The following is a 72,089-nucleotide window of genomic DNA, read 5'->3' as shown; positions in this document are numbered from 1 at the left end:
TGGCCGTGATGGGGCTGTGTGAAAGGCGCAGAAGCCGCCTTGCTCTGCTGGAGTGTGGAAGGGGACAGGATCTGAGATGGTAGATTTTTAAAGCTGGAAGCCTCAGATTCAAGTCATAGCTCTGCTTCTCACCGCACTGTGACCTCAGACCCATTCTTTCCAACCTCTGCCTGTTTTCAGAGGTGAAGAAACGTTCTCACCCTCAAATGGTGCGATAACAGCGGCTCATATCAGAGGATTATTACAAGTATTCATTGAAAGCATTAACACACACAAAGCATTTTGAACAGTGTGCAGCTATATCAATGTCTGCTGTCCCCAGTCGAATTTATCCAGATTTCTGGCCATTGATGAAGAATCGTGTCCATCATCCATCCAGCTTCTCAGAATGGTGACTCTGCTCTATGTTCGGGCATCAAACATTATCTAGGACTCATTGCAGGCTAGATAAGATGCACACCAGTCCTTCACTTTACAATGGGGAACACACACTAGAGGGTGATTGGCTTCTTACCACTCAAGATCACACTATTAAAAAGGAGCAGGACTAGACGAATTCAGGCTGACTCCCTCGACTGTGGCTTCACAATTAACAAGCTAGCCTACTTCTGAAGTGGTCACGTATTTTGTCTTTTGTCCTTCTGTAATGTTCTTAGTGTCCTGATTTATAATCTTAGAACATGCTAATCTGTGTGGGTTGTGTATACATATACATGTGTGTGTTAGTCACTTGTGGAAGCCAGAGGTTGGAACTGTGGTGCCTCAATCATGATCCACCATATATATATATGTATGTGTGTGTGTGTGTGTGTGTGTGTGTGTGTGTGTGTGTTCTTTCACTAAACCCAGAACTCACTGGAATTGATGGCCAGCAAACTCAGGGAATCTATCTGTCTCTACCCCACTCCTCAAGAAGTACTGGGGTTATAGACAAGTCTGGCTTTTATGTGGGTCCCAGAGATCCAAACTTAGATCCTCATGCTTGGGTGACAGGCACTTTATCCAATGAGACATCCCCTCAACCCTCCTGATTAATACTTTTGAAACAGTGATATAGGCAAGGCTGATAATGAGATTCATGTATGCACAGTGATGATACAGGGTTGTCCAGAACCACATGTAGACAAGCTCCATTTGGGATATATCCCAACATGAGCCAGGACCTGATACTGGACCTCATGGCCCCATGGATGTGCAAAACTTTTGTCTTTCCACCAGAAAAGCGGGGGGGATAACAAAACCTTCTCTGGGGAGCCTTTTCTCTGTTAAAGTGACAGCTGTAAAGGACCAGGCAAGTGTTGGCCACTAAGCATCTTCTTTTACCATCAGAAGTGGCCAGCTCCTCAGAGCGGTCAATGGATTGTTCTGAGGAAGCAGACATTGATCATCGAACCAGTTTCATCAGTAACAATCGTGGCTTCATGCAAGTAAAAGCATGATTCCACCCAGCCACTATTGAAATTGCTCAATCTATGCCAAAACAAAACAGCAACAGCGCCGACAACAACGTCCACCAAATCAGGGATCCACCATTTCTAGTTTCTCCTCCTGGTAGGAGTTTTTGTTTTATGTGGCTAGCTCTTGTAGCCTCCTCTGGGCTGTGCGTGGAGGTGCATGACTTAAAAAGAGCAAGTGTGTGAAGAAATTCTCCAGGCTCCTGCTCTCATCACCTGTTAGCTCAAGGCCCGCCCGAGTCAGCCCCATCCAGCACATAACCCTCAGACGGTGAGAACAGGGGAAGGCTGTCAGTTACCTAATAATGATGAAGGTCTGGATAATTTGGGCAGGATAAAAGAGCTTGCTCTTTTCTGGCTGATCTGGTTCATTATCTGGTTAAATTAGGTTATAAAACCTTTTTTGCCAGGGTCTCTAATGATCTGGAAAAGCAGGTAACTGTGCCTTTTTCAGAGCTTTTCGCCTTGAATTATTCATTGGCCCCGCTCTGGTACCCTGGGAAGATTCCCAATTTTTCACCTGCCTTTTTGTGCAGCGCCTTGGAGCCCGACTCTCAGGATGGTCTAGTCACAGCTTCCGACGGATACAAAATATTCAAATCATCTCCGTATTTTTGTTTTTCCTTCTACGAATGAGAGAACCAAGTTGGAGCCGTGGGGGACGGCAGTGCCTGACTGGAAGATGGGGAGCACATTTCCCTGGGAGACGCAAACAAACAGGCACATAACTAGAATAGCAAGCAAGGGGCCTTTTTAGAGGCAACACATTAAAATGCAAGGCAGGAGATAATGAGATAAGCGGCAACTTACAGGTTTCTTAATTCTAGTGTGAAAGGAGGGGGGTGTGCAGAACAGAAAGCCTCCTGGAGGACTTGAGCAGGAGATCAACAGAGCCCCTCTCAAGTTTGCTAGGGGAGGATGCTGGGGTGGGGGAGAGTTCTCTCCAGTGACCTCAGAGACATAAATAGAAGTGGAAAAACTCATCTAGGAGGTGACAGGGGGATAGGAAAACCACACACAAAATTCTTTTCCTCAGCGCCTTGTTTATGTGTCTCACTTCAACCGGCATCTGCGTGAGGTAAATACAGAGCATCTCCTAGTCACAAATCAACTTCAACTTTCTTTTTTCTCTTCTTCTTCTTCTTCTTCTTCTTCTTCTTCTTCTTCTTCTTCTTCTTCTTCTTCTTCTTCTTCTTCTTCTTTCTCTTCTTCCTCTTCCTCTTCCTCTCCCTCTCCTTCTTCTCTCTCTCTCTGTTTTTGTTTAATGTGTATAAGTGTTTTTGCCTGTATGTATGTGCACCATATGCATGCAATGCCTGAGGAAGCCAGAAGAGGGCATCAGATCCTCTAGCTACAGACAGCTATTGGTTGTCACATGGATTCTGGGAGCTACACTCTGGTCCTCTGCAAGTGCCTGTTCTTAAGTGCTGAACCATCTCTTCAGCCCTGTGGTTACTGTTTCTTCAGAACAGACTTGAACCAAATAAGACATTGGAGATTTTTGATTTCACACTTCTTGGCACCCTCTGGTGGCAGATGAATAGGATGAAGCTGCAGGGTGGGTCTGTTCCTGTCCTCTGTACCCTTCCTGTCGGGTAACCTTCTGTGTCTTTCATTGAAAGACTTGCAGTTTAAAAGTGAATCATAAGCTAGCCCACCCTCAGGCCTTTTTGCAGGCCAGTGTGGAACGTGTGGGGGAATTTCACATCTGAACCACAGTGGGCACAAACCCTTTCTGGGGTTTGGGCTACCAGTTTGGTTTAGCAGACAAGTGTTGTCTCAGGACTTGAGCATTCCCGAAACTCCACTTTCAAGAAGCTGATGTTTTGTACTCTTAATTCCTCTGCAGTTTTAGGACATAACTAGCTGTAAACAGAGACTGTTTTTTGGTTTCCCAGCCACTTAGACCTGAATAATCACGTAAAAGCTATATTAATTACAACACTGTTTGGCCAATGGTTCAGGCATATTCCTAGCTAACTCTTACATCTTAAATTAACCCATTTCTATGATTTCATATTTTACCATGACGCTCATGGTTTACCTAAGGTTCTGGTGTCTTTCTCCTTCAGCAACAACATAGTGTCTGCCTGACTTTCCCTTCCTTCTCCCTGCATTCAGTTTAGTTTTTCCACCTACCTATATTTTGTCCTGCCATAGGTCAAAGCAACTTCTTTATTCACCAATGGTAATAAAACATATTCACAGTGTACAGAGTAGAATCCCATATCATCTAGTTTCAAGCAGCATCGTTTAAAACGGTGAGTTCTATTGAGTCACCCCAGTGCTAGAGACATCCCCGAGGTCTCATTCCCATGGTCTCCAATTGGTTTGGAGCACAAAGTTCCTGCTAAAGGGCTGGGCAGACAGCTCAGTATGTAAGACCTGAGTTTGAGTTCCCAACACCCATGTTAAAAGCTGTGCATGAATGTGCATGTCTGGAGCCCCAGCACTGGGGGGGGGGGGTGGAGACAGACAGACAGACAGACAGACAGACAGACATTAGAAGCTTGACTGCCAGGTTGCCCAGATGATATAGTTAAGCTTTCAGTTCAGTGAGAGCCCCTGACTCGGAGTAATAAGGTGGGAAGCAGTAGAGGACAAGAAACCTTTGTTTTCTGGTTCCTGAATCTGAGTGCATGCTCACAAATGTACATGTATTTTACACACACACACACGCACACACACACACACACACACATGAGCACAATGTGCACATGTGCACATGCACATACACATACATACACTGTACACATATACACACTGCGCATACTGCACACACAAACATGTGCACACACACATGCACACTTTTTTTTTAAAATAGGTGCTGGGATTCTCTCAAGATCTTTCCATGTTCTCAGCATACAGCCTTGGCGGCCATGGTTTCTAGGGTTCCCAGAAGATGTTAACGTCATCTACCCAGGGATCTCTTCTGAAGCCTCATGGAGAAAATCAACATAAGAACAAAGAAAAAGGAAGCTGAGACTTAAGAGAGTATGCAGAATGAAGGCACATTATTACCTAGACCAGCAAAGTGGGGAGGGGAAATAGTTTCATTCCTGCAAAGGCCATGTGTGAGTGCCTGCAGGGAAATCGTATCCACAGCCTTGTGACTGAACCAATAACTCATATCTGATTCAGAAGCCGACTTTGTTGGATTACTGTGTTACAGCTGTCCTCAGTCTACGGCCAGCCTCTCCCAATGGGACTGATTGGAGCAACACGTCTCATTTACAGATCTCATGTGCAGGGGCCTGGAAACCCAAATTAAAACCTTGTGGATGTTACTTTGGCGAATTCAGCTCCAAAGCCTTTTGGCTTTGTTCTAGTCATTCTCGATGTGCAGGGTTCTGAACACAATGGAAAGGCTGCTGCTTTTGTACTCAGCCTTTCTATCTGGGGGATGGGCTTCGACATCAAATTAATAATGGAGTATATTCTAACAACATGTTGGGCTGTGGTCAGGGTTTGCAGTGGTTTCATAGAGAAAGGAGAGGAGGGGAAAATGAGCAGATGGGTAGGACTCAGGGACTCAAGTGTTGTTCCTCAGAGAACAGCTAGCAGGGGACCAGGACAATGGGACTTATTCTTCACATATGTTTTCTAGGCACTGAGACTCAGAGATGGGAAACACCTTGACCAAAGCTATCCCAGAGTGCAACAGAGGTGGGACCAACCACTCCATCCGGATCCATCGCTCAACTGCCTTATCTAAAACTGACTTGAAGTTGCTCTGGCAACTTTAGGAAAACCTAAGGGGAGACAAGCACTCTATACTGGCTTCCAACAGAGTTCAAAGGTCATAGGTTCAGGATCACAAGTTCAATGGAATTCTTCTGGTTTGTCCCACGTCAGACATGTTCTAGTCAGACATGGCTTAATGATGGCATGAAGATGGGAGTAGATATAAGTTATGTTTTGGAGAAAGAAAGAGCAGGATGGACAAGATTATGTAGAAGAGGAAAAGGGCAGAGTGAGAACACTAGATTCATTCTAGAAATATCTTCTTCACCAATGTCCAACCTTTCTTTCAACTACTTCCTTTTCCCTAATTTCCCATTCCTTCTGTTGCACTAGGCTTCCTACAAGGAAGCAGAAACAGCTGCCTCAGAACTTAAGGGAGGGAAGTCTGAAGTTTGAACGACTTCGACTGACTGCAAACGTGTACACCCTTTATGTGTCTACTCTCCGCCTCTTCTGGGAATAGGCAAGGGACACAGGATGTATGCAAGTCACTGTGGTCCTCTGTGAGGAAACTGAGGAAGGATCCAGAGCATCAAACTAGAGCAATGGTTGAAGAGGATTATAGGAGAAGAGATTCTAGTTTTTTAAAATTATTTTTATGTGTCTGGGTACCACTTGCATGCCTGATGCCCACAGAGGCCAGAAGAGGGTGTTGGATTCTCTGGCATTGTAATTACAGATGTTGGGAGCTGCCATGTGGGTGCTGAGAGTTGAACCTCTGGAAGAACGACCAGTGCTCTTAACTACTGAGCTATCTCTTCAGCCCCAACTAAGAAAGGACATTTAAGATGACTTAAGCTGGTCTTTAGAAGAATGAACAGGAGGGAACAAATCATGGAGAGAAGAGGGCAAAGACAAGACCTCGTGAAAAAATAGTGTATAGACAATGCCTAGAGATTGGGCTATGAGGGGCCACCAGGAGAAAATAAACTGGAGATGTGGTCTGTGGACAAGCTAGAAAGCCATGCCAGGCACAGACTTAACCCTTGAGGGAATGGCATGAAAGTGGGGCGATGCCATGACATAATGAACCAAGGGCTGATACGCTCAGGTGAGCACCGTATGAAGCCACTGCCAGCCTGGACAAGTTTCATTAGAGAAGGGGACAGGCCTGAGACATGGAGACAAGGCAAGGTATTTGTTACAGTGTCACTGGAGAATGATCTAGAAGTGGGAGAGGACTCAGAGGGAAAAGCAACAAGAGCTGTGACTGACTTGGTTTTGGAGAAGAGGAGCAGGTCTGAGTTGGGAGAGGATTAATTTCTTTTGTCAAAACCCCTGTGCCGCTTGTGTGCTCTGGGATGATTGCTTAGGCAAACTCTTCATTTCCATGACCAGCTTCCCTCCCTGGGAGAGACAAAGGCGTACATCCTGCCGTGTACTATTAGGAATTCAAGAATTAACCTGTTTATTCTTTTTCTTCCTCAGTTACTTCTACCATTTCCACCCGAGTAGGCTAGAAGGTTTTTGATCCTATTTCCTCATGCGTTCTCTTGGCTCAGGTCAGGGCTTGGGTCAGCTTCTGGGATATCCTTGGCTAGGCCAGGACTTGGGTCAGCTTCAGGGGTATCCTATGCTACTTTCACCTCGCGCATCCCCTGCTGCGGTCTGAATGTGACTCTCGAAGCTTCACACATTGGGAAGTCAATCAGCAAAGTCATGGCGGTGGTCTTCGGGAACGAGCTATTGAGATTAGATGAGTTCATGAGGTGCCCCTGATGGAACCATTGGTTCTACAAGAGAGACCCAAGGCATTTGCTCTCACTCACCTGTGATGCCCTTTGTCAGGTTATGACACAGGTAGAAGGCCATCACCAGTCACCGTGATCTTAGTCTTTCCAGCCTCCAGAACCATGAGCCAGATCAACTGTGTCTTTCTTCATTACCCCATCTTTGTGGTTCCATCAGCAACAGAAAACGGTCCAAGCCAGCTTTCCAAGTCAGATCCAATGTGTCTTCTGTGCACATCACTCCAGCCCACTGAGGTTGCTACCTGCTTTAAAGCCATAAATCTCAAAAGTCCCTACCCTTTGCTTGCAGGGTGATTACACATTATCTTGTCAAATCGCTGGTAGGGTTATCTTCCCCATAATTTAACTCCTGTACTGCTACTTAGATTTGATACGTTTATGCTTTGAGTTCCTTATACAAGAGGACCAGAGCCAATGCTTCCCCGAATAACAATGATACTTGGCCCTTCTTTAGCATTTACTGCTTAAATCCTCTCCACATGCGGTACCTTCTTGGAGCTTCAGGATAATTCTCAGTCTGGCAAAGCCAGTGTTACAGTATCCAGATATCATAGATGGGGAAATCCCAGAGTAAGAAATAGGAAGGGATTGGCAGAAGGTACATTGCTGTGTTTCCTACAGCTCTGGAAACACTAGAGGTAGTCAATAAGCAACACTGATTTATCTGTTCACTAAATCTCAGCTCGATCCCACAGCTGGTCTGATGATTTGAGCAAAAAGATTTGTGGTTTAGGGAAGACGAACGGCTGTAAAGACATGCAGAACTGTCTGCTTAACATGCAGCCTTCTGCCTTTTCTCATCAGAACTGCACTCTGCGAGTCAGGGAAGTACATACAACGAATCATGAGGCATGAGGCTCGTAGCGACCTCTCCTTCCTCCCAGGGAGATTTCAGGGCTCTCCTTGCCATTTCACCTCTCCCTTTGCTGGTGCCTATAGAGACACAGGTCGGGGTAGCGAAACTGTGGGCTTTCAATTCTTCCTTCCAGATGTCATCCATTTGGTCCTCGTGGGATTACTTGGCAGCCATATTTGATTCTGGACATGGAGGACTTACTTGAAACCATATGAGCTGGGTTTTTTTCCCCCCGTTGCGGAAAAAGGACTTTTGGTTGTCAAAGTGATGCAACAAAAGTACAATTCGTGAAGAGAGACTTTTCTATGCTCCATGGTTCCAGGAACCTGACAACCGGGCAAGGACAATCACACTGTCCTCAGCGGGCAGGGAGCTCGTTTCTGTGCAAGTCCGTAGCACCAAGTGAATCTGAAGGTTGAGTCAATTAGCTGTGCCCACCCCCTCTGCTCCTATCCTGCCTTCAGTGCATTTAGACTAAAGTAAAGTTTCCAATTTGTCTGAATTACCTGAGAAGTTGTAAGGACAAATGAAGTGTGAAAGCCCTTTGAAAGCAGACAATCTCTTTGATGAGCTCAAACCCAATCTAAACAGAACCCTCTGCACTCCACCATCCGAGGAGACAGAAAGATGGCAGTGATTTAAGTCACACTGAGAAAGAGGACAGAGGGATTTGAGCAGACCCTGGGTCAAGGACAGCTCTGGACTTTGGAGGTCTTAAACACAACTGTCCCTTGCTAGTGAGGTGACCAGGGAGCATTCATTAGATTAAGAAAAAAGTTTCCATATCTGTTGAAATGGTGGAGATGCTGCCCGTCTCCTAGGGGGGCTGTGGAGATAAGCCACAGAGAAAACCTTTGTAAATTGAAAGACACAATCCAAGGGCGAGGGATTAAGGTTGTTTAGAACAGATGTACAAGTCCTTGAGAAGGGTTTGTGGAGTGTGCTGTGGTTTCCAGTGTTTCAACACATGAGCCAAGCACCGAAAGTGTCTGGAGCAATGAGTAAAGCCATAGTTACGACTGCTGTTCACTGACTGAGGAGAGTGAGTTCATGTCCTTGGGAACACAGACCACTGCTTCCCCGACCACCCTTCCTTCTCCGGGTCTAGGAAATGCCAGGGCTTCTCCCTCCCAAATGGCCAATGGTTTCTTTCTACCTTGTTCTGTGTGACTGGAATGTGAGTTGGAACTAAGTCTGCTTTTGTACATCTTCCTTTTCTCTTGTTTCCCCGGGAGCCTTTCTCTAGCTCCCAAGAAAAAAGCCCATCTCCTCCTGACAGCATGCCTCACGACCGGTTTTCTTAGTTCAACATTTGCGCTCCTGTTTCAGAAGTGATTGCCTCAAGTCTCAACTCCCGTTAGGACTGTGACTTTAATACAGCATCCTCACTACCTGACAGGAAGTGGCCACTGTTTGTCATCCCTGGGTAGTACTTTGCTCTGGTCTGGGTGACAAGAGTCTCCAAGTCTGAGTGAAGTTATGTGGCAGGTTCATAGAAGCAACTGTTGATTGATTGCTTTTCAGCCATAAAACTGAGCAAGGAGTTCTGGTTAATCTTGTCCATCATAGCCTGAAGTCTACTGGACCAGTTTCCCCTCAGAGCATTCTGGTCACTGTTGGTCTCACAATACTTAGAATCTTTCATCAGAGAGTACAATAGGAATCTCTGTGGATATTCATTTTCTGATTTGGAAGCTATGGATAACTTAAAAAGAAACCATAGGATGATATTAAGATTCTTTGTCCTGTTTTTACTGCTATGTAATTTGAGATTAAATTTCAATGCACAGTTTAATGGTATCTTCATTTAGTAGAACATCAGAAGCATTCTTGATTGTATTAAAATTCTTAGTAAAATGTATTTTTAGTGACTATATACTGTTCCATCTTGTAGATAGACTGTAATTTACCAAGCCATTTATATCGGATTCAATTTTCTTTTATTATAAATGATTTATACTCAAATATTTTTATTTATATATTTTAAAAGCTCTTGCATTTCGGGTATTTTCTTTAAGATAAGAGAAAAGGAATATTAAATGTATACATATTTTAAATCTTCTGAGCATTCTTTTTCAAATTTACATCAATTATACATTTTCCCATCAAATTCATTTTCACTGACCTCAACTCTACATTTTATAATAACTTAAAACTGTGTTATTTACTTCATTGACTTTTTTTTAAAGAAAGTATTCTTGGCTCAATTTTATTTTAATCCATGATACTCATTTAATATTGACAATTTGACTTTATGGCATTTTAATGGCATTGTAGAAGTTACCTTCTAAAGCAATGGCCTTATGTCAATATAAATACTTCTGTAAAACACATTGGTGGATTTCATGCTGTGACAGACAAGATTGCTCAGGGCACCCTTGCTCGATGTTGTTGCTTATGAGAACCTACCCCATCACCGCAACTACATTCAGAGGCCTGGAGACACCTGTTGTATATGACATCAACTTTAAATAATACGACTTGTAAGGGGGTAGACACGCGTGAGCTATTGCTGTTGTATTATTTCCCAAGGAACAATAGGTTGAGACAACTGGCAAGTGTGAGGTAAGTCTAACAGAACAAATTAGTGAAGAGCTAGGAGGTCACGGTAACGTAAGGCAGTGGCCTGTAGCCGAAGGACAGGCCATTGGAACAGGAAGAATGGAAGACAATAGTAACTGACAACTGTGGCCCAACCTCTGTATCAAAACACTTCCTTCGTAAAGTGAAACAAACAGAACCAACCACGCCTTGAGCCTGGCCCTTCTGTCTGCCCACCTCTGGTTTTTCTGGGTGAGAAAATAGCTCTAAACCTCTTTGTGGAGGCTTCATGTTTGTCGATTGCCCATCCACTCAGAGGAAGGGACAGACATGCTACTATTTTCCTTTTGTACATCTTACCCAACTTAGTTCCTGATTAAATTTGATGAGCCACCCTTGTCCCCACTTCCACCGTTAAGCTGAGCATTCAGAAGTCTGTCTCCCCATGCTGCCAGCACATCCCAATGCTAGAAGAATACCTCCAGCCCTGCATTCCCGTCTACTGTGCTTCTTAGGAATACCAGGTAATCAATCAAGTGGGGCAGGACAGTTAGAGAAAAGCAATATTGAAAATGAGTTATGACGTGAAAGAGAAACCTTGCTATTATGTTTTATCCAAGGCAGCCGCTAACAAGCGTAATGTAATTCCCAGGGCTTAAACAGGGTGGCTTTAATTGCAGTAGTCATTAAGTGCACGGGGTCGTTAAATACATTAGAAAGAGGGAGCCACCGCATTATCATGAATAAAATAGGCCCCTACTCACCTTCTTCACATATTTAACTGGAATTGAACTCAATCTGGGTCTCTGATAGAGGCACAGCCCTGTGCCGTCCTTCTTACACTAAGCCAGTGTCGAAGAGTTTATAGGCAGCGTCTAAGAGGAAATAATGGCAGGCAGAAGTATCAGCCAACCACAGAGTAGATTTGATAACTGATTAAATGTTGACTGGTGGGCAGAGGTGGAGTCATGTTTTATAGCATGAAGTTTAGAGTATATCCACTTCATTTCACACTTGACGTGTTTATTATGTCCAGAAAATCCATATTAAAAAAGAGAAATATTAGCATCCAAATAATTCACTTACCCCAATACAACTTAGCAAACTGGCAAGAATAAAAGAAAAACAATTTTATCTGCTGATGGAAAATATGTGAAAGAATAAATCCTTTTTTGTATGCCAAACTTTTAAAATGCCTCTTATACACGTCAAATTTTACAAATTCTGTCACTAAGAAGTTATTGAAAACTATTAAGATTGGGAAGTGAGAAATGGGTCAGTGGGTAAAAACACTTAGCAGACAAGCATGAGGATCCGAGTTCAAATCCCCAGGACCAATGGTAAGCGAGACATTGGTAGCATGCATCTGTAACCCCCACTTTCTTATGGCAGGATGGGAGATGGAGACAGGAGAACCCCTGGAAACTCAAGGTCAGAAAGTCTAGGGTACACAGCAGCAAACAGGGAGAGACACTGCCTCAAACAAGGATGAATGAAACCCTAGGTTGTTCTCTGACTTCCACATGGGCATGGGACTATGGGCTTGCCTCACTTAAGTGTGTAAATACTCATACACACACACACACACACACACACACAAGACTTAAACAAATAAACAAAAACCCAAGGAAATCCAGAATACCCTAATATTCCACAGTAAGGGACTGGTGAATTTAATATGGATTTTAAGCAGTGTGTTTATTAAGTGGAAAATGTTAGCAACCTAGAGTGACAATAAAGCTCCGTGAATGGCGTGGACTCTCCTGAGCAATTGTTCTAAATGAGCATTCACCTACCCGTAGAAGGTTGGTGGTTTATGTGCCAGCCTATTCTTTTCTCTTCCACTCAACCGTGTAGCGTTCACACCCGTTCACTCGACTTTTCACAGAGACTGAAAGGATTTCAGGTTTGGACTGCATTTCCTCCCACCTTCTCCTTTTCCTGGACCATTTAGTTCATTTTATCTATCCATTTTCAGACAGTCTTCTTCCCTGTCCCATTATAGCCTCAAGCACCACCCAGGTTTATATAGAATAATCCACATTCTAGAAATCCTTCATTGACTGTTCTTTACATTGACTGGGTTGGGCTCTCCTCAATATGCTTCTGTCTCGTGGTGCTCCCGCCCCTTCCGTTACTTTCATCTGTATCGCTTGTTCTTTCTGTCAAAACAGAGACCAAGTATAGGGCCTAGAGCCCTGGGTGTGGTGACTTTTCTCCTACATGCTCACCACCTCACCACTGGGCCTTTAATTTGTCTTAATCTGCTTGAAAAGGTGGGATCCCGCAGTTCCTTTCCCTTGGGTCTGGATGGGTCTTAATGGAACACTTTGACCTAGGGGATGTGGCAGGAGTGATGATGCCCAAGGTCTTCCAAGGTTTCTACCTAGGTTTCTGGGAACCTTTACCATGAGGAAGGAAGTCATCCTGCAAGAAAGAGGACCATGAGATACCGTGTGTGTGTGTGTGTGTGTGTGTGTGTGTGTGTGTTTGTGCACGTGTGCGCGTGCGTGTGCGTGCTAGTAAGGGGGGGCGCAGGTAGGTTCTAGACAGGAGACCAAAGATGCATTTCACGGGCATATCTTTTAGCCTATCAGAAGTCAAATGGACCCAGCTGGACCATTTCCAAATCCTTGACCCACAGAGCCACAAACACACACAAGAGTTGTTTGAGCCACTGTACAGCCAGGCGGTTTGTCACCTAGTAATAGGTAACTAAAATGTCAGTGTGGCACATATTGTACCCTCAGGAAGTTTCGTTTGCTTTTGCCTGCTACTTTCGATGTTTCTAGAATGTTTGCCAACATTAATTCACACATACGCAAAAAAGATCTTACACAAATGAGATAAGTCACCAGAAATTCGAACCAAACAAGGACATGCAAGATCCAGGTCTTCTCCCTGAGGAGCATCTCTGACGTAACTGACTATGAAGCAGGGTTCTGAGAGCATGGCTCTCCGTGGCGGCTTCTGCCTGGAGCAGAGAAATCAGTAGTTATCGTAAGATCCAGTCGTCGGACAGAGAAATACAAGTACAGCATTGAATTTTGAACACCATGGTTTCTAAAGCTTCAAATTATCACAGATGAGCTTATCCCCCTCTGTAAAGTGGACACCCCCATAACAGGAAGAGAAAACACAGATACAAAAAAAACCCCAAAATTAAAAACAAAGCAAAACAAAACAAAAACCCAACCTGGTGTCCTCTTTCCCTTTTTAGAACTGCCTTGTGTTCTAAATGCTAAGAGTACCCAAAGCCTTCATTTTTCTTTTAATGGAATTTCCACCAGTTGGTGGTGGTGGAGATGCACATTGGCTGACAGTGATGTGGTGGGGGCATTGAGCAAGTGTGTTTCTTATGAGAATTTATATCTAGACTGGGCCGTGCCTAAGTTTCTCTTATGAAGTGTAGGGAAGATGATTGCTGTCAGGGATGTGTCTAGGATGAATTTGGTGTCATGGACAAATGGAGTGCAATGATCTCTAGTGACAAGTAGGGAATTAACTAGGCCATAGCTCTTAGTTCAATAGTTCTCTGCTATCATGGGATTCCACTGGGGATGCTGAATGCACAGAGCCCAGCTCCAAGCTTAGCAGTTTTGACCTCATCAAATACGGGTATGTTTATACAGTCTAGGTTTTCTTTTGAGTTGAAAGTAGGATAAATGGTGGCCAAGTAGATGCACAACAGATGAGTTAGATTCATAGATTTAGGCTTCTTTTTCATTTCCACCATGGCAGGCTGCATACAATAAGCTACACAGACAGTGGTAGTTAATACACTTGCAGGGTTCTGCATCCTCACCTCCATTTCTTAACCCTTCATCAACTCTAGCTTAAATTATAAAACACACACCTGCTCGAAAGCCATCTTTTTTTTTTCAAATTCATAGGTTTTAAGTGATGGATGTTGCCAAATGACTGACCTTGAGGTAAGGATCTGTGGCCAGAGTCCTGCACGGATGGGACTTTTCACTGGAAGAGTGACCTTGGTGGTTTCTCTGTGTGGCAATTGCACCAGTGTTTAGAATATCGTGGAGGGCTTATGGGATAGCTCAGGGGATAAAAGTACCACTGCCAAGGCTTGTCTGGCTTCACTACCTGGGACCTATTTAGTGGAAGGAGAAATCTGATCCCTGCAAATTGTCCTCTGACCTCCACACATGGATCAAGATGCACAAACATGCACATGATCACACACGCATACATGCACACATGTGTGTGAACATGTGCATGCTTCCCCCACCGAATAAGCAAATAAAATGCAATGAAAGTGTTTAAAAAGAGAGGATGCCATGAGATTGCCTGAGGGTATTTCCCTCTGCCAGTCCGGATGGACAGGAACCAGGAGGTGCTGTTGGTATTACAGACTTCTTAACAAGAATAAGGAAGCATGTCTGCTGTTCTCACTGCTGCCTTTAGTTACAAAGAAAGTAGCCTTCACGGAACTATCAGCACCAGGACAGAAAATCCCGAAGTCTCCACAGCTCTTCTCATGAGTGCCCCTGACAGAGTGCAAGAAATGGACCTTACCCCACTTTCGCTTTCCAAACCTTGTGAGGCTGTAGAAATAGAGGCCATGTTTAACTGGAGAAAAGAAACAGCAGTAAAAGAAACAGAAATAAACCGAGTTTGTGTATCTAAACCTGATCCAGGCAGTGAGTGCTTGGCATCCTGTCCTAGTGTGAAAAGACCCCAGAGACCAATAAGGGGAAGTCTCATGTGGCTCGCAGTTCCAGTGGCTTTTTGTCTATGGTAGACGCTACTGCTATAGCTCTGAAGCAAGGTTGACTACTGTGGGGTAGGGGTAGGGACTAATGCCAAGATGTATGCTTTAAGGGCATATCACCTTTGACATCCACCCTCCTCTTGTCCTTCTCATGATCCATTCAACTATGAATACATTAAGTCAGAGCCCTTATTAGCCCACCATGTCTCAAGCTTCCATTTCTGAGTACAGATGCACTGAGGACCAATCTTTGAATACATGAGTCTTTGGAGGGACGTTTCATAAACCGTCACTTTAAGATAAAGGAGGAAGATGATGTATTGGGGAAGGGTGGAGCGCGGCAGAAGAGACCAAAGGCTACTTTAAACAACACACAATGGGGTTGAACACACTCAAGAAGGTTCTTCTGGGTTTTGTTCAGTATTAGAAAGGCCCCCTGGGGTTGGGTGGAAGGCATATGGGCAGGAGAAGGAAGCTTCTAGTCAGGTGTGGGAGGCCTGCGCAGCTACGGGATGACTTCTTCACCTCTGGAAGGACCAGACAACTGTTTGCAGCGCCAGATGCAAAGATGGAAAACCTTGGAGTTTGGAATGCTGGAGACTTGATTGCGAATTCATTATGAAGTCATTGACTTTTGGAGACACGTTTAAAAAGTCTCTCAGCGGGAGAGGGCGGGAAATAGAGGAATGGGGGTGGAGATGACTGAAGCGTGTTATGCACGTGGATGAAACTGTCAAAAAATTTTTTAAAAAAATAAGGAAAAGGGGGTGGTGAGGGCGGAGTCAGTAGTATAGCACACAGTCTGCGTGCCTGAGACCCTGGGCTCAGTCTGCAACATCAAAAATGAATAAATAAATGATCCAGCTGTAGGTTTCTCCCACTGAGCGGACCCAACAGCCCCCCTGACTCAGTCCATCACTCACCCAGGCCTGCACGGTGCCCGCTGACCTGTGCCTTTGAAGCTTTCTCTGCAAGGTTCTCTATCTTTTGACTTCCTCCCTGGATCATCACGCTTGAACCCCACCACCAACTGTAAGCTCCTCTCACGTTCTAATGGGTTTCCTCCTCGGGGCTTTTGCATACAGCTTCTGTCTCTCTGGAATGAGCTTTTCTGCCCCCCAAAGCTGCCTCGGAATCTCACCTTCTGCAACCACTCTCCCTCGGTGGATGGTCTGCTGTTCTCCGTGCGTTCTTCGTGGTACTCTGAATGAAAGTCTACAAATATATATCAACTTCTAAAAAGGTACCTGGCCTATGTTATTTCATATGTAAAGAACTCCAAAAGAAAATGAAAAAAATTGCCAAAAGGTTAAAAAGAAAATAAATATAGCATATTCTCTTAATTTCTTAGGAATTTGGGAATGTTTTTCTAAGTGTGGCATGGAACCTCAAAACTATAAACACAAAGACTGGAAAATTCGACTATGTTAGGCATTTTCATAATTAAAAGAAGATGAACTAAGGAAAAAAGCTTTATAAGCTACAAAAAAGACATTTCCCCAAATCAGTAAAAATAGATGAGCAAACCGATTAAAAGATAGGAAAAAGACAAGAATTTGCAGAGTGAAAACAAGTGAACACTAAACATAATTTAAAGTAGATGCTGAACCTCTTCACTGAGGATGCTGGGCTTTCCAGGGTGCAGTGGTGTATACCTGGACCATAAACCCTTAGGAGGCTGAGGCGGGACAATGGGCCCCAGGCCAGCCAAGGATGCAACAGCATAAGACCCTGTTTCAAAACAAACAGATAAGCAAAACCCAAACAGACAGATAGCTATCTCATCAGGTTGTGCCCTGGTTGATCAGCAAACACTCTGGGACTCTGAGGGCAGAAGTAGTCAGATGCTCACACGTCATCATACACTAACAGTTAACTTTCTTGAATGTGTTGCAGATTGGTATAGCATTTTTTGGGGGGGGGCGGGATGGAGGTGGGGGAGCTCAGCGATTTAGCCAAGTCTATTGAAATTTAAAATGTGCCTTCCCTTTGACCCAACACTGTTTTGAATTGTTAATTTTAGGAATTCATCCTAAAATAATACTTTCCCAGAGTGCAGTATATCCAAGTCTGTAAGTCTGGCATTGTTTTAGTAAGCAAAAACTGGAAACATCCGATGGTTCAATCACGTCCATTCAAGAAATGCAAACATATCATGCAGCTATTTAAAAGAACCTGTGTCCAGATCTATGTGTTCCTTTTGGGAGAGATGTTTTTGGCACGAGACTAAAGTGAATGGCATGTCTAATAAGTTCTATTAAATATGAAGATTCGTGTGTTCATAACTCACATGGACCTGTCCAGATGGGAAAATAAAACAATGGCTGAAATGCTGAACTCTGGATGTGCTTGGGAAATTGGATTTGGGGAAAAGGATTGTTTTTATGGCATTGTGCATCTTTTTTTGTATTTTTTTAAACCACGGTGGGAGAGAGAGAGAGAGAGTGAGAGAGCGAGAGAGAGAGCAAGAGAGAGAGAGAGAGAGAGAAACGGAGGGAGAGAGAATATGAAATATTTCTGTGGAAGAAAAATGATGATAGTTTCCTGAGTGTTACTATGAACAATATAAGAGCTATCCCATCAGGCCTTGAGGCAGGGCAGACACTCAGTCAAGGATTCAGAGACTCTCTCCTTTTCTCTCTCCCAAGCCCTAGAAGAAAAGACACCGAAGCATCACAGGGTTTTGCAAGTGTCAAATAAAATCAGAGTTGGGAGATGCCTTTATAAACTCTGAAACCGTTCAAACACAGAACATTGCCATCCTCATCGAAGTCCACTTCGCATGTCAGACAGAATTGTTAGGTACAGAGAGTTCTCTTGTGTGCAGTTCTTGCCAAAACCCAGCAGTCCACTTTATCCCAAACAGCATTGGCCTGGAGTCCCCCTCCTTCTGACTCTCAGGGAGGGAGTCCACAGGCCACCCGCTCCATTGCTCCATCCCGGCCCTGGCTCCGCCACTTCCCAGCAGAGCTTGGCTGTTCCTTGAACTTTCAACGCTGGTTTGATTTCCTCCTGGGGTACCACATGCTGCTGTGCAAACAGAGCACGTGGTCCTGCTAAACAAAGGAACAAGTGTGCTGCAAACCATCCCCCCCTCCTCCCCATCGTGCCGGCTGCACCAGGAGAGGGTCAGGCCTTGCTTTGCGCTGCCATTTGTCACTGAAGCCCTCACACCCGCCAGGCCTTGGGGCGCCTCAGGGATGGAGGGTGGTGGGGGCGAGCCTCTGCTGCTCCCATCGCTGCCCTGGAAATAGCATCGGAGCTCGCACCCCCCACAAAAGCTGCTAAGATTTCATTTCACCTCCGACAGGCTTCATGGGGACTCGCTGTGAAAAGATCACTCTCCCGGGACGCGGGCCGTGGGAGGGGGCCCAGGACTGTATACAGCTGTCAAAACGTCTCCGACAGGAGGCTGAGGCCCAGCTGCTCCAGCCTGGCTCAGACTGCCGGGCACGCGGGGAGCATCGTGGACCTATCAGTGCAGCGCCGAGCCGTAATTGCATTAGGATTAGTTATCTCCCGCGCCTCGCTCATTAGCCCTGAGGATGGCTCGCATCCAGCGCGAGGGTGGCACTGGGAGAGGGTGTGCGTGGAACAGGTCGTGATAATGAAAGACTGCTCTCCCTCTTCCCACCCGGCCCCCTACTCTCCTCCTCCTTCTTCCTGGAAACCTCATTTCCTGACTTTTTCCTGATGGTCTTATGAAATATGCAATTTAGGAAGATTGCAATGAAAAATAAAAACCCACCGCATAGGTGGGGGAAGGAGGGATGTTGCAAAGGGCATGGGGCCGAGTTGCTGGAACCAAGGTTAGGGAAGAAAGCGCTCGGCATTGTCTGATGCCAGAGCTAGCAGCTCAGCTCGTAAAGCTTTGACTATCTGGAGAGGCTTTTTCAGCCTAAAACCAGGCTGAAACAGAGGGGTGATTTCCTGAGTGGACACACAACACCCACTCTGGTTGAGGTCGCCTCTCTTTGCTTAGAGATTCCGTAAAGGAGTTAGCTGCTGGCTGATGGGACTCAGTTAATAATCCTGATCACACCTGGCATTGTCTGACCTGTCGAAGTTGCTCAAAAAATGCACATGGTGAATGATAATTGTGAAAAGAACACCGTATGCCACACAGGCACGCACACACACGTACATACACACACACAGACACAAGTGCAAAAAGCTATCATCGACACAAGGGACAACACTAAGAACAAAACTCAATTTGTAATTGGACAGCTTTACCACTGTGTGACCAATGTCAGGTAATCTACCTTTTCTAAAGAAATTCTTCTCATCTATAGAACAGAAACCACACGTTTCCCAGGGCTTATTCGTCCGTGTGGAAATCACCCAGCTTATGTGTGTTCAGTAGATGTCAGATCCTGCTTCTTGTCTGATTCCCCCGTAAAGTGCAGTTAAACACACACACACACACACACACACACACACACACACACCACTACCAAAAAACTCTTTGATGTCTCAGGAGGAGGTAATTAACATTCTCTTAACCCGTCTGAAAGGGCCAATGGAGTACAAAGTTGTTTTATAATTAAGAAATGTATCAAACTCTGAGTAGGACTAATTGCTGTGCAAATTTGATTGAGGCCTGTGAGGACAGGATTGCCTTTAATGGCTGCAGCAGAGGGGACCATTTAATGGGTTTCAGCTAAAGCCCAATACCCAAGTCACCACACTGGCAGCAATCGCATCACCAACCATTAGGAATACCACTCGGTGGTTCAGAAAGAACACACCAGGGCTTTGCTTAAATAATTATTTTGAAACTGGAAAGTTTATGGAGAGTTCAGGGTTCAGATTTACAAATGTCAGAAATAGAGTTTTTATTTGTTTCCGTCGCACGTAATGAATTGCCCTTTAAATAATGAAGCAAGGAAATGCCAAGTGTTACATACTCCAGTGGATTGCCAAATGTTGAATCAGTGCTCCCCCCCCCCAACTACTCTCTCCTCTGGGACTGAGACTTCAAAGCCACATACACTAGAGAGTTGGGGCATTTAAAATTTCCTCAGGAATCATTGATTCACAAGGTGCTACTGAGAGATATGTCCCTTTCTTAAGTTTACTCTCTGAACTTTTCTGACTTCTTGGCTCTCCCTTGTCGTTGGGGATCTGCAATGGTGTCTTAGTTAAGATTCCTATTGTTGCAATAAAATACCACAGCCAAAAGCAACTTGAGAAAGAACGGGTTTGTTTGAATTTGCAGCTCATAGTCTATCATCTAGAGAATTCCGAGCACTAACTCAAGACAGGAGCTGTTGTAGGGGCTTTGTGGAGGAGTGCTGCTTACTGACTTGCTCATCATGACTTGCTCAGCCTGCTTCCTTACACCATCCAGGACCAAGTTCCCAGGGGTGACATCCTCCACAGAAGACATTAGTCATCAACAAAGATAATGCACCACAGGCTTGTCCACAGTCCAGTCTGGTGGGGGCATTTTATAAACTGACATTCCCTCTTCCAAAAAGATTCCATAAGTCTAGTTGTGTCAAGTTGACATAAATCTAGCCATCACAAATGGTATTGATGGGAAAGGGTCAATGGAGGGAAAGCCCTTAAAAAAGCTCATTTAGGGTTTTAGTCACATTTCTGTTGCTGTGAAGAGAAACTATGACCAAGGCAACTTATAAAATAGAGCATTTAATTGGGAGCTTGTTTATAACATCAGAGGATGAGCCCATGACCATTATGGTGGGAAGCATGGCAGTAGGCAGGCAGTCATGGTGCTGGAGCAGTAGCTGGGAACATGCATCTGATCCGTGAGGAGTCAGAAAAAGCAAACGAGTGCACGAGACAGACAGACAGACAGATAGATAGATAGATGATAGAAGATGGTAGATAGATAGGTGATAGAGAGACAGACAGATAGATAGATAGATGATTGATAGATAAATAGATAAGGAGATGGGAGTAAGAGAGAGAAAGAGAGAGAGAGAGAGAGAGAGAGAGAGAGAGAGAGAGAGAGAGAGAGAGGGTGGACCTTATGTGGGGTTTTGAAACCTCAAAACCCATCCCCAGTGACAACTTCCTCCAACAAGTTCACACCTTCTAATCCTTACCAAAACAGTTCCACCAACTGTTTTGTTAGGGATGGAACATTTAAATATATGACTCCATGGGGGTCATTCTCTCCAAACCTCTACACTTGGATTCTACCGATACATATGGGATACAACTATTGCTCCTCTGACAGAAAGCCCACATCCATATGTTCAGCTATGTAGGAATGAGAGATCCTCCTGTGGGCTGGTTCCCTGGCTCATCACTGGTGAATACATTAGCAGCTCAAAGACCTGGGGGAATTAACAACTGGAGACCAGCCTGCTCTCAATAAAGCTGCCTTGTGTTTTGTCTTTTGAACCAAGAGCTTGTACTTCCACTTCTGCAGTGCTGGGATGCCCTCACTAGATATTGTTAGCATGCTCCTAAGTCTTCCCTGTTCCTAGACGTCTATGTCAGAATAAGTCTCTATTCTTGAAAAGTCGCCCAGCCTTGGGTACTATGCTACAGTAACAAAAAATGAGTCACAGCAGCGTTAAGTGCCTGTCGACACTCTCTGACCCCAGAATTCAGCCTTTAGGATCTGTCTTGTTGTCTGAGATTGGGTTCTGACCTCATGGCTTGCTCTTTAGCCATGCTTGTGGAGCACTCATGACGTCGCCACAACCAGCAAATATCAGATCATAAATGCACCAATGAGCTGTCCATCTTCACCTGCTTCCATCCCTGTTCCCTATCTTCTGAGACATCACCACCTACTCCCTAGCACTACTTGGGGGATATACGCCTTAATCCTTTATCTCACTGGACATCAGTGAGCATATTGTCTCCATCATGAATAGCTCTTAAAAATTCTCTTTTCTCTTCTGTGTCCTTAGTTCAGACACAGAAATGGGCTCTTGTCAGAAGGAACACAGTAAGTAACCTACTATGCCCCATACCTTCTATTCTTGCCTTGGTTCCTCCCTATTCCCACGTCCATCAAGGCCAGAACATCTTGAATCAATTTCTCACTGATTCATAATTTTATCTTGAGAATTGAGACCCCTGAGTTGATCATGTCTAACCTGCTATTCAAAGTGCTTTATAAGTTAGTCTTCCAACTGTGTGTCACCTCAGTTTTTCGAAACAGTTTCTTTGATTTGCTGAAATTAACAGATGAATCACTACCTTTTTTCCTTTTTTTTTTCTCTAAGAGCCCCTGTACACTTGCTTTGCTTTTGCTGGGACCTGGAGAGATGCCTTGAAATTGTAGTTTGCAAATGCAGATGTTGTATGCACACCTGGCTGCAAAACTCCCCGCTGACCCCAAGCAAGTCATTTAGTTGCCTACTGTCTTCATTTTCTTCTTTGTAAAGTGAGGAGATGACTTGAAGTTTAAGTAAGGAAATGGATGTAAAGTTGGAGGAAAAGAGATTGTTCATTGTTTAAACTATCATGCTGTGGTGTGTCTGTTTGCGTATGTGCTCATTTGCATGTACGTATGTGTCATGGTGCATATGTAGGGGTCAGATGACAATCTTTAGGATGAGTTCTTACTTTCCATCTTGTTTGAGACAGGGCCTCTTGATCTTTTCCATGTACCCCAGGCTAGCTGGCCTGAAGGCTTCCAGAAACTCCCGTTTCCACCCATCTCACCGTAGGACTGTTGTAATTACAAACACACGCCACCATGTCTGGCTTTACTTGGGTTCTAGAGAACTAAATTTATTTATATGTGTGTGGCAAGTACGTTTACTTGCTGGGCTATTGTTATGAGTGTGCTATGCCAGAAACATACAGGAAGATTCTTGTGTCTTTCCACAATGTCAGAATTTATTGAATAATGTAAGTTCACAAGGCTGAGTGGTTTAAATGACAGGAATTCGTCATACAATACACCTACCTTGGTGGCTCAGAAGAGACACATGCAAGGTTTTTTTTTATTCCAGTCTTAACTACTAACTCTTATATCAGATGGCACACAATCCCCCCACCTCTGGATTACGGAATGAACAATGTAAGAGGCCACAGCAGCCTTCAAAAGGTTTCAGAGGTGGGCAGAGAAAGAGTCTGTGTAGATAAGGTGGCCTCTAGACCAGTGTTGGGCCAGAGCAACCTGTGGAAGTCAAGTTACAGAGTGGAGCTGCAGAATTAATCCAGCCATGAGGTTGAAAAGGTTGGACTGGGTCCGGAACAGAAAGTGGGTCAGAGATAATAGGAAAGAAAAGGCAAGCAGGTAGATGGACAGGCAATTGAGTCGGCGAGTCAGCAGCAGGGGACTGAGCCCAGTCAAGGAGTCCCTGGTACTTGATGTACACACTATTATCAGATGATAGGTTGGCTTGGGGCTGTGCTATCTCAGGGTTTGATGTTCATAACTTTACGGGTCTCAGGCAACCAGGCAAGAGAATTATTCCCTTTCCTTGGTCTGTGTGTCCTCTATGCTCTTGGGCCTGGTTCCCCTGACAGCATTTTGATGCTCCCTTAGTTCCATGTCTCCCCAGTGAAGCTCCAGGTGGCTTCCTTTCTATTCCCAGGCTGCAGTCACCTTTTACCCTAAACTGGAGTCAAAAACTGCCGATGAAATGGAGTCTCCCAGGGCAACGCTCAGCCTGAAAACTGTCTCATCACATAATATGGAGTGACTTAGAGCAAGGCACTGCCTGATCCCAACAGCCGTCCCCCCAGCCTGCTGTTCTTAATACTTTTTATTTGCCCAGTGTGCTCTATGCTTCCCTGCTTCTGTGTCTTTTGTTGTGGTCAAAATCCTCCCAGTTCTTCAATGTACACACTTCTCATCGCCCCAGGAGAATGGCCTCCCTAACATCACCAGGAGAGTTTTCTAAATAATGCAATAGCTAGAAAGGGTACCACGCAAACCATTCTGTCTGCCATACTCCGCTTGCTTCAGGCACTGGAGTGCATGGATGAAACCAGGTCAGGTCTATCCTGGAGAACATCAAGTCCAGGATGAGAAAGAAGGGATCCCTGTGAGTTCTCAGTGGATGGAGAATCAAGCTGGACATCAGGAAGAGTATCCGGTAGCTGCTCTCTCCCTTTCTTTCTCCTTTCCTTCCTGGACAAAACACGCAGTTACTTTCATTGCTGCCATCAATAAACACAATCGAAGAACACTACCAAAACAGAATTTCCACTGTGAATTATAAGCACATTCCTTAGGGATGAAGTTTTCCTGCCCCTGGTTGTGGGAGGGTCCCACAAATTAGAAAAAATCTGTTTATTAGAATTCAACCTATAGGCAATCATACCCACAGACCCTAAGTGTTCGGTTTTAATGAGTCCAGTAATTGTACGTGTGTGTGAAACCACTTCCCGAAACAAGATTTTGCTTCATTTCCCCCTCACACTGTCCACGAACTTCTGTCCAGTCACAACACCACACTCTGCGGCCATGCCTCTGCTCACAAGTGACCACAGATGCGCCTCTGACCCCATAAGACCGTAAGAAAGATGAACGAGTCCTATGATGTGATAAGACATAGATTGGGGTAAGACTCTCCAGACCTACTTCTCAGCCACCCACTCCCTCCATCGAGGTCCCACTTTCCAAAGATCCCACAGCCTTCCAAAAGAACACCATAGGCTGGGGCCAGCAGTTCAAGGCCTTTTACATCACACTGTTGCCAGAGGTCTCACGGTTGCCGGTCTCTGGCGTGTTCTGTGCAAACGCGCTACGATATTTACACAAAGACAGGATCTCTTTGTGACCCATCTTTGGGACATTCCCCTCCTTAAGTGACATGTGACTGTATCTCCTTTCCCACCAATGGTGACCGCATTTCTCCTGCCTGGGACACAACCTCTTTTCTAAGGTCTCTCAAGACAGGACGGTTTTGTCTGTTCCTAACATCACACGGCCCGAAGCATGCAGTTGGCGCTCTTTTGTATCTATGTTCTCAAGCTTAACTGATGTTTTAGGACTCACCTTTGTGGGGTGCATGCTCTTGTGTTTTGTTCCTTTTTTGTTTGTCTAACTAGTACTCTATTATGTGAATATGCCACACTCTGCCCGTCCATTTACCTAGTATTTGACAAGCGTTAGTTTTAGATTTTATGAATAAGGCTGCTATAAATACATTTGTGACAGTTTTTGTCTGCTTTCATTCCTCTTGACTAGGCAGAATTGTGAGTCATAGAGCTGTCAGAGCAGCTCAACACCTGCCATAGGGCCTTGTGTTTCCATTAGGGCTGTCTGGCAGAACGGAACCACTTTACGATGCCCTGCCCGAGTCTACATCTTCTATGCATTCTTTCCTTTTTAAACTCAACTCCGAATCTTCACGTTGCCAGTCGTTAGTCTCTTTTTATTAAATATTTAAGGATCTAGGAGAGTAACAAACTTGAAACTGTCTCGTCCAGGACAACTTTTTATTTGCTAATGGGGTGATATGGAGTCATCCCACATAGTACTAGTCAGCTTTCCCCAGTAGGAACACCTTACAAGGCGACGATGTCACCACTGGTGACTGACACTAGCGACACTGTCAAGACGCCTTGTGAGACTCTCAAGTTCCTCTGTTCAGTGGCAGTCACCTTGTCCACCTAGACTTCCTCCTCGCTCTGGAGTCTAGGAATCTGCTCGTCATTTCTGAGTTGATCATTGTATGAATGTTACATACACAGCAACATGCAGTGCGCCAGTTTCTGCAGAGCCATCCGCGTTGTTGTATATGACATAGCCATTCCTTTGATATTGCTAAACCATGTTCCATATGGACGTAGCACAGCGTATATAACCCTGGGGTCTCTCTCAGTTTCCTGAGTGAAATCCTGCTCTAAATGTTTTTCTGAGAATAGCAAGTTTTCTTCTCTCTGGAAGAGATGCTTAGAAGAGCAATATAATCGCCGCTGCTTTATACTGTTAATCAGCTAGCAGGCTTTCTCCGCAGTGGCTGAACTACTCTATATTCCGACCATCAAGGTGTGAGCGGCGTCGCCTTCCCCCAGCACAGCAGCGCTTGGCGAGGTGTGCCCGCTAGCTGGGTATAGTTCCCATCTGCATGTCCCCCATGGCTGGTGTCTTTTTCATGTGCTTATTCGCCATCTGCAGGTTTCCTTTGATGAAATGTTTCTTCTCGCTGCTTGTAGGCATTCTAATTGGATTGTCTGTGTTTCCCTCTCGAGGTTTGAGAGTTCCTCATCTGTGTAGATCCTAACCCCTCGTGAGTGACTTCCAAATATTCTCCCCTGCTCTTTTACTTCATGTCTTATTTGCACAGCAGGCTCCCTTTGCTCACAAGGTAGAAGTTTATACTTTTGACAGAGCCCAGCTTATCACTTTTCCTTTTACGGATTGTGCTTTTGATGTGAAGTTTAGGATCTCTTTCCCTAGCCTTAGGTTCTGAAGAATTTTCTCCATTTGAAAAAAAATTGCCTTCCTTTCCCCTCCCATTCCCACTTCCCATCTCCTCCCCTCCCCTCCTCTCCTCTCCTTTTCTATTTTCTTCTCTTCTCCTTTCCTCTCCCCTCTCTTCCCTACCCTTTCTCTCCCCTCCCCTCCTCTCCCACCCCCTACCCTTTCTCTCTGCTCCTACCCCTCTCTTCTCCTTTCCTCCCTCCCTCTTGTCTCCCAGTCCTGGGGACTAACCCTGTGTCCCACATACACCAAGCATGCAGTCTACCTCTAAAACTCACCACAACCTTCTAGTTTTACTTTTAATATTTCAATTTGTGATCTACTTGAACTTCCTTTACATAATCTTAGTTTAAAGGATAAAACTGAGGTCGACTTCCTCTTTTCTCCTCAGCCCTCTTCCGTCTCTTCCTCTTGCTTTTCTTCTTCACTCTTTTCTTTTTTTCTTCTCCTGTTTTTCTTCTTCTTTCCTCCTATTAATTGTCTTTTCCTTTTATTTCCAATTTATTGAAAAGTCTGCTTTCACCCGTTATGTTGTTTTGAAGTCTGTCAAAAATAAGTTGAGTAGGGGCTCAGCTGTTGAGAGCACTCACTGCCCTTGCAGAGGACCTGGGTTCTACTCCCAGCACACACGTGATGGCTCACAACCATCTTGGCACCAGGCACACATGTGGTGCGTATACATACATGCAGGAAAAATACTCATGCACATAAAAATAAATCTTTAAAAAAATCAGTTGGGCTTATTTACACGGATCTTTTTTCTGGACTTCCTGTTCTATTCCATTGATAAGTGTGTTCATTCTGCTGTCAGTACTACTTGGTACTCATCATAGAAGCTGTACAAAATGCCTTGAAATTGGGTATATTAGCTTCTCCTACTTTATCGTCCATTTAGGAACCCGTTTTATTAGCAATATAAAATTATGTTTTTTTAAATGTATGTGTTTCCATATCGGTATAAATTTTAGAATAGTTCTGCCTGTAGATATAGAGATCATTTGAGGATTTTGATGGGTGCCACATTAAATTTGCAAATGTATTTGGAGAGAAAGGACATCCTTACCACGCTGGGTGTCCCACATTGTAAAGATACTATGTACTTATTTATTTAGATTTTCTTGGTTTCTCTCATCATTGTCTCGTAATTGTCAGTGTACAAGATCTAGCTAGGTATGATTAGTTTCTCAGGATAACTGTAAGTGGCTGTGGACTTACAACGCTAGTGTCCACATGGGTATTGTTTGTGTATAGGATTAGAAAAATGTTCACATATACTTATATGTCTAGATGCTAAAAATAAGGACTATTTGTTGTTTATCTTGTATCCTAGAATTTTGCTAGGTGCACTTATTACTTAGGGGATTAATTTTAGGGAGATGAGTTTCTTACAGAAGAAATAGTTGGGTTGCCATAATTTTAGAGTTCACACACTCAGTCTCTGGCTTTACATTGATATAGTTAGAGGATTTGACTTTGATTTAATTGCAACTGTTTAGTTTTATTTTGTTTTTATTTGTGTGTATGTACATGTGCCTATGAACCTATGTGTAGGTGCTAAGGAGGCCAGAAGAGGACGTGAGACACCCTGGGTGGAGTTGCAGGCTGTTGGGAGCTGCCATGTGGGTGCTGGGGACTACACTCGGGTCCTCTGCAAGGGCAACAGTGCTAACAGTTAAGCATCCCTCCGTCCCTTGATCACATCCTCTTGGCACGGCGTTTCACTTGTGCTTGTTGCCGTCACGATCGTTCCGTGCCAACCACACCATGGTGCACTACTAGAAAAGTCATACCCCAGGTCAGACGAAGTGTGGAAATCTCACCTTCCTTCACTCTTCCTTGTCCATGAATTGTCTCAAACATGCCTGTTACGGACGGACAACTGTAGCTGCATAGACAGGATTACAGTTCTTGGTTTTTACCAGGAAGAGGATTGAGGAAAAGAAGTAGAGTCTCTTTTGCTTACTGAACGAACACGCTTTTGTCTGTTGTATTTTTATTCTTGATGATTCAAGAGTTACCTACCCCCCCCCCCTTTTAAAAACTTCACTTTGCTGGGCAGTGGATGCACCCACCTTTAATCCCAGCACTTGGCAGGTAGAAGCAGGCAGACCTCTGTGAGTTCAAGGCCAGCGTGGTCTACAGAGCAAGTTCCAGGACAGGCTCCATAGCTACCAAAAAACCATGTCTTGAAAAACAAAAACAAGACAAAACAAAAACTAACAAAAAACCTTTACTTTCTATTTTTTTTAAAGCTTTTATTTTGAGATGGTTCTACCAGCAAGAAGCCTGCTTAGTTTTTCCTGTGTTAACAGATCAGTTCTTCTTTATCCTTGAAGGATATTTTCACTGGTTATGGGGTTTAGATTTGACAGTCATACTCTTTTAGTCCTTGCAAAATGTGTGACTTCATCCAGAGCTCCAGTTTCTGCACGAAATTCGCTGCCACTCAGCTTGCTCCCCAGCTTTCTGTGCTGTCATCCCACTGCCCTTGCTCCCAGAGGTCTTGCTCTCTCTTCTGTTTGGGGAAGCTTGACTGGGCTGTGCCCAAGTGTGGATTTCTTCAGCTGGGTCTTGTTAGATTTCTCTAGGCTTCTTGTATCAGTCTAACTTGTTGTCAAAGTTGGGAAGTTTTAGCCAACTATTTATTTGAGGACAAATTAAACCCCACCCAAGCTCTCCTCTCCCTCTGGAACTCTGATGACATAAATATTATGTTTTTGTTTGGGGTTTTGGGTTTTCTTTTAGAGCTGTTTGCGCTTCTTTTGATCTATTTTCTCTCTGTCCAGATTGAATAATTTCTATTGTCCCCATTTTCGAATTCAGTGATTGTGTTTCTATTTTGTCCTTGAACTTATCCACTAAGATTTTGTTTTTAATTACTTTCTCAATATTTTAATAATAAGTATTCATTGTGGTAAAAGACACATGCCACAAATCCTGCCACAGTAATCGTGTTGGAGCGCAGAGTTTAGTGGGAGGACATCTGCACTGTTGGGCAGCCATCACCGCTGTCCGTCTCCGCAAGCCTTGGGTATTAAACCCCTGCAGTCTTCAAAAGCTAGCTGCTCATTCCCTATGGCCCTCCTACTCCTTCAAGCTGCCACCCATCTTCTGTCTGCTGACTACTGCAGGCGTTTCTCATGTGCGGGATTTCACAGTGCTCGGCTTCTTTGCTACTGGTTTATGTAGCTTAGCATATCATCAGTATTCATCTATGCTGTAGCGTGTATTAGTCTGCGTACTGCCCCTGTAATAAAATACCTGACATAATCAACGAGTAAAGAGAAAAGTTTTGGTTTGGTTCATGGCTGCAGAAGTTCTTGTCTGGATTGTGTGTCTCTATTTGTTTCAGACATCTGGGTGGTAATGGCAGGAAGTATGTGGCAGAAGAAGTTGTTAAAGGCCAGGAAGGAAAAAAGAAAGAGGTAGGAGTCTGGTATCACTCAGTTTCTGTCAAGGGCTAGCTTATGGTACTTTCCACGGCTTTCCCTGGTAGGCTAGCAGGTTTGGCTAAATGTTCAAGGTCCTAACTTTACTTTTCTGGTATCATCCAGTAAGAGTACCAGGGTGTCTCGTGATAGCCTGGCATGACAGAAAACCAGGGGGCTGGGGGTGTAGGTCAGTGAACGAGAACTTGCCTAGCATTCCCGAGGCAGTGAGTATGGTCAGAGACAGGGGAGACAGAGTGACAGACAGAAAGACAGAGAGAAACAGAGAGACAGACACATACACAGAGAGACAGACAGAGAGACAGAGGAAACAGAGAGACAGACAAACAGAGAGAGACACATAGATACACTCAGAAAGACACACACAGACAGTCAGACAGAGAGAGAGAGAGAGAGAGAGAGAGAGAGAGAGAGAGAGAGAGAGAGAGAATTTTAGTTAGTTCCCAGCCTTCACTGGCCTGGACAGATAGTGCCACAGTGTCCCGTGTTTTTTGGTGGCACAGTTGTTACCATATAAAAGCTGAATGCCCTCTGCCAGGCCACCCCTCTTCCAGTCCTTTTGTTATTTGAGAACCAGCTTCTGTGAGTGTATTTTTATTCTAGGTCCTTTGGAATGTCCAGGTTGCTGTTTTCTCCCAACTCCAAACGTGCGCTCTAAGAAGCACAGTAGGATCCTGAGGGAAATCAGTGAACTCAAGTCTGTGCTCCTCCGTGAGTCTATCCGGCTGGCTTGTTCACTCCGCCTGTGTCCGCTCAGCATCCAGAGCCTTTAGCTGTACCTAGTGGGAAGAATAGGGAAGATAATACCTACTTTGTATTTTTGGAAGCAGAAGTACATCCTTGCATGGCATCTAAAGAAAACAAAACTGGTCTTATATTACAGTCAGAGGAATATGCGTCAATAAAGAGGCACACTTGTTTAATTTAATCCAGGGGCGATGAGATGGGTCACCATGATAGTATGTGATGACCAGAAGTGGTGGTTTCTCTGTAGTGAGCGCATGCTGTCAGGGTCATGTCCCCTCACTTTGCATCCGTCCTCACACCTGTGAGACCGGGCATCCGTCCCACTTTTCAGTGTGAGAAAAATTGTTCAAAATGTGTGTGATGGCATAGGCTTATAATCCCAGCATTTGGGAGTCTGATGCAGGAAGCTTGCAGGTTCAAGTCCAACCTAGGCTACTTAGTGACTTTGAGACCAGTCTGAATTACAGAGAGACACTGTATCAAAAAATGGGAGGGGGGTGGGTAATGGGGCACTGGTTCAGTGGGTAAAGAGCTTGGTGCTTGCTGTGCAGGATCTGAGTCTGGATCCTTGGCAGCCTTGTGAGTTAGGAACTGTGGTGCCCATTTTGTAACCCTAGCACTGAGGAATGTGTGCGGGGGGGGGGGGGGGAGTGAAGATAGGAGGGCTCTGGGGACATCTTAGCTAGCTAGTCTAAGAAATGCTCAAATTTTAGATTTAGTGAGAAGCCTTGTCTAAATAAAGTGTGCCACAGGAAGACATACCTGATATCTAGCTCTGGTTTGGTAAGGGCAAGTACATTTGTGGGCACAGACACACACACACACACACACACACACACACACAATGGGAGAGAGAGAGAGAGAGAGAGAGAGAGAGAGAGAGAGAGAGAAGAAAGGAGAAAAAGAAGTCTCTGAGAATGTAAGGATAGTAAAGATTCCAACTTATCACGAATCACAGATCCTGTGTTGCTGACCTCTGTGGAAAGGCCCTCGTGAAATTCATTTTAGAAGACGAGAGACTGGAAGTACTTAGGGATGCCCTGTGGAGAACAGGAAATGTATTCTGTGACCCAACAGCCTCCATCTTCCCTGCTCCTGCAGAACCCGTTCAAGGGCCCCTGGGAGGGAGCACGTTTTACTTAGACTCCTAATGACACGTCTACAGAGCTTGTATTTTATATTACTTCCTTCAGACAACCTCAAGGTGTAGGTGGAAACCAGACTGATTACAACAGATAGGGAATCTGCAGCCTAGAGAGTCAGAGAGACTGTTCTGAGCTCATATGGCGGCTGAGGCTGGAAGAGGCCTTCGGAAGCAGGAGCCACTGTACTTCCGCCTAGCTCCCAGCACTACCTCCAGCTTGGTCCCTGCACGGTGGCTTTGTTCTTACCAAACCAAATTCTGCTTTAGCTAGCGCCTGCTGAAGTTCAATCTGGACCTCCTCTCTGACAGCCTCCTGGCTTGTACCAATACTCAGACTGCATCTGATGGAAACCTTATGTGGAGCAACGGAAAAAAAAAAAAAAACCAACCTGAAAACCAGGCCCATCTCAGTATCTCCACCCGCTGGATAAATATCTCCAAGACAGACGCACAGGGAAGCCAAACTCCTTGGCCAAGTTTTTAACTTAAAGTTTGGAAGTGGCTTGCGTTTTCCACGGAGCAGAAAAACCTTTTCATTCCTGCTACAGCGACGGGCTCCTCACGGGGAGGTAATTTACTTCCAGCCTCTCTCTCAGGAATCCATGATTTTGCCTGCTTGCTTGAATGACGTTATTAGTTAAAGAAAGGGGCCACTTGAAGTTTTTCTTCCTCCCCACCTTTCTTCTTCCCCTTTGGAAAGCCTATTATGCTTGTTTCGGACTTTTGGAGCTTCGCCTCTTTCTTCAGAGAGAACTTGGCTCCTTCGTGGTGCCCCCATTCCTCGGCCGAATCTAATCTGACTGTTCTATTTATAATTCTTGAACCAGATGAATCTGGTCTTTGTATTTCTCTCTGAGCAGCAGCGTCCCCTCCCTAGGATTTGAGCCGTTTCACCTCTGCAAGAATCTCTTTAATTTCTCTGCAATTTGCCAGAAAGTCAGCAGCTGAAACCCTATCAGGTCCTGGATCATATCAGACCTACTTTAAACTGGCACCCTCCTCCACCCCCAGTCTCCTGGGAGTTGATTTAGGAGCAGGGTTATGCAGGAAAAATTCCCAGCAGCACTTTGGCGACACCAGAAAAGTCTGAGAAGTTCAGCAGGGAGGGGCCCGCCCTCTGGAGAGCAGACAGCCTCTAAAGCAGGAACGTGGCCCACATCTGCTCCTGCCTTCATCCATCTCTGGTTTATATATATGTTATATGCTGTTTGCCTTTAAAGTCAGATTAATCAAGGCAGTTTGCCAGGAAACCATTGCGCCTACAGCCCTTGTTTTTTTAGAGAAGTAAACGGAGCTGGAGGAAAGGAGAGAACGGGTTAATCTAGTGTCAGGTAGCGCTGTGGTTTGCATGAGAAATGGCCTCCCTGTGTTTGAGCACTTGGTCCCTAGTGGGCCAGCTAGTTTGGGAAGGCTGCAGACTTTTTTTTGGAGGTAGTACCAGACTGGAGGAAGGGGGTCACTCTCGGGGTTTCGTAGGCAGCCTCACTTGTCCCATTCTCTGCTTTCTGGTTGTTGCTGGAATATGACCGCTTGCTTTCATTTAGAAATCCACGAGCAGGCCTTCCTGACCACGACAAACAGCATCTTGAGCTATAAGGCAAAATCAGCTCTTTCTAAGTTTCTTTTGGCTGGGAATTTGGTCACAGCAAGGGGGAAAGTGGCTAGTGTCTGTGTCGGGTTCACCCTGCATCCTGGGTGTCCTTCCTCAAACCTCCATGGACTTGAAGAGGTGGTATTACTTAGGTCGCCATATACCCTAAACCACCCTGATCAAATGGTGTGACCCTTTCATAGTTTCTTAGTTCATTTTCTGCCTCTTGTATCTCCCCCACCCCCCGTTGTTGCTCCTGTACCTAAGCATAGCATTGTCTGTCCTCAGGGGATAGCCACGGACTCACTGGAGAAAACTTCCATATTATGGGCTTTTTTTTTTTTTGACAGGCTCTCCTATAACCTAGGCTCTTCTTGAACTCACTACACAGTCAATAACGACCTTGAACTCTTAAACCTCCTACCTCTGACTCCTGAATGTTGGCATTATAGGAGTCCTACCCGATGTCTGTAGCACTGAGGATTGAGCTCAGGGTTTGAAGCACTAACAAGCTTGCTAACAAGTACTGGACCAACTAAACTATAGCCCCAACCCTATTACAGCATGGGCTTGAGGAATGGGAAATACGTTTATGAGTCTTAAGTCTAGAGAAGGCATTTCACTGAGTCCGTAGCGACAGGAAGAGCTATGATTGGGCCTCTTCAAGTCACACAACAAGTTAGCATCCTGACTGGGACCACAGTCTGTGATTCTTTTCTTTCAATCCAGAGCACTCTCCTCTGTTCAAAGCTTAGCTGGCTCCGTGTGGCCCCCAAATTTGACCTTGGTCTGAGTGCCTATTTAGACAATTCTTTCTAATTAGGCCTTACCAGACCAGCCTGATTTCCCACCTTAAACACATCTGTAATAGGAACATATTCTACTAAACCCTTAAGTTCAACCACATTTTAACCTCCTTTGCCACAAACATCCCTGTGAAATTAAAGACGAAGGGATCAAAACGATTATTTTCGACCCCGCTAACACATACTGGGCTTCTTTTGTAGCTTAAACAGACGAAGATGATCTTTTAGGTTTTTAAGGACCAGGAATTAGTGTGTCACGCTGGACATATAAAAGCACATCTAGCCTTCCAGGCTACCATACTCCCATTTGAATATGATCCAGACGCTATCTTAAGTTGAGGGGGACTCTCTGTAACGCCTACTGGAATCCAGAGAGGAGCAAAGGTGTGACCTATAACTAAACTGGTGGTGGCCAGAGCTCCCCACTCGCTCCTTCCATGAAGCATCTTTGCTTCTGCCTTTAAATTCTTTGGAGTGAAGGGGATAGGATGGCATTTTTGGAAACTGCAGGATGAGAGGAAATGGAGACTTTGTCGCATCTTCTGTCAACTCTTTTGTCTTACCGTCAAAGGACTCCTTCTACTAGGTAGGCTATGAACACCTATGCAGAGCAAGGATCGAGAGCAATTCTTTTTGAAGGTTGAGAAAGTGCTCAGCATCGTCGTCCATCCTCCATGGACAGTCCTCATTTCCACAGCACCTCAGTGGGCGGGTCTGGTTATCCCCATTCTAATGGCAGCCATGCAGAGCAAATGGTCCACATAGGATGCAATGCAAGTACTGAACCCTAAAAGCTACCTACAGTCATGAATATTCCCAGATGAGTTTCCTTGTGGAGAATGGGTGAGAATTCTGCAGGGCGAGAGTGTACCTGTGTGTGCAGGGGTGGAGTAGGTGAGTCCTGAGCACTGCGTAGCTTCAGGGCTGTAGAATCTGTCTGCATGCATTCCGTAATGGCCGCACTTGTGTTCGCCCCTGAGACGTGAAGAATGCCGTTGCTCCGTGGACTCGATAACTTTTGATAGGATCAGATTTTTAATATCTTTCCTGGATGTTGTGGAGTAGATGCTTCACTGTGGTTTTAATTTATAATTTCACTCTAATGAGTTTATGGTCTTTAAATGTTTACTATTGACAGTTCAGGGTTGTGTTGTGTAAATTACTTGTTTGTTATCTTTTGTCAATTCACCCTTCACCTACTCAGATTTTCTGCTTCTGGTTGAACTATGTGTCCAGAGCATACAAATGTGTTCGTAATGAAATTCATTCTAGATTTTAATCTTTCTATAATTACGTAACTTCCAAATATCTTCTTGCCACGTGTAACGTGGTTCTTCACTTTCTAACTCATACCTTTAAAGAGAGCCTCACTGATATAGAACTTGCATACAAAAATTCCTTAGAATAAATGGTACAGGATGTTATATCTTAGTAAATTTATGTGATTGCCCAGCCATTGTGAGAATTCCAAATTATTTTTATCAGTCTAACCTTACCCCAGTTAAGTCAGTCTTCACCAGCGTCCAAGCCCCTTAAACACCGATTGTTTTTGGTTTTGTTTGTTTTTAATTCTGCATTTTCTTGAGCTCTCATGGGGCTGGAAGCTTACAATATGTCACCTTCCATTCTGCTTTCTTTCCGTTAATGTCGTGTGCTCCAGATTTACCCTCAGTGCCGCATGCCAGTGGTCTAACCCTTTGACTGCTGAGCTCCAAGCTGCTGGAGAGTTGCTCCATGCACTGCTTATCCACCTACTAACTGAAGACCATTTGGCTTCTCTCCAGATTTCATTATTATGAAGAATTTTGCTATGAACATTTTTGTATACATTTTGGGAGTTATATATATTTTTATGATGTACTTTGAATCAATATGTCAGAGTGAGCTGCTAGTCTGTATGTTAATTCTAATGCTTACCTCTTTGAGACAGGGTTTCATAAAACAACCCTGGCTGACTTGGACCTCACTGTGGAGCCCAAAAGATGAGCTTCAAATTGTAGCAATCCTCCTGTTTGTCTTCCAAGTGCTGAGAATGTGGGTTTGTACCACTATGTGTTTTTAACGTCGAGAAAATATGTTAATTCAATGATAGAAATAATGGTATTGAGTATTTGCAGGCAGGCACTGTGTTTCTGGCATCCGCATCATTATAAACTGTGCGTTGCTTTGCCCTTTTCTGTATTTTGAGTTCATGTGTGAGCACAGGCAGGCTTACTGTTTGGGTAGAGGAAAGAGGTAGGAAAAGTGTATTCATTGTCAGAAAGATGCTCACAGTATGTGCCATTCTTTCCACACAAGGCCTAGACTGCAGAAGCCATGGTCAGGCATTTTAATAAGCTGGACAGCCATTTATGCATGCATTACAAAGCATCAGTACACAGGAGCCATCGTGGGAAAGCACAAAACAGCCCAGCCCAGCCCAGTGCATGCATGACAGGCGACCTTAACAGCGAACTGGTGTCACTCAGTGGCTTCCCAGCTATTTATTGTTGCACAAAACCCATGCCATTGAGATTGGAGTTGGGTTTGGTAAACAACCCTTCTAAAAATTAAGTCATTTCACTGAAAACGTCTTGATATAAATTTGGTTCTGATAACCATTTAGACGTGGGTGTTAATAGCGCATAGACACGAACATGCTCCCACCAGCTTCTGTGGGTTTGGGTTCCAGGGAGTGAGGGCCAGCCAAGCCTAGCTGTCCACAGCTTTAGGCTGCCTGAGATGGCTGTAAATGTTTCTTGCTCATCAGCAGGCCACAACCTGCATTCCAAGCTTTTAAGTTATGTACAAAAAAGTCGTTCCTGTATACACCAAAAAATGAAAAGAAAATTGATGTCAAATATCCAATGCATGAAATCTGATGTTTTTCACACCACTAATTTACAAGAAACTTGAGTAACAGCAGCAAAACAGTATGAAATAACATTTGCCCTTACAGGAAAAGATGAAAATACTATGATTACCTTTTTTTTCAGAAACTGCCAAACTATTTTTTTGATTATTGTATATTTTAATGAGTATATGTATTTTATGAACATATAGATTAAAAAATAGGCAGGTGACTTGAAAGATAGTTCACCAAAACAGAGATATGTGAATAACAAATGGGACATTAAGAGATATTCAGTATCATTAAACCAACAGGAAAATTCAAAGCCATAGTATGGTAATGATAAATACCCATGAAGTGGCTGTAATAAAAAAGGTGAACAACACCAAGTTCTGGTGAGGGTGTAGAAAAACTTAGACTTAAGATGTTTGGTGACTGATGGATCTGCCCAGGGCTCCAGTTTTAAGCTTGCTTGCTGCAGGGTCCCTCTGTCTGTACAGCTTAGTTGCCACCTAGGGATTTGGGACAAGGTTGTTAAAGTCTTTCACTGCTTTGTGTAGCTATTTCTGTAAACTGAAACACACCCTTTTGAGGGAAGAAGAGGGAAGCTTGTAAAACCCTGGAAATAACCAAATTTATCAACTCACAAAGACCCCCAAGGTTATATAAACTGTAAGCAATTGCTAACTGAGACTATGCTCAATGAAGTTGCCTGCAAGCTGCTTAATTTTGCAACTTCTTTTCAGGCAGACTTTTTAGTGACAAAGTTGCCTTCCAGGCACCATGCTCTCATAAATAATGGTTCACCCTTGCCCCACATACTAGTTCTTTACATGTTACTGTGATGAAAAACCTGACAAAGACTGCTCTGGTACTTTGAATGTAGTTGAACCCCCGAGGCTCATAGGGAGTGTGATCTTGTTGAAATAGGTGTGGCCTTGTCAGAGGAAGTGCGTCACTGGGGGTGGACTGTGAAGCTTCAAATGCTCAAGCCAGGGTCAGTGTCACTCTCCCTTCCTTCTGCTTGAGCATTCTGATGTAGAACTCATAGTTCCTTCCTTCACAGCTGCCTGTGTGACACCATGCTTCTTGCCATAATGATAATGAACTAAACCTCTGAACTGTCAGCCAGATCCAATTCCATGTTTTCCTTATAACAGTTGCCATGGTCATGGTGTCTCTTCAAAGCAATAGAAACCCTAACTAAGACAGCAATTTGTGGAAAGAAGGGTTTATTTTGGATCACTATTTAAGAGTAAGCGTCATCACAGTGGTGGAACCTTGAAGCCACTGGTCATATTGTATTTTCAGTCAAGAATCAGGGAGGGATGAGTGACAGATACTTAGTTGACTTTGTTTCATGCAGCCTGAGTCCCCAGACATGGAAAGGTACTACCCACACTTATGATTGGTCTTTTAATCTCAATACATTTAATCTAGATAATCTCATGTCTAGAGACATGCCGCAGAGGGTTGTCTTTCATTAATTCTATATCATACCAAACTGATAATCAGCATTAGCTATCACAAACTCCAATAAATTTGTTGGTTCACCAAACTAGACTTGGGTGGAATGATTTTCTTTTTTGGTCTGTTGTCAGTGCTGTATCTGGTATATAGTGTTTGTTCACATTTCCCCAGGAAAAGTCATGTAACACACTCTGTGTTGACTCGTCCATGTGTGGGTTGGGATACTGACAGCCAGGTCTCTAATCTCTGTGACATTCCGGGGTCTCCCTTACACACACACATTTTTCAGCCATCAAGGAACATGCAGGAAGTTTATTCTAGCTTTTCTATGGCCTTCTTACTGCCAGGATGTTCCTCATTAAATTTACTCCTGATGCATCACAAACCTAGGGTTGCAGCCTTGGCATTGCAAGCTGTAGTGGCTTCTTTCCATTTAATTTTTAGAGAATTCATCACTTTAAGCTAGGTTTTGTTCCTTCATCCATCTTCTAGCTACGAGGATGATTTGAACTGCATCCCTCTGACCTTGAAGCTTCTGGTTTACAATTTTGCTAGCATCGGTAAGACTGCAATTTGCACTAACCAAGTTGGATCAAGAATGAGAGAGCCTCAGGCAAGAAGATCATATCTTCCATCTTTATTGCCTAAAGTTCCAACAAACTTTTAAGACTAAATACTTCCCAATTCATCATTTGTCTTTAATTGCTTTGCAGAGCCCTGACAGGCTGAACAGTTTGCTTTTTGTCCTATATTACACTTATTTTTAAGAACTGTATTCTTTATCCTGCCACAATCAAAATGTCCTCCAGTTATCTTCTTTGATACACAAAAGTCTTAATCTTTAACATAGGCAGGTTTATCTCTCTGCTCTGTGGCTGTGATGTGGATGCTTGTATTCCATCCAGATTCATGTTGAGATACTCTGACACAACCTTAATGTGAGGTATATCCCTTGGGAGAAAGCTGGGCCGTGAGGGCTCCATCCTCATAAATGGAATTAGACATCCTAATCAAATGGCTCAAAGATGGAGTTCACTGTTTTGTGATTCTGTTCCTGCTGTGTGCGGATACAGCATTCTCCCCTCTGAGAACACAAGGTACCCTGCTGAAAGCAGAGGCCCCGGACCTTCTTCCCAGTTGATGCTCACCTGGACCTTCTACTCTCCAGTACATTTCAACTTCCAGAATAGTGATGCCATCCTTGTTCCTTACTCAAAGAGGGATCCTCAGGATCTATATTAGGTAGGAACTGTGAAAATGAGACATACGCCAATGATAGCAAAAAAGGAGACATTTAGAGGCTATTCAGATTTTAGAAGCAAGACCTGAATGTGTGTCACTGCAAACTAAATGAGTGAAAGGGGATCTAGAACATTCTAAGGTCGAGGCTAATACTGAACACGTTAAGCTCTATCTTGATATGTATTTGAGATACTGAAATTGATAGTAGAACTTATGAGTAGGCCATTAATTTTGATCTAGAAGTGAAGATGTTGCAACCAGAGATATTGTCACGAGGCTCATTTGCTCATGAACTTGGTAGGCTGGTAAGGGGATTATCTGACATGGATACACAGGGAAGATGGCAAACGGTGCAATTGGAGGATGGAGGAGGACAGGACAGAGAAGCGGGCAAGAAGTGAAAAGGAAGCAGTTCATGGTTTTCTGAACCGAGTCTCATAATAAGTGGTAAGAGCAAAGGTATTTGGTACTTCCACATTTAGTCATATGCTGGAAATGAGAATAATGGCACCTCTCAAAAACTGCTAAGAAGAAACACCCTTAAAACTTGGCTTCCCCAGGACCAGACAAAAACACCCCATCTCCACACCAAAGACAGCTAGATATATTTGCTTACTGTGCTGGTTGGTGTTTTAATTTTTTTTCCTCTTATTTGACATACTTAGGAATGTCTAGAATATAGGAAATGCTGATTGGGAAAACTCTTCCACCAAATCAGCCTGCCAGCAAGTCTGTGGGACATTTTTTCTAATAAATGACTGATGTCCGTGAGCCCAGCCCACTGTGGGTGGTAGCAGTGCACCCTGAGGAGGCGCACCCTGGGGAGGTGCACCTGGGTTGCACAAGAAAGCCGCTGATCAAGCATACCATGGTGAGAACCAGTAAACAGCACTTCCCTCCGTGCTTTCTGCATCTATTGGTTCTTGCCTCTAGGCTCCAGGCCTCCAGAGTTCCTTCTCCCTCCATGAAGGACTGTGAGCTGTAAGGTGAAGCCAACCCCTTTCTCTTCAAGTTGGTTTTGGTCATGGTATTTATCCAGCAGGAGAAAAATAACTAGCAATACCCATATCTCCTGACCTCAAGTCTGTCTATCTTTTCAGTTATTAGTCGCTGTGAAAAATCAACACAGGTGTGACTTTGAATTCAGGTTAAAAAGAAATAAAACAGGGTGTCTACTTGCCACAGGGATTCTGTAGCTCAAGGCCTGTTAGCCCTATTCTATATTAAGTCAGTGGTACTCTGTGTATCTGCTCTGCTGCGTTCCTTGACAACAGCACATCCTGCAGTACACCAATCAGTGAACACAGACAGATGAAATCCCAGAGCTCAGAGAGATGGTGGAACGTGTTCTCTCTCTTCACAGAAGGAACACTCAGGATCAGAGAGGTGCAGTGGCCTGACCCAAGTCACCTGGTGCAGTAGAGGTGGGGATGGAATCAGATGTTCTGACTTACAGCTTTCGTGACTTAGAGCCTTGCGTGGATCAGCAGGTCACTCTTGCCCACGACAGCACTCTCTGTTACTGAGGTAATTAGCATGTTCATTTCCTCCATGGCTGTTTTCTTAGCTATGAACCCTTCCTTTGCCCAAATGGTGATTACGGGTGCTGTAAATACACTATGATTGTATCTTCATTTATTTTAAAGTTGCTTTCTGCATGTTAAAAAATACGATTGGCTGTATTGAGGGCTGATAAATGGAAAGACAGTAAAATCGACATGCCATTAGTCTGCAGCAGAAGTGTCAGGGGAGGCAGCATCAATTAATTTGTTGATAGGATTTGCTGGAAGAGTCTCGCAGTCTGGGTGTCCAATGCCTGTGATGGGTCTTCTCTGAAACACGATTTGTATTCTTAAAGGTATTTACTCTAACGTTGGTGTAGTCCATTGTATTTACTAAACTGGATGCTCTTTACACATTTTCTTTCATTCAACAATATAACTGGGTGCTACTGTGTGCCAGTCTGTAGGACCTATGACAGTGGGCAAGATACGTACACTCTTGTCTTCTACAGCACATACATTTGCTCCGGACAATAAACATGCAAATTAATATATGATATGCCTTTCAGATGGTAACAAAAGCAATAGGATAGAGAATGGCCAGAGGAGGGTGTAGCACACAATCTAATTGGTCTTAATAATAAAAATTCAGAGTCAGATAGTAGGGGTGGGTGAAGGCTGAAGGACCAGAGAAGCAGTGTGGACAGCCACTAGAGAGTTCTCACCTAGTTGCTCAGACAGAATGGGTGAGCCTGTCCTCAGACTGACTGCCTCGGGCCACGCTGCTCCTCAGACTGCACCTGACTGAGTTCCTGTCTCCTCCTGTCTTATATTCTTCTCTTTGTTCAGCTACATCACCCCTGTCGCCACCTCCCTAATGCTGGGATAAAAAGCATGTGATCCCAGCACTTGGATCCCAGCACTTTGTGTGAGCTCTGTGTCTCTTTTAGACAGATTCAATCTTGTGAAGCCTAGGGTAGCCTTGAACTAACAGAGTTCCCTCTGCCTCTTTCTTCCGAGTCCTGGGATTAAAGCTGTATGCCACCAATCTCTGGCCTCTAGTGGATTAGCTCTGCACAGTGATCTTCAGACAGGTTTTATTTGTTAAGACACAGACAAAATCTCACTCCAGGAGGGATGAGTCTCTATTTTCCAGTGAGGCCAGGAATAGCCCCTATTGCAATTCAAGTTCACTGGGCAGCTGACTCAGATTGTGATTAGCAAAGTGAGGTTCTTGCAGAGCCCTTTCAGGATTTTAGAGTGTTTGGTGAGTATAGAGGATTCCAGAATGCGGAGTCATTATGTAGCCATAGAAAAGCTAAAGGGAGTTGGGGAGCCTACAGGAAATCATGATTAGAACTAGAGGCCAATGCTAGTTAGACTCTTTCATTGTCAGTATTATATTAATCTGTAGGCCATGTGTGTGCATGTATATTTGTGTAAGTGTGACCTTTAACTGAGCACAATATAATGGTGGCCCAGTTATGAAGGAAGAAGACTTCAATACTGAGAAGGGGGCCTTCCAAGTGTCTTACTACTGCCTCTCTGGGCAGGATATGAGATGAAATATGAGACTGGAGAAAATGATCTCATCTAGTCTTGGGGGGTCAAGATTTTCATTACCTGCCCATCAAAATCCCAGCAAAATTCTTCACAGACCTGGAAAGACTGGTATTCAACTTCATATGGAAAAACAAAAAACGCAGGATAGTCAAAACAGTTCTGTACAATAAAGGAACTTCTGGAGGCATCACAATCCCTAACTTCAAACTCTACTACAGAGCTACTGTACTGAAAATAGCCTGGTGTTGACATAAAAACAGACAGGAGGGCCAATGGAACCAAATTGAAGACCTGGACATTACTCCACATACCTACAAACACCTGATTTTTGACAAAAAAGCAAAAACTATCAAATGGAGAAAAGAAAGCACATTCAACAAATGGTGCTGGCATAAATGGATATCAACATGTAGAAGAATGAAAATAGACCCATATTTATCACCATGCACAAAACTCAAGTCCAGATGAATCAAAAACCTCAACATAAATTCAGCCACATTGAATCTCATAGAAAAGAAAGTGGGAAGTATACTTGAACTCATTCACACAGGAGACCACTTCCTAAATAAAACCCTAGTAGCACAGACAATGAGAGGAACAATCAATAAATGGAACCTCCAGAAACTGAGAAGCTTTTGTAAATCAAAGGACATGGTCAACAAGACAAAACAGTAGCCTACAGAATGGGAAAAGATCTTCACCAACCCTTTATCAGACAGAGGGCTGATCTCCAAAATATACAAAGAACTCAAGAAATTCATCATCAAAAGAACAAATAATCCAATAAAAAAAAATGGAGTACAGACCTAAACAGAGAACTCTAAAATGGCTAAAAAACACTTAAGGTCATGTTCAACATTCTTAGTCATCAGAGAAATGCAAATGAAAACAATCCTGAGATTCCATCTTACGCACATCATTTCAGTCTTCTCATCCCTAACCTTTCTTTGGTTTCAGGCATGAGTGGGCAGTGCCTGCGTGTCATGAACCTTATAGTCAATTGCTCATAGTTGGTTTCTTGACTGACTTTCATTCATTCTTTGCCCCGTCTAGGTCCGTCATCTGTGTAGGGAAACTTCAGTCAGACGGTAATGTCTTACGTCTCGGGCTCCTTTGTAGTTTTCAAAGTGCCTGTGTGTGACGACTTCACTCTGTCCTTGCAGACACTGGAAAGTGTGGCTCTGAGCCCCCTTTCCACAGAAACAGGAAGTGAAGTCTTGAGAAGTATACGGTCCAGGTGTGGCCACTGGAGTTGAGTCTTTAAGTACAAGACAGCACCACCTGTCCATTGCCTCTTCATTCCCAGAGCCTGTGCTGGGCTTCTTGAGTTAAGGGGTCAGGAAATGTGAGAATAAAGAAGACCCAGGCCTAAGGAAAAGAGACCAGGTGGCTGCTTTCAACGATTGGGGCAAGTCATTTCACTTCCCTAGACCTAGTTTCCTCTTTAAAATGACAGAACAGAAGTTAATTGCTTCTCCACTAAGGAATCACCAATGCCAAGTAAAATCCTAAATAAAAACAAGGAGATAGTGATGGTGATCGTGTCCTCTCAGGCCTGTGACCCTCATAAGGGCACGACGATGCCCTCTTCTTTTGCATCCTCACCAGTAGTAGCTGGACCGCCTTCATTCGGAACACTGCTTTGCTCAGGTAGCTCTTGACCTGTTAGCTACCGCCATCCCTGTTTCACACATAATGGTGAACAGACCGAAGAGATCAAATTAAATCCATTTCCACTTTAGGGTGGGAAATCTGTTTGGAGCAATCAGGAGGGTTCGGAGCATCAAGCGTGGCTTTTCAATTGCCATCAAATGGTAAATTGCTTAATGTCAATTGGCATTAAGTGGACCGATTTGTACCCAATTAATCCACTGGGGTTGCGAAGGAAGAAAACAATATCATTTAGTGATATTATTCTTCACTGGCTTCTTCCTGTGTGGGGCTCCTAGCAGTTCGCAGACGTTTTCTTGTGCCTATTCTTTGCCTGCTCAGTGAGTTATATGTCCCCCTCCCTTGTTGGGAAAGACAGGCTTGTAGCTACTTATTTTAGCTTTTCCATGCTTCAAAGCCTCACGTAGGTAATAGCTGTTACAGATTCCCGATGAAACACATTGCCAGTGTTAAAGAGTTGATGCCGCCTTCAGAAGCATCTCATTTCTAACCAGAGCTTGACTTTAGTCCCAGACAAAGATGGCATGTTTGCAGAATTGTTGTCTATGCTGAGTATGCGTGCTTGTGTGAGCACGCGCGCCTGTGCGTGCACACACACACACACACACACACACACACACACACACCCCACAGAGAGGCAGTAGGATTGGGCGACAAGTCCCAGGGTAGCTATCTCAGAGACTCTGTATGATAATGACAACCATACACAGGAAATGCAGGTCCCTGGGTCCAGCCCGCTGACAGGTGGCACACAGAAACCAAGCTAAACCTGGCTGAGGGAGCTTGCCCAAATGAAGGGATGCCTCCCGAGTCTACATGGGGCCATGTGAGCGGCAGAGGAAAGCTTGTTTTCACCTAGACTTCATGCTCCCATTGGTTGTAATTTACATTTATATAGACTCACGCTCTAGGTTCTAAATGACTTTGCTGGTATCTATGGATGGAGTACCACTGTGTCTGAGCAGCAGGCTCTGCGTGTGTAAACAAAACCTGGCTGTCTATATTTAAGTGACAGCATGTGGCTCAGTTTTAACTTGGTCACTGGAAGTCGAACCCAACTTGAATGAATTTCCCTGAGGCTTTTCAGGGCGGTGCCTTTCTTCTAACTCCCATTTTCATGCAAGATGGCTCTTCATTGTCCTTCCTCTGGTGACTTTAGGCACAATCAGACACAGATGGAATGTGACTCACAAAAACACAGGGAGGACGCTCTTTTAGTTAAATCTAGGATGTGCCTTCCACCTCTCCCCAGGTAAGGAGAACACACGTAGGAATCTCTCTATAAACTGTCAAGCACTATTAGGATGCCGGAAACCCTTATCTCTGCAGAGAGCTTTACTCAACAGGAGGAACAGAAGGCTGGGGCTGAGTATAGGGGTGGGGCATCTTAGACACACCCATGAAGGTCAGTTTCAAATCTAAATTGGAGGCACCCTGGTTCTGCTTGCTCAAGCCAGTAGTTAAGAAGAGAGGCACATCTGTCTAGGTGTTTGTCATCAATGACTGACTGCTACGGGTTCATTCACCATTTCTGGTTGTTTATTCTGAGGTCTCTGCCTCTCCCTCAGTAGAAAGAAATGCGCTTAAAAACATAGGAGGGGGATGCACTTCAGCCCTAAACCTTAGCATCTAGGCACACCTGGCCTTGCCCCTTGAGGACTTGGCAGAGTGCTTCATACCTTCTTGCAGGGCAAGAAGTACCCTGTCCCTTTAAAAGGCAGAACTCCACCTACTTCTACCTCTTCTTCCTCTTCTTCTTTCTCTCTCTTTGCATCTCTGTCTCTCTCACTCTCTCCCCCTCTCTTTCTCTTCCTCTCTGCTCTCCCTTTCTCTCTCTCCCCTTTCCCTTCCCCCACTTCCTTCTCTTCCCCCAGTAAAACTCCCTGTGTAAGCTCTGACTGCATGGCATGTTTGACCCTCACCCTCCACCTGTCTCTCGCCCTCAAAGGGACTCCTTGAACTCACCAAGGTTCCTCTTGCTACAATGTGTGCCACATCATAACACTAAATATGCAGGTAGATGGAGGACCTTAAATAGGGTCTGGTGAGGTCCAAAGATGGCTCTATGTAAACAAGAGCCTTGGTACCTCCAAGAAGCTGTGTCCACGTATGTAAATACCCATGCAGAAACATGGTATTTGGTTCTCTTTGGTGCGTAGTTCTCGGAATGGCCTTAAAGTTGCTGCTCCTGAGGTCTGGCTATAGAGTCTAAGATGTTTTCTCTATGAACACTGGAATGAAATATACATTGTTGCTTCTCACAGCCTCCCTTGAACCTGCTGTACAGATGCCGGGCTCCTTTGCTCCACAGCTCCTCCACCATGGTCCTATTGGAATTTTAGTTGGGTGAATTCTTGGTTAATGGATAGTTGGTTTTCTACTATAAGGTTGTTATCATCATGCCTGATCTGTCCCCAGTAGATACTGATTGCATCTTCCTTTAGAATGGTTGTAAACAAACACCAGGACAAACCCCCATTTTGACATTTTTTGCAAAATGTCCCTGTGGGGAAGAGGGAAGATGATGCCAGGTTGAAAGCCATTTCCTTACCGTGAGCTCTGGGAGAACAGATTCTGTTTCACTTAAAGTTGTAACATTGTGCCAGTTTACCTCCATCTTTGCTCACTTAGGCACACAGGAGAAAGCATCTGGGCGAAGCTGGGCTAAAGGACAAAGTCTCACTGCAGTCTGAGAGCTACCTCCTGCTGACCATCATGTCCCAGTTAAAGAGGCCCAGTGGCAAAGTAGACCAAGTGTGGCATCTCTGGGAAACAGGCTCAGCCTCAAGGGGGGAATAAGTGTTGACAAGCAATATATTATGACAGTGTCATCTGGTGCTGGTACTGATTTTAAAGGGACAATTGAAGCTCTTCCAGATTGCCACAGAGCCCCAAGATTATGAGATGGAGGGAGCAAAGCATGCATTTGTGTCTTTCTCCCTCTGTGTGTGTGTGTCTGTCTTTCTGTCTGTCTGTCTGTCTGTTCCTTTCTAGGTCTTTTTTTTTATTAATCTCTACCCTTAGCTGGAGACTTTTTCACAACGTAATTCTCCCTTAACTTTGGAGTCGACATTTTCATATCTCAGGCTTTCTGTAGATTGTGCAAATGAGTTTATATGCGTGTGCATGTTGTTATGCACATGCGTGTCTGCATGTTCATATATACCTGTATATAGGTGTGTTTGTACAGGTGGAGGCCAGAGGGTAGCTGGAGATGTTCTTTGGGAGCACTTCACTTAGTCCTTTGAGACAGGCTTTCTCACTGAGACCTGGAGTTTGCCATTAAGCTAGGCTGGTTGGCTAGAAATTCCCAGAGATCCGTGTGTCTCCACCTTCGCAATGAGGGGATTACAAGTGTGGATGAGCCCTGCTTTGTATGCGGTTGACAGGTAATGAAGATACGTCTTGTACAGAGAGCAATGTACCCATCAAGTTATCTCCCAGCCCCTCTTGCAGGTTTTCTGATTTCTGGGAGTTGCCACTGTGTTAGCCACCAAACCGTCCACGGTGCCTGCAGACCCAGGCAAGAAGACACAAAAAGTGCTGGTGGTATGTGTTCATGTGGATTGGTGATGAGACACTGGCCTGGGCCCTTCCAGGGAAGCTGTGTCCTCTGGGAAGCTAGCGGATAGGTGGCATAGCCCATTCTACAGGTGATAGGCCATGGGCACATCAGCTCAGTTTGGACAGTTGGTCTTTGGAGCTACTTCCCACCCTGTAAGTAAAGCTGTGCACCCAGAAGGCAGGTGTTCTTTTCTTATGAGTCCCCAACTAAAGCATAAAACTACTCTACCCAAACTCTCAGAGTTTGCACTGCACCCTTCTGCTGTGGGAAGGTGTATAGCTAGCAACTACCCGCCGACTGGGGCATGGCCTCCTAGACTATTTACCAGTTGTTTCTGTGATTTGTTGCATGTTTTGGAAGTTGTTTGATTGCACTTCCTAATTACTCAGGTAACATTATTTCCCTTCTCGGATCTTTGATGGGGTTGAGGACTAGACGAATATAGTTACTTTCCTCTCATGACTTGGCCAGGTTATTTATTATACAAGACTTGAGCTAGTTAGAATAGGATATTTGTTCTTATTGTATATAATTTTGTAGTAGATTTAGAGCTCTCTTATTTAAGCAAAAGGGGGAGGTGCTGCGGGAAGGTGTACAGCTAGCAACTACCCGCCTATTGGGGCATGGCCTCATAGACTATTTACCTGGATGTGGAAGCACGACTGGCCCCTTCCTCTCTGCTTCCCTCTGGGCCCCGTTTGCTGTTCAGTTTGCTTTGGATCTGATCTTCATCCATCGTCCAAGCAGAGAATCCTGACTTTGTAAGTTTTACCTTTTAATAAACATCAGTCTATTTCTTAGTTTTGAACTAGTGTGGGATTTCTTTTTTTAAATAAGCGTCCGATCTCTTCGCCGTCACCCCTCCCTGCACCAAAAGGGTCATTAATATTACTTGTTCCAACTGCCTCTGTCTCATTTCCCTTGAATTCCACCACCGGAATCTTAGCTCCTTCAGGTGGCAGAAGATTGCTCTTGTCGAGGTTACTATGACCCGCCAGTTGTTAAAGGCACGGTCAATTTGCATGCCCATCTCAATCTGTCACCACTTAGCTCAGGTGATCATCTGTCTTCTTTAAACACTTTATGCCTTTGGCTCTCAGGACATTATAGGTTCAAGGTCTATCTCCTCCATCCCTAGGCCACTCCTTCTCCGTGGCTGTCACTAGCCCTGCCTCATCTTCTCCCTTCACTACAAAGTTCTCTTCTCCAAAACTCACTTCATCTCTCCTCACTGTTCCTTCCCTCTTTTTCCATATAAGAACCAGTCTCTTGACTTTTAATACTTTTTGTTAGCAGACTATATATATATATATATATATATATATATATATATATATATATGAACATCTTTCCTAAAGTCCAGTTGCCTACATCTGATTGCCTTTTCAACAAATGTATTTGAGGGACTGAAAGAATTCAAGCTTAATGTTTCCAACATGTAGCTCCTGTCTTCCTCTCTCTCCCCAAACTTACTCCCGAATTCTATTCCATATCAGCAAATGGCCCCTTGTATCTTTGTTGCCTAAACTGAGCACCTCAGAGTTCGTTCTCTTAGACTCTATATCCAGTCCTTCAACAAAGCCCTTGAATGTCCCATGGTCCAGTCACTTCATATTGGCTTCACCACTTGCCCTCTCCGTTCCTAACACCAGCATTCTGGATTGCCCAGGAGTCTCTTAAGTGGCTCCCATGATGCATTCTTGCCCACTCCTCCATCCACGTTTCCAACACGGCAGCCAGAGTGGAGCCCTTGACACACAGGCCAGATCCAAACACAGTTCAGCTTCCCATCTTCGGAAGGAATCTGTCTTATAGTAACTGCAGTCTATAACTTCTCCATCCGGGACACTGCTGCTGCTGTGACCTCCTGCTCTGCCACTGTTTCCTCCCCAGCTTGACTCACTCCTCTTGTGCAGTGGCCTCATGCGTGCTATTCTCTCCCTCCATCCTGACTTTCTTTCCTTGGAAGGAAAAGGAAAAGGCATCTTTTCCTGATGCCTATTTAACTCCTTCAAGCTCAGCAGTCACCTTCACCAGACAAGAACTCCCTGTCCACTGTCTGAAGTACTGTTCTTCCCATCGTGTTTTCAATCATTATCTTGGATTTTTTTCTCTTTAATAATGCTGGAACCCTGTTTCCCAGCTTTATCTTTTTACTGTTTCCTCCTCTTCAGCACAATCCTCACGGCTTTAGGAAACTACTCTTTCTCCCCCTACATCTCTGAACCTTCAACAGTTCCTTACATAGTTGATGCTGCAATAATTCCACAAAGTGAGCTCTGTCCACAGACTCCTGAAACATGGGTATTTAGGACAGGGACCCTTCTCCCTTGAAGTAAATGGTCTGAATTTAAAACAGCGTGGTGAATGCTGTTATTTTCTTTATAGTGTAAAATCTGATTTTTTTTTCTCAGTTAAAAAGGAAGAGTATGTTGCTGGAGATGATGGCGTGGTCTGAGTGTGCTGAGCACCTTCTGCACAAGCATGAGGACCTGAGTGGGGTTTCCAGCATCCACATAAAAGCCGGGCATTGCTGTGGGTGTCTGTAATTCAAGAGCTGGGGGATGGAAAAGGACTCCTGGGGCTTGCTGGCCAGTAAGCATGGCTGAAATGGCAAACTTGGGGTTCAGTGAAGAGACCCCATCTCCAAAACAAAACAGCAGCAACAGCAACAAGACAACTTGGAGGGCAACAGGGGAAGGTACCCCGAGATAAATCTCTGGACTCCATACATGCACAGACACATGTAGGCATATGTGTGCATATGTACACACACACACACACACACACACACACACACACACACACACAGAGGAGGAGAGAGAAAGAGAGAGAGAGAGAGAGAGAGAGAGAGAGAGAGATTTAAGATTTAGGTTTGGCTAGCATTTCCAACTACAGCATTCTGCTAATGTTAGTGTGTATGCTGAAGTATCTTTTGATTATATCCAGTTTGATTCAGTAAATATTGATTGCTCGCCACCACGTGCCAAGTTCTGTGCTGAGAGAGAAACGTGAACTGCTGAGATGGATGAGGATAGACCACAGTGTAGGCTTCAAGACGTTAGTAAGTGGGAAAATGTTCATATTCCTATCATTAGGCCAAGTGAGACTAATATGATATGATGTCATATAATACAATCCTCATTTCCTGAGAATATCCCCAGGGGTGCTGTGTGCCAACTCTCCTCTAAGGGAATGTTCTAGGACCAGATCTGTTCATGTGGTCCATAGAGCATGAGCGTAGCAGGATTGCCCAACAGGGCTGGAGGTAAAGAACACCAGGAAGGCTGAAATGAGAGTAGTCGTCTCTTTGTAGTGGGGGAAAACAGCCATGGAGGAGATGTCAGCAGAGCTTGGCAGGTGGGGATTAGAGCCAGGGGACTAGGGAAACTTCCAGACTGGAGGGAACGTGCATAAACACAGGTGGGAGGAAGGTTCCAAGGCTCCTTCCAGAAGTGGACCGTACCCAAGGTCTGAGCAGGCATGGAGCAGAAGCAGGGCAGATTAGAAAGGGAGAGCGTGAGGAAAGATGAACCATGTCAGCGATACTGTTAATGTCATTGTTCGCTTTCCAACAGGTCGACAAACAGGCGCCTGTCATTTCTGCAACAAATAACAGAATAATGCAAGCTTTCCTTGCTAGGCAAAGCCTGTGTGAATGAACTGGAAATCATCAAGAAGAATTTTTGTATAGAAATAACAGCAACGTTTTGGGTATATTTTCCATGTTTCCTTCAATCTTTGAAAATTGACCACCGAGGTACCATCTGTAAGACTTTCTATTAGTCACCTTCCAGGACGACTTATTGGTCCTTCCTGATGAGGAGCAAGCAGGGCTTACTGTAAAAGCCTTTTCATGATCATGATGGAGCTTCCTCCATTCTTCCCCTCTTCCCATAAAGCCCGTCCGCTGACCTCCAGGGTTTGATAAAAGCCCTCTCTCATTAGCTCCAGCAGCTGAAGCTTTGTCTGAGCAGATTCCAGTAAGGATGGCGATGGACTGAATAGCAAGAGCCCATCTTTCCAAACGGCACAGGCACTGCGTCCTTAGGGGAAGCCAGCACTCTTGTGCTTGCGCATAGCATATACACCCAGAAAATAAGGCAGACCCCATGAATTCAGGTACTGGTCTTTTGAATATCCTTCATGACAGTTCCCAGTCTGAATGAAAAAAGAAAGAAAAGAAGGAAGAAAGGAAGGAAGGAGGGAGGGAGGGAGGGAGGGAGGAAGGAAGAAAGGAAGGAAGGAAGGACGAAAACAAAGAATAGACATGCCTGCTCCTAGGTAGAGGAGAAAGCTTATTCCAGACAACAGGAAGAGTATAGTCAGAGTCAGAGACATCTGGGCAAGTCCAGAGTGGTCATGACCCTGAGCCATGCGGGGAGAGGGGCGAAGGAAAGGGAAAGAGAAGGGAGGGGAACCAGGTGCAGCAGTCAAGAGGACAAAAGCTAAAAAAGAGGCAGGTAATCAAAATGACTGGATTATATAGGGAAAGGCCGCCCAGCCCCTGAACTGGAGCATTCAGGGTAGATGGCAGGGTCTGCCAGCCATATCCTGTAACAGGTAGAGACTGAGGGATGCTAGGAGAACCTGGCAGACAGGTCCACTTTGACATGTTTAATAAGCACCTTGGCCATTTGTCCCAGGGTTTGAGACCTAACAGTCACCGTGCACAGCCTTTTAAATACGGTTTTATCAGGATGTGGGACCCAAAACCAAGGTCACTGAAGGAGTCACAGAATCAAAGGATTCAAGAGCTGGGAGACACTAGTGACAATTTACTTCAACTGTCCTGGTTTATAAATGAAGGGCCTGAGGTCAGAAGAGGTTGTAGCTCCCCACAAGTCCATTAAGGGCAGGACTTGAACTTGGCGGTGGAACTGCAATTGTTTCCACCGGGGACGGCAGTCCTGTCTCTCAGTCCTCCTGCTCGAGCGTTTCCTCGCTGAGGGGCTTTGATTCTCCTGTTCTTCCAGGGTCTCTGCCCCGGTTCTGATCTACTTCGATAACAAACCTTGACTGCTGTAGGAGGCCCCTTCGCTAGGGAGGAGGAGCTCAGAGGCCATCCTGGGCTCGGGCTACAGGGAGCTCTGCAGGTGCAAGGCGGGGTCTGTGTGTCTTCTGAATGGTTTCAGCAGTCCTGGTACCCCGCAGTCTCGTTTCTTCTCCCCTCTAATGCCCTTAGGGATGGGGTGGGCATTCGATGCAGGGGTGTTGCAAGTGACTGTGTTACCCATTAGCAAATAAAAACAAATATGGGGAGGGGCTGAGGAATAAATGGACAGACGAAAGGGTGGGGGAGAGAGACCAGAATCCTCGCTCTTGCTGAAATGCAAACTCTGAGTCCAGAGAGCTCCAAGTTCTACCTGTGCAAGTGAGCTCACCAACTGACTGAAAGGAGAGAGAAAGAGGAAGAGGACAAGGATGCCAACGGGAGATGTCCCAGGGACTGCCATCATCCCTTCCCTGATGGCAGTGTTTGGAAAGGAGCATGGATTCCTTTCGCGTGGCTGCTGGAGGAAGGAGGCATTAGCCTGGAGAGTGCACCATGAAGCAACTCCCATTGTAAAACCAGACAGATGAGGTCTCCACTGGGCAGGTGGGGTGCCCTCTGAGAGATGGCAGTGTTTGGAAAGGAGCATGGATTCCTTTCGCGTGGCTGCTGGAGGAAGGAGGCATTAGCCTGGAGAGTGCACCATGAAGCAACTCCCATTGTAAAACCAGACAGATGAGGTCTCCACTGGGCAGGTGGGGTGCCCTCTGAGACTAGCTCAGCACTCTGCTCACCTCTGCTTTTTCATTTTCCTGTGGAAATTTCTAAACCAAGGCAGAGCCTCTCATCAGGATAGCTCAGGCGCCCCTGTGCCTCCCAAAGGGTTTACCGGCTTCTGCAAGCAAAGGCACAGCCAGCAGCAAGTGCTCCCATCTTCCGTGGGGCTCTGGAGGGAGCAGGGGAGCAGGTAATTGTAGCTCTAAGCCATGGTGCTGTGGTGGCAGCCTCTGCTCTAGCTTTTACCCCATTTCCCAAGGAAGCCCCAGGGAACCTGGACAAGTTGGGGCTGAGGCCCAGACACTAGGGAAGGGGTGGGGAAGGCACCCAGCAGATTTCCTGGCACTATGCCAGGCCAGAGCTGCCTGCTGTGTGCAGGAAATATTCAACATTCTGTGTCTTAAAGAGAGAGCCTGGAAAGGCTCCAAGACTATACTTAATACATCTGCTGGGAGCTGCACAGACAGAAACTGGGGGTGGTGGTAGTGGTGGTGGGGGGTGGATACGTTGTCTGCAAAAATAACCCTTGCAGGACCAGCAGAGCACACAGCATCCATAGGATACAGGTAATAAGTGAGCATAAAAGTTCTTTCTTAGCTCCACTCGCACACACACAACCCAAAGCTCATTTGCAACACTGGATCTGAGTTTCTGCTTTCTGATCCTGGGAGGACAGCAGGGAATGTTATTTTAGTGGCTAGAATGTCCATCGATGTGTTTCCTTTAGCACATAACCAAACAGAGGAAGGGATGGATAAGTTTCCATCTCACAGAGCAGGAGGCTGGCCCAGAATATGTCTTCTATGTCCAAGGCGCCCAAGGCTCTGAGTTCAAGCTCCCCAAAGGAGAGTTGGGGGGGCAATTAAGTTCAAACATGGAATATCCTAGGAAGCATTTTCACTTCCCTCTCCATCCCAGTCGACTGTGGGAAGGACACACAGTCCTTCTCCTACCAGCTCAAGTACCCTCTCATGTAGGGGGTAAGACGCTGGGAAACTAATAACTGAAAGGTACTTTTGCCACCTGATATAGTCGCTATTTGAGGCAATTGTAAAGACCAGAGAAGACGGAAAAAAAGGCAGACTGACTGTAAGTGATAACTTTCTCCAGGAGAAAGAGACGGCACCCAAAGGTCCTCTTTTCTTTATCACCCATCAGGAAAGGGTGAAAAGGCTCTCTCTGTGCTCCGTGCTCCACCTCTGTGCTCCACTCTTGTTGACTCCTTCCTGAAGCTCTACTGCCCTTGGACTTCATCTCCAACTGTAGGCTGTGTGAACTGTGCTAGCTAAAATATCTTGTGAGAAAGACGTGTGTGGGAAGTAGGAATAATGGATAAACATCCACGAGGAGGCAGAATGAATGTACATGGATGGAATGTACAAAGCCTCCAAGCTCTTTTGGGGGTTTGTGTGGAGTAAGAAGGTGATTTGGGAGAAAGGAGAGAAGAAAGAACAGGTGACTGAATGTTAGAAAGATGTTGCTTGCACAACTTAGTTTCATTGCTTTGAATACACTCCTATATCAAAATAAATATACATACATATATTTATGTATACATACATAGATTTATGCCAGCATATGTGTGCATATAGATGTGTACACACGCGTGTGCGTGCGCGCACACACACACACAGTATAGTCTTTAAACCTGTCACCCGCTCTTCTTACACTAAATTCCATAGCCACGTTTGTCGCACCCTTGCGAGCACAGCTGGGAGTTTCAAATTTTATTAAACATCTGCATTCTTCACAGATTGCATTTTTAAAGAAAAGACCCTATTTAATCGCCTTAGGTCACAGGGGCTACCACCTTGTCATTGTACAAGAGATATAAACTTAGCCACATAATTGAGGGACAGTAATAAAGGAACGCAAGGTAAAGAGCAGGGGATTTTGATGATCTGTGTTCCTGTAGAAGAGTAGCTTATAAAACAATCATTCTATGCTATGTGCTTGCATGCTTTATAAGGTGGATACACATGTTTGTATCGATAAATGCTATAGATATTACCACGGTTTGGACATGGCATCCCTTAAAGAACCTTGGCAGAAAGGAAAGGTGCTGGGACTTTAAAAGGTGGGGCTTGATGGGAGGCGATTAGGTCTTTGCCCTTGTACTGATTAATGCTGAGTAGGTTGGGGTGAGTTGTATAAAGAACAGAGTCATCCTTCCCTGCTCTCAGGCTTCCTGTCTCATCACAGGACTTTGCTAGTTCCTCACACTCCAGAGGACTAGTAAGGAACACTTGAAGGCAGTGATGGTGATGGGCGCTTACTCATCTTTTCGCCTCCAGAGTTTTCTGAATGAGTAGGTTAATGAGTAAGTATCCTCTTATACATACGGATCAACTGTGGTTCCTTGTAGAAAGGAAGAATAAAGCTCAATAACTACTGAGCGACACTTCTGTGCCAGTAGAGGTGCGCGCCAGCTGGGGTTGCATGCTATGACTTTGCTGTTGTTAGTTTAAACAACTCGAAGCCGGCAAACTCACCTTTACACTGCTTCTCCCAGCCCGAGGAAGAAAATGGATAAAAACATGAAAGCCTTGAGGCGCCAGAGGAAGGCAGTACAAGCTGAGTATTCACTGGAGGAAACAGCATGGAGCCTGGGGCTTATATGTCAGCCCTACCTTTCCCGCCTCCTCACTACAAACACGCTTCCCTCCGCCTGGCCTTTCTCTCCTGATTATTTTTATATTCCAGAGCCTCTCTATGTAAATTCACATTCCATAAATCTCAGAGCTTTCCTTCTGTTTCAGAACAGGAGGCTGAGCAAGATATATACCCTTCTCTCTCTCTCTCTCTCTCTCTCTCTCTCTCTCTCTCTCTCTCTCTCTGTTTCTCTCTCACACCAGCAAATGAGCCCCCCCCATCCCCTCCCCATCGATCTACTTCTTTTTAGCAGCAGGTTTCTCTTCGTGGAGTCATGCAGACTCCAGAAGTCTGTTCTGGTTCTTTCTCTCCTTGCAACTCTCCATCCACCCCCTTTAAATTCAGAGAGCTCGCTTCCCTTTCTCCACCTCTCTCTCTTCCCACAGATTTATCTGGTCTCTGTCATTCATAAACCACCGCTGTCTCCAGACCCCGTGTATTTCCGGCCTGCCGCGACTGGGACTTTAACGCGTTAACCAGATTTCGCTGTGCGGCCCCACACTGTGTTTCTCCACCACCCTTTCTGCCTTCTTCACTTTTATCTTTCCATCCTCACCTTCATGGAACACAGGCCTACTAAATGGGGTCCGGTGCAATTTCTGGCACCCAATAAATCTAAATCTTCAAGCTTGGGAAGCTAGGCTTACCCACTGGCACCCAGATAAATGAGTCCTCGACAAGAAACCTACACTGCTCATTACTCTCTGCTGAAACCCCAACAGAGGGCCTAGAAAGTCAAAATCCCCTCTTTCCTCTTCTCTTCCTGGGACAGGACATGTCTCCTTGCAGGGACTTCCACTTCCATCTCTGAGGTCCTCTGTTCTCTCCACAGGTCCTTGGTGAGGCAACAGCATCTCAGCCAGTATCTAGCTGGTTCAACTTCTTCTCCCTCTTGGTGCCTCTGATTGAGATTTAACACCTAACGCACAAGTCCCCACTGCCCAACAAAGAACTGTCTGCATGCTTTCTATCAGGAAGTGACCATGGAGGCCAACATAAACCCCCGAAGTACCAGGAGTGACGCTCCAACACCCTAAACTAGCTCTTCCACCTAGTTGACAAAGGACCTCTAGTTATCCATGGAGGGACTGAAGAAGGGATGCTGAGGTTGGAGCTCTTGAAACCAGGCCAGCTTCCTAGAACACTGTTGTGAAAAATCAACCAAGAACCAGGGCTGTGGGGAGGAAGCCGGGTGAGAGTTGGTGTTTCCATAGCCCTGGAGGCCACAATCTGCTTTCAAGGGGCCGGGGATATTTGTATTTACTTATGTATTTTTTTGTCTTGAGAAATCACCACTTCTCACTTTGCCAGCTTCCTGCTTCTCTACAGTAAAAATCAGGGCCAACAAATCTTATAAACCGCTCTCAATACTTCAGTGATCTGAGGCTAGTTCCTCCTCTGGTCTCTTTCTGGTCTATTGCTGAAAATCCAATCAGAAATGATAATTCTCCAAGGCAAATATCTTTAAAACAAAGTACCTGTTTTGTGCTTCTGTGGAATAAAGGCAGAGATCAAGCCGACACTGGTTAGCAGCATGAGCCAGTGTGGCTAGCTGGTTAGCAGCATGAGCCAGTGTGGCTAGCCTCTTGTACTGTTAGTTAAGCGCTACTCCAAAAGATGTTTGCAATGGTATTGCGGACATGCACTCACCGGCCATCTTTGCAATATATTTGAGTTGCAAAAGATTACCTTTGATCACGTTGGTGGCGGTGATGGTGGGTTGAATGAGAAATGTCAACGATGGTCTTGGACAGTTCAATATTTGGTCCTCAGTTAGTGGTGTAGTTTGGGGAGGTTTAGGAGTGTGGCCTTGCTGCAGAAAGTATTCTACTAGGGGCAGGCTTTGAGACTGAATTTCACAAGCTTTGGGGACAAGCCTGACTAAGAAACAAGAACCTGTCTCACAAACACTAACACCAAGCACTAACATCAGCACCATCTTAAGGGGGAAAGCAAAAGTTACTTGAAGAAAAAAAAAATCTACCTCAAGAGTACAGAATCATTGCCTCAGTTTCTGACCTGCTGCTTTACCCTTCAAAGCTCACACGGGCCAGCCCCACAATTGTGTGAGTCAATCCCATCTCATTATAGCAACCACTCAGCCTCTCTCTCCAGCTGTTCATTCTAGCTTGTTCTGTGTTGCTGTGAATAAGCAAAATGACCCGGAGCAACATGGGGAGGAAGGGTTTATTTGGCTTACAGGTCATTATTGGGGGAAACCAGAGCAGGAGCTCAAGACAGGAACCTGGAGGCAGGAACTGAAGCCAAGACCGTGGAAGAGCACCACTTACTAAATTGCTTGGGTGCTTTTCTTATAATGTTTTGCTAGTGTAGGCATGACGCCATCTATAGTGGACTGGGTCCTTCTATGTTAATTAGCAACTCAGAAATGTTCCATGCATATACCCAAAGGCTGATATGAAGGACACCTTTCCTCAGTTAAGGCTCCTTCCTCCCAGGTACTATGTCAAGTTGACAGCTGAAGCTAAGGATGACTCTATCAATCTATGAATGTGTATGCATGTATACGTGTATGTATCTATCTATTTTTTATTGTGTTATACATTTTTCTCTGCTCCCCTCTTTTCCTCACCTCTCCCCTTCTACCTTCTCTTGTGACCCTATGCTCCCAATTTTTTCAGGAGAGGTTGTCTTTTTCTCCTTCCTATTTAGATCCATGCTTGTCTCTCTTAGGGACCTTTTTGTTGTCTGGGTTCTCTGGGATTGTGGATTGTAGGCTGGTTTTTCTGTACTTTCTGTCTAAAAGCCACTTATGAGTGAGTACATATTATATTTGTCTTTCAGGGTCTGGGTTACCTCGCTCAATATGTTTTTTTTCTAAATCCATACATTTTCCTGCAAATTTCAAGATGTCATTATGTGTGTATGTGTGTGTACACACACAGGCCACAAATAAAAACTGAAATATTTTTTTAAACAAGATAAAGGAAGGAAGGAAGGAAGGAAAGAGGGTGAGAAGGAAGAAAGGAAATAGAAAGGAAAGAAATGAGTCAGGGAGGGAGGAAGGGACTAGGTCAAGGTGAAAATGCAATCAAATCCTGAAAGACAAAGCAGAGCGGTGCCTGAGAACCAATCTGACCTATGAGGTCATCTGTGACCTTCCCTAGAGCTACCATGAAGAGTGATGACAAAGACCCAGATGGAACGGGCTCAGCAAAGAAGAGAGAACATGGGTTTAGGACGAGAGAAAATGGAAACAAATGTAGAGACAGCTCCATCTGTGAGTTTGCTGTACAATGAAAACAATGTCAGCTATTCCATCATGACTGCTGGCTGGCAAGGAGGACCAATAACACAAGGGTCATCCTTGCTCTAGGAGACAGAAGGGGCTTCACAAACAGGGCAGTGGGTGAAGCCCCAGTGCAAAAAGTTCCGTCATATCTAACCAGCATGACCCTTAGCTGATTTAACCTCCACAGTTTCTCAGAGGATCTCAGCAGGAGAAGCACAGTCATTGTGTTGCTGATGGTCTTAAACTAACAGTTATTTGTCCTCCATCCCCAAATGTTCCTGAAAATCATTTTACAAATGAGGATACTGAAACTCAAACTATTTTTATGATTTTTGTCAAATTTTCAAAGTTTATGTGAAAACCAAGACTGAAATTAGATCTGGCTGATATCAAAGGTCTCAAATGTTTTACAATATTGGAGTGTAGACTTCCTCAGTGGGTCTACAAGCTAATGAGAAAAGGATATCAGATCAAATGTGCCTGGTCCTAGGTTCATTCCCATCATAAAGATATGGCTAGTTTTGCTGGTCCTTCCATGCCCTCATTTCGCATAGGCCCAGGGGCTCCCCTCTGCCTTGGTATTCTTCAGGCTTTTATCTTGACATTCCTCCCTCACCCATCTCCAAACAGTCTCAGTTATAATCATTGGGGACAGGGAGAGTTTTCTGAGCCTATGGATTTAATGCTGTTGATACTGTAACTCCTTAATAGAGATCTGTTCATCTGGACCCTACATCTTCGACCTTGGATGTCTAACTCTATGGTGTTCAGGAGAAAGTCCTGAAATGTTCCTGAAGACTTTCTCTGAAGTCATTCCTGTTTTAATGGACAAGCATTTACTCAGCTTTAAGCTTCAGCATCATCTTTGACACCCTTCAGCTAGTCCAAGGGTAGAGACTAAAGGCTCTTTCTTCAAGATATGTACAGATTCCAGCCACTCTCACCACTTCTACTGCCTCAGTGAGTCTAGTCTGATTCATAATCCTTCCATCATGTTGAGTGTGTGTGTGTGAGAGAGGGGGGGGTGGGGTTGGGGACAGAGAGAAAGGGAAGAAAGGAGGGACAAAGGAAGCGAAATTGTGTGTTGTATACATGTGTGTGCATGTACACATGCAGGTGTATGTGGCCATACGGACACATGCGGAGACCAGAGGAGGACATGGGGTGTTTTCCTCTATCACATTCTGTTGGTAACCTTGAGACAATGTCACTGAACTTGGAGCACACAGGCTCTTTCATCTAGGTGAGCTGAGCAGTCAGCAAATGCAACTGTTTCTATTTCCACACTCCTGGTCCTACAGTCACAGGAATGTGTGGCCATTCCCAGATTCTTTTACTTTTTTTTTTCAACATAAGTGCCAGGAATCTGAGTTTAGGTCCTCACACTTGCATATCAAATGCTCTTACTTGCTAAACCATCTCCTTAGACTTTATACAGACTCTTAAACAAAACCAATGGACTAGCTTTATTCTCCACTCAACAGTGGTTTACATCCAACATTCTGAACTAATCTCTTAAAATACCAACCATGCCATGTCTCTCTTCTGCTCAGAGCCTTCTTGCAACACCCCATCTTACCCAAAGAGAAGCTCTTTGAATGTCCAAAGGTTCCACACAATCTGTCCCTTATAGATGTTCTGAGCTGAACTATTCTTGAGATCAGGCTGAGTCAGAACCTGCTTCCCGCTGTTCCTCAAGCACAGTTAAATTTACATCCATCTCAGGGTTCTGTAGATACAGGCCCTCCACCTCCAACAGCTCCTCTGGAGGGCCACATGAAGAGTCCTGGTACCCATGAGGCTGTTGTTCCCTTTGGACCCTGAATTCATCTACTCCGCTTTCAAGTGAGCATGTACGCATGCCATGTAGCCTCCTTTCTGTGCCCTATGCCCTCAGAGCTTCAACACCTGACATGCTGTTGGCTTTTTTATTTACTTACTGATTGTCTGTGTGTACTTTCGACCCAACAGTTCTGTGACACCAAGTCTCTTGAATTCAATGTTAAGTTCACTGGCATCAAGGGTAGCCCCCCAACTCAGTGGTTGTTTGTTGAATGATGGAATGAATGTTTGCAGTGAAGCTGAGAGTTCAGGACCCCCATTCACTGTATCCTCTCCCCCCGAAGTACCAGAGGTATTTCTTCCCAAGTGATTGGTCCTGCACACCTTTGTTCCCTGCCCTACCACCAGTTCCTTAAATAAAAATGGCTCAGTTGGCACATCTGAGTTTCTTTATACACCACCGTGTGGTCTGTTTGAATTGAGGAGTGTATTAGCTAGTTTGCTGTTAACTTTGGCTTAAGTTCCAGAATCAGAGTCTAACATGGCAGGGCAGGGTCACGGCTGCAGGAGCAGGAAGCAAGGGCTCACACCTTCACATGAAAGAATGAGACAGAGTAAGCAACGGCACAAGACTATAACACTACAAGGCTACCCCCAGTGACTTCGAGATCCTCTGTCAAGGTCCCATCCCTCAGTAGTTTCACAACCTCCTGGCAGCAGTGCCACTAACAGGGGACCAAGTGTTCTGAGCCTGTGGAGGACATTCTCATTCAAACCACCCCAAGGTGTTTGAACACTTAAAGCGATTCTGCTGCTTTCTTAATTTCAGTTTGTTCCTCTTTCGTGAACCACATAGTCATGATGGTTCCACCCATCTCCCTGACTTGATGGGCAGAAATCTGGGACTTTGAACTAAGAGAACGGACTTGTACCTTGGATCGGTCAAGTTTCTCACGCTGTAGCCTCCAGTGGTTACTATGAAAAACCACGGTGTGCAGTCGGTGTTTAACGAGGTGTCTGGCAGGCAGCTGGTGTAATGAACACCTAAGTTCCCGTCACCTTCTCTGTCTCATGTCAACCCTCCACCCTTTCTTTTGAGCAATGAGTCTCCTCTCTTGATCTTCTCCTTGTACCGTGTGAAGCTTTGGCAAGGCCCTTCTTATCTCTCCCCTGCCTGGGGGAGGCTTGCTAAGAGAACATAAATGACTTTCCTCAAGCACCTGTACATACAAGGTCTGAAATCGCAGTAAGAGAGATTTGGCAGGAGACCCAATGTAAGTTCAAATGGTAAAAATAACTTATAAGCCTCAAGACAGTGTAGTACATGCTTTGGATCATGTGTCATCGTGTTTAAAGAACAGCGTGAGTTAGGTGTGCAGATGATTTAAGAATCCCATCTTTAGAAAGCTGTAGGAGTCCAGTGTACTCTGATGAGGAAAAGGTGGCCAATGAAGAAACCCTTGAGGAGCAGTCCGGAATGTTCATATGCAATTCTCTTTCTATGGATCCTGTTCATGTTAGTGTGGATGGCAGGGAGGGACAAGGTCAAAGAGCACATTCGAATGGGATGATGGAGGGCTTTTGGTGAAGCGGGCATTTGAAAAGGTGTTGGAAAGACTATGGGAAATATCTTAAGTTAACTTTCTATAGTCACAACAAAAGCTCACACCAAGGCAATTTATGAAGGAAGAATTTAGTTTGGAGCTCATAGTTACACAGGGTTAGAGTCTGTGACCCTCTTGGCAGGAAGCGTGACCACAGGCAGGCAGGCATGACTCCACCAAGGGTAGTAATTGAGAGAGCTTACATTTGATCTATAAGCAGATGAAGAGGGTGGGGAGAGCATGACCCCAGTGTCACACTTCCTCCAACAAGGCCATACCTTCTAACCCTTCCCCAATAGTTCTATCAGCTAGGGACAAGCCTTTCAAATATATAACCTATGGGATGGGGCCTTATCATTCAGACCAACTAGAAGTGTTGATCTAGCAGAGTAAGCAAGCCAAAGCTGGGAACTGTGACCACTCAGGCTTGGGGAAGAGTAATTGAATTTTAGGCAAAGACTGTTATGACACAGGTAACACAATACACACACACACACAGACATACACACAGTGCCTAGGGAACAAATACCCCCTCCTTGCTCACCATTTGCCCTCCTGTTTCTAGTCACTGCCCCGCTTTGAACAGATCTAGGGAGAGGATCATTGCTGAACCACAGAGATAGAGGTCAGGCTCCAGAATCCCCAGGACAGAATGGAGAAATGGAAGGAGGATCTTAAGGAGCCAATGAGGACCTTCGACTGGGTTTGCTTGGTAACGAGGGTAAACGTGAGGGCTTTCCCAAAACGTCTTTGTAATGTTGACAGCCCTCAAAATAGGCACAGATCACTTTTATTTGGTTAAAGCTAAAACTTTTATTTTTAACTCTATGTACATATGTGTCTATGTGTGGGTATGTCTCCTTAAGAGTGTGCGGGTCTATGAAAACCAGAGAGGATATTGGAGTGCCTGTTTCTAAAGATACAGGTAGTAGTGATATCCCCAGCATGGGTGTTGGGACCTCAATTCCATTTTTTTTTTTTTTTGGTAAGAGCAGTGAGTGGTCTTAATCCTTGTCCTTTCTCTCCAGGCCCTGTATGGATTACTCTTGCTAAATATCTTAGTCTCAAGAGTTTCGGTTGGCGGTTCTGGGATTGTTGCCTTCTCACTTTGTTTTATTGATTACCAAACCCTATACTAATCTTTAGGATTGATTTGTGACAGCAGGGTCTCATTTATGTGAAGTTATACACTAAGTCAGTGTACGGTGGTTGAAGACGTAACAGTGGTAACGTCTGGAAAAGGGTGTGTGTTGTCTGTGAAGGGGTCCAAGAAGCATCTATATTGGTCAGACTCCATTGAGCTGCACACTTAAGACTTAGGTATTTTATTTTATGTAAATTATACCTCTAGAGAGTGAAGAAGCAGCAGTGCGATAGGACTGGGAAGAGGAGCAGTGTTTGTGTGCAGTAGTCTTTCGTGTTGATGCAATCTATATGATCAAGTGCACACCAGACCAGCATTGTCTCATCGGCCCTCTCTGCATTTGCTCTGGGTACTTAGTCTTTCAAGAGGCAAAGATAGGGGAGGGGCACAGACGTGTCTTGGTGAAAGCCACAGACAATTACCCCCAGTTGAAAATAAACATAATAAAACTATAGAAGCCTAATTTTTGCAACTTGAGAGGGTTTTTCTGTAGCTATTCATTTCTAATGACTCTCACCTAATAAATGAATAGAATAGCTAATGTGATTAGACTGATTCTCTATTCATCGGGAATATTCAATGAATAGAATATTTTGCATTTCACCAGTCACACATCTTGAGTATTTACCTGATATTACAATCAGACATGTGTTAGATTTTTCTCTGTGCTTCTGGGCCATAGCTCATGGATAATTACAGTGTTTAATTAGACCCACACAGCACTTGGCTCTCCAGTGTGGAAGGAAATTACAGGATGTAGACAGAACAAATCAAGGCTGTAAAGGAAAAGTAGCCCCTTGCTGTATCCCATTGGAAGAATTAGCAGAGGAACGAGCAGCATCCTTGAATAGAGAAAAAGTTGTTTTTCATCAAGATTTTGCGAGGACGTTTTTGGAAGCACAGCTAGTAGCCTTTAGAAGGGAAACAATAAGGTATAGATAGAACCTTTTCATAAAGCAGACTTTTACCCCTCACCATTCTTAAATGCCTGTTACATTTGATGACATCCTAGAACCTTTAGTTGGTGGAACACTTCCTCTAAGCAAGGAGGATGGGTGACTGTAGTTTTGACTTGTGTGTGTGTGTATGGTGTGGTGTGTGGTGTGGTGTGGTGTGGTGTGGTGTGGTGTGTGTGTGTGGTGTGGTGTGTGTGTGTGGTGTGGTGTGGTGTGGTGTGGTGTGTGTGTGTGGTGTGGTGTGTGTGTGTGTGTGTGTGTGTGTGTGTGTGTGTGTGTGTGGTGTGAACTTCCAGACACTCAGGCAACTGTTTCTGACTCCTTGATCTTGAAAAATGCCACAAAGCGCTGTGTCAGCCGAGGGACTCTTTGTCAGTTAAATATGACAATGCTGCTGTCGTGGGAAGGAGACAGACTAAGATAACCTTGTGGTTCTCACTAGAACATGAGCAAGTTCCAGCCATACAATATCAAGATGAGGACGACAGAGGAAGAAAGCAAGTGTGAGAGATGCCCTATGGAAGGCATGTGCTTGGTTTACGATGGTGTTGTACCAAGTAGAGGGAGAAGGGCCGTGCTGGGACAGAAGTATAAAAGGAGGTGACAGCCAGCCAGGGGGCAGATCAGGCAGTGGAGACAAAACATTTCGAAATGAGATTGTAAACCACTGATACATTTTTGCAGAGGAGTGCATTTATGCTTTGAAAGGGTTGATCTAGCTGCCCTGCAGAGAACGGATTGACACGGGAGGAGATGTGGTAAAGGGGAAATAAATAGGGCAGTTAAGCGTCTGCTGATAGAGTCCAGTGGCGACTTGTTAGCAGCAGAGGTGGACAGCTATCATACATTTCTTGCCCTGTGGGACTGAGGGGAAAACTCAGAGCTCTCCATACTAGACAAGTATCCTACCAGGGACTTACATGCTTACAATCCTTTGCACATATTTTGAGGAAGAGTCATTTTTAGATGAATAAGCCCTTGGGTATGTGTGGGAAAGAAGAATTATAGATGATTCCAAGGTACATCATCTGCAAAATAAATAGTATGGAGGAGTCACCTTTGCCGATGGGGAAGACTTAGAGATGAATGGGTGGGCAAAGTGTCATGATCAACACTTAGAAGCACTAAGGTTGACATTCTAATCAGATCCTAGTGGAAATGTCAAGGAAGAAACTAGAATTCTGGGGAGAGCTATTTCAAGAGGGAAGGTGGAGCCACATCTTGGAAGGAAAACGGGCTATTTTTGTTTATACTTTGTCCCATGTAAATGATACGAGCTGTGGCTAAGTATGGTAGACTGAATTCTAAGATGGCCTCAGGGCTTATGCCTGTCATAGGCACATCCTGCAGAATCCAGGGGTTTGGGAACCTGAGGGCTTTGCTCCAGGGATTAGGTTACAGATAAGATACAACGCAGTTGGTCTTAAGACAGGAGACTGTCCTGATGGGCCTGACTTCACTTTGAGAGCCCTCTGAAAGAATGTTTTCCAGCCGATTGCAGATGAAGGCATCAGAAGGACACAATCCAGCTGTCTGGGAGACATGAACACGCATGTGGGAACTTCCACTGGAGTTCAGGACACAGAACTTGTGGGCAGCCTTTGGGGATTGAGAGTAGTCAATGACCACCAGTTGACTTCTAGACTCCAGATAAAGGATGACAATAAATGGCTGTTCTCTGTATGTGCACGCATGTATGTGTCCAAGCAGGTATGTGTATATGTGCAGGTATCCTTGTGTGGATGGTTGCCAGAGGACAAAATCAGTCATCATTTCTCAGAAACCACCCACCTTCCCTTCTTCTTCTCTTCTCTTCTCTTCTCTTCTCTTCTCTTCTCTTCTCTTCTCTTCTCTTCTCTTCTCTTCTCTTCTCTTCTCTTCTCTTCTCTTCTCTTCTCCTCTCCTCTCCTCTCCTCTCCTCTCCCCTTCCCTCCCCTCCCCTCCCCTCCCCTCCTCTCTTCTCCTCTTCTCTTCTCTCCTTCATCCTCCTCCTCCTCCTTCTCCTTTGACAGGGCCTGTCACTATCAATCAGGCTAGGTTGATTAGCCAATTAGCTCTCAAAGAGCCTGTCTGTTGTTGCCTCCCAAGTGCTAATATTATGAGTGTGTGTCACTCTGGTTGGTTTTATTTGTGAAGGCCCTGGGTACCAAACTCAGGTCGTTGTGCTTTGCAAGGACTCCCCCAACTGAACTATTTTCCCAGTCCCTAAGCTGGTATTGGTTTTAGATGCAATTTTTCAATAGAGTTTAATGTTGCAGCAGAAAACTAACTTTCCCAGGAAGGTTGAGAATTTAAAAGATGGGGGAGGGGAATTGGTGAGCAAATAAATGCACCTATGTGGACAATATCAGGGAACTATTAATCACAATGTTTCTATTTCTCATTGCAAAATAAAAAGTCTAAGAGGAAGGAAAATAATGAATATTTGTCAGGGTTTCAGAGCAAAGTCGTGACCAGATGAGGCTGGCCCAGAGCCTTGCCTGGCACTTCTGTTCCCCTCTGTTTAGTCTAGGATTGGGGCTTTTTCTTTAGCCAGGGGCCTGCACTGGGTCCCCTGTTCACTTGCTTCAGAGCTTCCCCCATGAACCTTCACTTTTCCTGATGTGGGCTAGCTGTGATTGCTAACTTATTCAAAGATCAGCAGTACTAGCTCAAAGGAAAGATTGGGAGTCCGCAGCATAATCTCTAATTTTCTGGGATATTTGAAGCAAGAAAAGTCATATATCCTGAAAGGGATATTTCAGGAGCCCAGAGTCTTGGACTTTAGTTGTGCATGTGCGTCCTTTGCTGCTGACTATAAAGCATTGCTGGTTTTGGAGTCTTGGGAGATCTCATCTGCTATAGTCTGGGGAAACAAATAGCTGACTGGCTCCTCACGGGTAGCCTGGTGATGGGGAGACATGGACTGTGACATAATACAAAGCTTTATTACTATTTTGGCTTTAACTATGAGCGCCATAGCTGATAGTTAATTTTTATTCCAAAATCTATTAATAACCCAGTCACACAGGGCCTACATCTAAATATCACAATGTTAGGATGTTGATCCAAGTAATTAGAGACACAGAGAGTTGGGAAATGAGATTGGTTGCCAGTGTAGATAATATCCTCATAGAGGTACAGTTCCATGGCAGGGGAGATTATCACAGCATTGTGCTCCAGTCTAGGGGAGCTCTCTAAGTAATTATCTAAAACAAAAGCCTCGATGAGATGGTGAACAGCCTTTCGCTAAGTGAGCGTATTGGATGTGAGATGTCTGCAGAAGACTGCAAGAGGCAGATTGGAGCTGATTGCACATATTCCCTCCTGCCTAGAAGCACATTCCAGCTTTGCTGGCCTTTCTTTCCCCTCTTCCAGTTCTGCAAGGACTGAGGCAATAGTTCACCCCACTCCCAAGGCACTGTCAAAATCAAGGAGTGAAGTAAAAAAGAGGTGGCCAGAGAGACATGGTGTCTTTCAACCAAGAAGTGGGCAGCTGTATTTTTGATGCTTGAATTTCTCGCAGGCAGGAAAAGTGGTAATATCTTATTCTAACCTAACCCCAGGGTGTTGTATGTGTGTGTGTGTGTATGTGTGTGTGTGTGTGTGTGTGTGTGTGTGTGTGTGAGAGAGAGAGAGAGAGAGAGAGAGAGAGAGAGAGAGAAGAAGAAAATGAAAAAGGTTATTTTCTAGCTTGACTTGAAGTAGAAGGATTACTCTTCTGGAGCACAGCACCAAATATACAATGGCTACAACTACCTGGTCTCTTGGGCACAAGAGGCAGCATAGGAAAGACTCTGATCTGTATAAGGTTTAACAGCCAACCTCATCCATTCAGCAGGTAGGAAAAGAGCTTTGGAGATGCAGCCAGGGATAATAGAAAAAGCAGATTTGGCATTGACTTGTTTGTAATGGATGGCATGCCAACTCATAGAAGGCCAAGGAGGTACAGTGCAGGTGTAATCACAGGTTAATCCTTGCCAGGAGCACGGACAGTAAACAGGCAGGAAAGAAGGTGCTGAGGTCTTGACGAGAGATGAATTAGGCTCCCATAGAGGGGGTGTAAGGGAGAGTATTCATTCATTCCTTCTGATTCATTCTCTCATTCACCAAGTATTTATTACCTAGCACATACAGGGATGATTCAAAGGATCTCTGCTTGAGAGTGAACAAGAATGGACAGAGAATGAAATCAAGATCACTTAAGAGAGGTTAAAACAAATGGCAATCCGCTCTTCTCCACCATCTCTGGGGCTGCATTAGTTCCACTGTCGTTAAGAATAAAAGACTTATCATTGAATTATGTCAGAAACAGTGAAAGAGGGATTCGTGAGAAAGCCCAGCTTGAGGGGGCTTCACAATGCTGATCCTGGCCACCTGACTCGGATGATCCATACTGGCACCCTCATTTTCCCCGGTGCTGGGGTTCTATTTACCCAAAGAGTTTCCCAGTCTCGAAGCCACAGATTTATTCTATCCCAGCTGCTCATGTCAGTGGAGACATCTCCATTTCTCTTTTCACTAGGAATCTGGAAGCAAGCAGTGTCCATCTCAGCATGAGTCACCCCGGGCCGACACATGGACTTCCCACTCTGACCACCAACTTCTTTTTCCCTGGTCGCTGCCCATTCTTGGCCACCTCTTGGGCTGTCCTTGTATTATGACCTCTTAATCTCCTACTCATCGCTTAAGTAAGAACTAGCAATGGCTTTGCTATCACCTTTGCCCATGGTTTTAGTTAACCATGGCTACGCACCAACCACCGTAAATCTGGGAAACTTAAGCACTGCCTTCCACCCCATGACACTGTTATATAAGGACCCAGTGGGGTTCCGTTGGTTGTAATCCACCACTCTTTAGATGGTGGCTAGCCTTTGTTCACATGCCTGACTCTGGGAGAGAGATGGCTGCAAGACTGGGTCAACAGGGATTCTTTGGGTTCTTCTCCATTTCCAAATATTCTCAGAGTTTCTGTGTGTGATTGCCCCTGTAGGGTGTCTTGGCTTGTTTGAAGCCCCCAGTGATCCCAGAAAACAAGTTCATTCTTTCTTTACCTTAATTTTTGTGCATGCATATGTATCTGTGTGTGCATGATTGTATATGGGTGTGCATGGGTGTGCAGGATGGAGAACAACCTTGGGTGTCATTCTCAGGATGCTATCTGATCCCCTTTGAGATATTCTCTCAAAGATTTGATTCTTACCAGTTAAGTTAGACCTGCTGGTCACTGAGCCCAGAGATCCACCTGTTGCTACCTCTGAAGTGCTGGGATTATAAGTGTGTGCTATCACATGTGGGGATCAAACTCAAGTCTATATCCTTGCAGAGCAAGGGCTTTACTAACCTAGCCCCTCACCACCACCTTTACAAATGTTTATAAAAAGCTAAGCTGTAATAGCCCAGTGCCTTCTTCATACCCTATAGATCAAACTGGTTAGAGTACAGGAAAGATTCAAGGAAGGAAAAAGATTCTACTTCTATGAGAGAGAGAGAGAGAGAGAGAGAGAGAGAGAGAGAGAGAGAGAGAGAAATAGAGATAGGTAGGTAGGTAGGTAGGTAGGTAGATAGATAGATAGATAGATAGATAGATAGATAGATAGATAGATAGATAGATAGAACCTGCTTACACTTTAAATTTTTTACACCTACTCATATCCAACTTGGGAATTTCTTTTCCATGTGTTCATTGGAAATTAACTTGACTCCAGATACTCTGTACTATGCTGTGCTGTGCTGTGCTGTGCTGTGCTGTGCTGTGCGGTGCATGGCTCACCGCATACCAGCACTAATAGGTGAAAGAGCCACGTTGCAGCAGTGTGTCCCGGCTTATGACGTGCAATAGAACTCTTTGATCTACTCTGTGATGGTAGACGTGGAACACACTGTCTGGACTTCTTTATAAAGGGGGACTTTCTCCTAGCAATAGGGAAGGCAGACAGCATGTTTGTTCTACATGTCAGCATCGTTTGGGTCTGTCTGCTCTTCAGTGCTTTGTCTACCAACACCGGACCTTACTTGGGTCATCACAATCAGGGACAGAGAGCAGCAGCAGCCATCTCAAGGCCCGGCCATTTTGGTTCAAGTATTTCTATCTGATGTAGAACAATAGAGGTCAGTATCACTCAGTAGCTCTCCAGCGAGTGATGAGGGCATCGCACACTGCGCCTTTCTTTCTTCAACTTTTAAATAAGGCTTCTATTTTCCCCTCTTACATGTGCTGCTCCCCCGGGAACATCTTGTGCACCAAACTGTCTCGGCACTTGCTTCCAGAGTACACAGGCTGTGACATACTTCTGCAGCTTTTTAGCAGAGAATAGGTATCTGTTCGTGTGTGTGTGTGTGTGTATACACACAAATGCATGTGACCACGTACACATATATGCATATGCATATTTTCATAGAAACACACATGTACACACACGGACATACACAAAACAGACACCCGTTCCAATGTTAAAGAGACGCCTCTGTTTCTTTCCAGAGCTGGCTCCTTCCACTTGCTGTTGAGGATTTCTCTTCCTATGTGCCATTCCTCCTTAGCCTGTTGGTGAGCACACCACCCCTACTGACAGGGGAGTGAGGAGGATCTCCTATGACCATCTGTTTGTTTCTAATGTGGTCTGTCAATGGTATCTGTCTCCTCCCTCTCCCCACCACAAAACCTGAGGGCCAGGCACAAAACAGATTGAACAAATCAGAGTCGCAATTTCATTTAACTGGAGCTAGGGGAAAGCACCTTTTTCTGACAGAAAAACCTGGAAGCTATAGGTCCAGCAGCATCCTATAGAGCGTTCTAACTCATGCCTTTCCTTGTAGGAGAGTGTAGTAGATCCATAGGCAGCAGCTGAGGTGAGACCCCAACGCGCCAAGTCTTTGCCCATAGAAACCATCTTCCGATGTACTTCTGTCTGGCTGATTGT

This window comes from Myodes glareolus, chromosome 4, assembly GCF_982192425.1.
Source record: "Myodes glareolus chromosome 4, mMyoGla1.1, whole genome shotgun sequence".
NCBI classification, from domain to species: Eukaryota; Metazoa; Chordata; class Mammalia; order Rodentia; family Cricetidae; genus Myodes; species Myodes glareolus.
This window is presented reverse-complemented; position numbering follows the sequence as displayed.